General features: G+C 49.1%; 2 protein-coding genes across 5 annotated transcripts; both read left to right on the top strand.

Annotated features, from left to right (window-relative positions):
* The first annotated feature begins 12802 nt into the window (after positions 1 to 12802).
* On the top strand, positions 12803 to 20904 carry NRSN2 (neurensin 2). Of its 2 annotated transcripts, none has more exons than XM_024239147.2 (4): positions 12803 to 12879; positions 15056 to 15170; positions 15445 to 15639; positions 19163 to 20904. In XM_024239147.2, the coding sequence occupies exons 3-4, from the start codon at positions 15451 to 15453 to the stop codon at positions 19586 to 19588; spliced, it is 615 nt and encodes a 204-aa protein (XP_024094915.2). In that variant the 5' UTR covers positions 12803 to 12879; positions 15056 to 15170; positions 15445 to 15450; the 3' UTR covers positions 19589 to 20904. The 2 variants fall into 2 exon arrangements, with proteins under 2 accessions (XP_024094915.2, XP_054397713.1); XM_054541738.1 differs by having other exon boundaries at positions 12809 to 12879; positions 15423 to 15639.
* A 26803-nt stretch (positions 20905 to 47707) lies between these two features.
* Positions 47708 to 64614, top strand: TRIB3 (tribbles pseudokinase 3). 3 transcript variants are annotated; one of them, XM_054541736.2, is made up of 5 exons: positions 47768 to 47991; positions 50710 to 50802; positions 53595 to 53885; positions 58330 to 58622; positions 63258 to 64614. In XM_054541736.2, the coding sequence occupies exons 3-5, from the start codon at positions 53595 to 53597 to the stop codon at positions 63748 to 63750; spliced, it is 1077 nt and encodes a 358-aa protein (XP_054397711.1). In that variant the 5' UTR covers positions 47768 to 47991; positions 50710 to 50802; the 3' UTR covers positions 63751 to 64614. The 3 variants fall into 3 exon arrangements, with proteins under 3 accessions (XP_002830205.3, XP_054397711.1, XP_024094822.2); XM_002830159.5 differs by lacking the exon at positions 50710 to 50802 and having other exon boundaries at positions 47708 to 47991; XM_024239054.3 differs by lacking the exons at positions 47768 to 47991; positions 50710 to 50802 and adding an exon at positions 49404 to 49710.
* Positions 64615 to 70631: the final 6017 nt, after the last annotated feature.

Below are 70631 nucleotides of genomic sequence, written 5' to 3'. Positions count from 1 at the left end.
TGGTTAGTGTGTTTGTGTGTGTGTGTATGTGTGTGTGTGTGTGTGTGTGTGTTTAGTAGAGAAGAGGCTTTGCCACGTTTGTCAGGCTGGTCTCAAACTCCTGACCTCAGGCGATCCGCCTGCCTTTGCCTCCCAAAGTGCTGGGATTACAGGAGTGAGCCACCACCCCTGGCCTCAGTTCTTTGGGGTATATACCTAGAAGTAAAATTGCCGGATCATGTGGTAATTCTATTTTTACTTTTTCAAGGAATCACTATGTGTTTTCCATAGCATCTGCATCATTTTTCATTGTTATCAACAATTCACAGGGTTCCAGTTTCCCCACATCCTTGCCAAAACTTGCTATTCTGTTTTGTTTTATGGTAGCCATCCTAATGGGTATGAAGTGACTAGGATCATTTTGAGACCCAAACAGTCACAGGCTTTTTTGTTGTTGTTGTTGCCCAGGCTGGAGTGCAGTGGTGCAATCATAGTTCACCACAGCCTCAACCTCCTTGGGCTCAGGTGAACCTCCCACCTCAGCCTCCCAAGGAGCTGGGACTACAGGCACACACCACCACATCCAGCTAATTTTTGTGTATTTTGTAGAGACAGGGTTTTGCCATGTTGGCCAGGCTAGTCTTGAATTCCTGGGCTCAAGCAATCCACCTGCCTCCAGCCTCCCAAAGTGCTAGGATTATAGGCACCCAGCCTCACAGGCTTTTTAGCCCAGGCTTGTGATTTCTTTGGCAGTACAATTCTCTGAAAAACTTAGGTTTCTGGCCGGGAGCAGTGGCTCACGCCTGTAATCCCAGCATTTTGGGAGGCCAAGTCAGACGGATCACCTAAGGTTAGAAGTTCGACACCAGCCTGACCAACAGGGTGAAATCCCATCTCTACTAAATACAAAAAATTAGCCAGGCATGGTAGCATATGCCTGTAATCCCAGCTATTTGGGAGGCAGAGGCAGGAGAATCACTTGAACCCAGGAGGTGGAGGTTGCAGTGAGCCAAGATTGTACCATTGCACTCTAGCCTGGGCAACAAGAGTGAAACTCCATCTCAAAAAAAAACCTTAGGTTTCTTATCCATTTGACTGTAGTTAATGGTACTAAAACCATACCCACAATACTTTTCAATATATTGTCCTTAACTCTGCTTTTTCCCTTTGCTTTCTATCCTAAAGCTGTCACTCTCAATGTAATGGCAATTAGCAAGAATAACAGGTGGCAGAGTTACACCTCTAAAGTGATCTTGGCTCTGAGAGTTTTTAAAGGACATTTTTCACTCAAAGCCTTTTAAAAATCCAATCTCGTACTTTAGTTGATTCTAGCCTTGAAGTACTTTAGTTGATAAAAAAGAAAGTTTTGGCCGGGTGTGGTGGCTCATTCCTGTAATCCCAGCACTTTGGGAGGCTGAGGCGGGCAGATCACCTGAGGTCAGGAGTTTGAGACCAGCATGACCGCCATGGAGAAACTCCATCTCTACTAAAAATACAAAATAAGCTGGACATGGTGGTGTATGCCTGTAATCCCAGCTACTCAGGAGGCTGAGGCAGGAGAATTGCTTGAACCTGGGAGGCGGAGGTTGCAGTGAGCCAAGATTGCGCCATTGCACTCCAGCCTGGGCAACAAGAGCAAAACTCCATCTCAAAAAAAAAAGAAAAGAAATTTTTAAAAATTGCTGTGAAGGCCACAGTCTTCACTCAGTCTCTGCCCTGAAGCATTTTAATGAATTGCTAGTTTTAGTATGCTTAGCACCTTTTTAAAGCTCATCTCTGTCTACTTGGGATCCAGAAACATCAGACTTTTCCACTCTGCAAGGACCTACATTTCCGAACTTATTTCCATTTTATTTATGCTTGCAGGTCAGCCAGTTCATTTCTGAGCTTATCTTTCTCTTGAATATTTTGACAAATGCAGCCAAAGGTGCCCATAGAGTCTGCAGGACTCTCCTTCCCTTGGATGTAGGCTTATGACAAGTAGAATAGAGTGGGAGTGATATTGGAGCAGTTTCTAAGCTCTGGACTTAGGAATCTTGCAGTGTTTACCTCCTCTTTCTTGGGATACTCATTCTTGGGATCCAGCCACCAGGATATGAGGAAGCTTAAGAAACTGTGGAGAGTACCACATGGAAAACTGAGGCCCCTGGCCCTGAGCCCCACTTGAGCCCCAACAACAGCCATCACCAACTTGCCAGCCAGGTGGGCAAGCCACCTTGGAAGTAAATCTGTCCAGTCCCTTGTTTAGCAACCCAGCTATTGTCAAGTGGAACAGATTTAAGCCTTCTTGCTGAGAATTGCCCAAATTACGGATTTGTTAGTAAAATAATGATTGTTGTAGTTTCAAATCACTAAGTTTTAGGGTGGTTTGTTAGGCAGCAGTAGCAACTGGAACAAATTCTTTGGCCCAGAAGTGATATGCATCACTCTGCTCATAGCTCATTCGCCAGAAGTAACCACATGGCTTTGCCTAACTCCAAGGGGACTGGTGAAGCACATGGAAATTTGGTGAGCAGTCTATGTCTCTACCACAGGGTTTAAAAAACCCCTCTTTGATAAGGTGACAGATGAGCAGAGAATAAAGCAGGAAGCTAGCCATGCAGATATCAAGAGAAAAAGCAATAAAGGCAGAGAAACAAACAAATGCAGAGATCCTGGAGCCTGGAGGTAGGACTTTGCCCAATATCTTTGGTTCATTCCAGGAATAGCCAGGAGACCAGTGTGGCTGGAGTGAGGGAGTGGAAGAAGATGACAGCAAAGAGTAAGGTTGGGAGGAGAAGGCAGTAGATCCTCTAAGGATGCACAGACCACAGTAAGGATTGGTTTTAGATGTCTGTTGCTGCAAAACAAACCACTTTAGTGTCTGCCAATATTCTGTGGGTTTTCAAGATTCAATGGAACAATTCTTGTGGTCACATGATGTTATCTGAGGGCTCATATGGGCTGGAATATCCAAGACTCACTCACATGATGCTGTCCAATACAGTAGTTGGTGCCAACTGTGGGCTGGAGGTTGGCTGGGGCTGTCTTCTGGAGCTCCTCCATGTGGGCTTTCCATGTGGTTTGGGCTTCTTTGGCATGGGGACTGGGGTCCTAGAGGGAGCATCTCATAGGTGAGTGTTCCAAGAGGTGGGAAGAGGAAGAACTGGCACAGCATGAGTTCTACCGTATTCTGTTGCTTAAAGCTGCCCTTGTGTCAGAGGTGTTTGAACCAGAGCAACTCCATCTTGAATAGGGGCTGGGTAAAACAAGGCTAAGACCCACTGGGTTGCATTCCCAGGAGGTTAGGCATTCTTAGTCACAGGATGAGATAGGACTTCGGCACAAGATACAGGTAGCAAAGACTCTGCTGATGAAACAAGATATAGTAAAAGAGCCGGTCAAAACCCACCAAAACCAAGATGGCAATAAAAGTGACTTCAGGGTCGTCCTCACTGTTCACTATATGCTAATTATAATGTATTAGCATGCTAAAAGACACTCCCACCAGCACCATGACAGTTTACAAATGCCATGGCAACATGGGGAAGTTACACTGTATGGTCTAAAAAGGGGAGGAACCCTCAGCTCTGAGAAATCTCCGTCCCTTTCCCAGAAAACTCATGAACCCTTGTTTAGCATATAATCAAGAAATAACTGTAAGTATTCTCAGTCGAGCAGCTCATGCTGCTGCTCTGCCTATGGAGTAGCCATTCTTTTGTTTATTTACTTTCCTAATAAACTTCATTTCACTTTATGGACTTGCCCTGAATTCTTTCTTGTGCAAGATCCAAGAACCCTCTCTTGGGGTCTGGATCGGGACCCCTTTCCAGTAACAATTGGACCAACTCAGATTCAAAGGAAGGGGATAAACTCCATTTCTTGAAGGTCAGAATGACAAAGAATTTGTGGCCACCTTTAATCCACTACAACCTTTTCCTTTTACCCTGAATAAGATGAGATGTCATTAGGGTTTTTGTTGTTGTTTTTGTTTTTTTGAGACAGGGCTCTGCTCTGTTGTCCAGGCTGGAGTGCAGTGATTATAGCTCGCTGCAGCCTTGAACTCCCGGGCTCAAGTGATCCTTCTGCCTCACCTCAGCCTACTGAGTAGCTGGGACTACACGCACATACCATCACCACCGCTCCCAGCTAATTTTTAAATTGTTTGTAGAGATGGGATCTCACTGTGTTGCCCAGGCTTGTCTCAAACTCTTGGGTGCAAGTAATCCTCCCACCTTTGCCTCCCAAAGCTCTGGGATTACAAGCTTGAGCCACCGCGCCTGGCCCACATCTGAAATCTTTAACTACAAGGTCCCACACTCTGACCTCAGACTTTCTTTTTTCCTGTTCATTCTTGGACTTCATTGAGATCCTGATGCTGCAGTTCCTGCATCTTTCCCAGATCCATCTGCTCCCTTCCTAGCAGCCCTGGCATCCTTCCCCACTGAGCTGGGATCCATCCTGAGGTTCACCATGGGATCCGCTCTCCCCACTTCTATCTGCATCCCCCTTCACCTCTTCTTTCTGCCCCACCTGTCCAGCGAAATTCCAACACAGGAGCTGGGATACCAACAGCCTTCTTCTTCACTCCCATTTCTGACACTGACAAAGAAAATCACATCCAAGGGCCGTGCCCAGTGGCTCACACCTGTAATCCCAGCACTTTGGGAGGCCGAGGCAGGCAGATGACCTGAGGTTGGGAGTTTGAGAGCAGCCTGACCAACATGGAGAAACCCCATCTCTAATAAAAATACAAAATTAGCCGAGTGTGATGGTGCATGCCTGTAATCCCAGCTACTCAGGAGGCTGAGGCAGGAGAATCGCTTGAACCCAGGATGTGGAGGTTATGGTGAGCTGAGATTGAGCCATTGCACTCCAGCCTGGGCAACAAGAGTGAAACTCAGTCTCAAAAAAAAAAAAAGAAAAAAGAAAAAAGAAAATCACATCCATGTAGATGGTTGTCTCCATAGGTCATGACCTCAGAGCCAACAGAGCAAATTCAGATTCTCCTATATCATGACTGAGTGGCCTCTGCAAGTGACTTACCCTCCCAAGACCCAGTGTTTATCATCTGTAAAATGGGAATTATCATAGTTCCTATCTCATAAGGTCATTGGGAAGATTAATTATCCCGGCATATAGTAAATGCTCAATAAATGATATCCATCACCGTCACTTTTTTTTTTTTTTAGACGGAGTCTCGCTCTGTCGCCAGGCTGGAGAGGCACAATCTTGGATTACTGCAACCTCCGCCTCCTGGGTTCAAGCAATTCTCCTGCCTCAGCCTCCAGAGCAAGTAGCTAGGACTACAGGCGCATGCTGCCACTCCCAGCTAATTTTTTTTTTTTCAGTAGAGATGGGGTTTCACCATATTGCCCAGGCTGGTCTCAAACTCCTGAGCTCAGGCAGTCCACCTGCCTTGGCCTCTCAAAGTGCTAGGATTACAGGCATGAACCATCGTGCCCGGCCCTATTTACTTATTTTTTGAGACAGCCTCCTGCTCTGTTGCCCAGGCTAGAGTTCAGTGCTACAATCACAGCTCACTGCAGTCTTGACCTCCTGGGCTCCAGCGATCCTCCCGCCTCAGCCTCCTGAGTAGCTGGGACTACAGGCATGTGCCACCATGCCTGGCTAACATCATATTATTGTTGGTTGTTCCAAATCTTCACTATTCCTTTTTTAAAATTGTAGTAGAATACACATAATAAAATGTACTGTTAGTGACATTTATTACATTCACAATGTTGTTCAATCATCACCACTATCTAGCTCCAAAATAATTTCATCACCCAAAAAGGAAACTCATTAAGTAAGAACTCCTCATTCCTCCCTTTCCCCAGACCCTGGCAACCACTAATCTGTTTTCTGACTCTATGGATTTGCCAATTCTGAATATTTCACATAAATGGAATCATACCACATGTGGCCTTTTGTGTCTGCCTTACATGCTTTTTAAGGCTCTGTTGAACTAAAATTTTCCTCTCTCTCTCTCTCTTTCTTTCTTTTCTCAGAGTCTCTCTCTGTCACCAAGGCTGGAGTGCAGTGGCATGATCTTGGTTCACTGCAACCTCTACTTCAAGTGATTCTCCTGCCTCAGCCTCAAGAGTAGCTGGGACTACAGGCATGCACCACCACGTCCGGATAATTTTTGTATTTTTAGTAGAGACAGAGTTTCACCATGTTGGCCAGGCTGGTCTCAAACTCCTGACCCCGAGTGATCCACCCACCTCAGCCTCCCAAAGTGCTGGGATCACAGGTGTGAGCCACCATGCCCGGACAAATTTTCCTATTTCTTAATAGATAATCTGTCTTGTTTTTCTCAAGAGTAGACAGTTTATCAGGTGTCGTGTCTCTCACCTTCCCACCCTACTCACCTATAAACTAATATAACAATAACAGTAACAATAATCATAATTTGCTGAGTTCTAATTTTGTTCCACGTACTTTGGATAAGTGTCTTATATGCACATCTCATTTCACTCTTTCAACCCCTCTGAGAGGCAAGTACTTAAATTATCTTCATTTTACAGTCAAGGAAACTGAGGCAGAGAGTGTTTAAATCATGTAAGCAGTAAGTGGTGGAGCCAAGATTCAAACGCAGATCTGCTGGACTCCAGAGTTCAACTTACAGACACTACATTGTGGCTCTTCTTGGTGGCCCCCTCCCCTCCTCCCCAGGCTCTCAGAGGATACAGGATCCCTCCTTTGCTAGTCAAGGCCAGCCCATCCCCCTGTATATTTGACTTCATCTCTTCCCACTGCCCCAGAATTTCATCCACCCCTGCTCTGATATCAGGGGCCCCCTCCCCTTCTGTCCATGGTGTGGGGCTTTTTGCACTTCACACACACACACACACACACAGGTGCACATACATACACACCCCTTCTCCCAACCACTCCACAAAGGGCCCCTGCCTCCTCACTTTCTTGCCTCCCACATAACCTCTCAACCTACTGCAATCTGGCCGCCTCCCCTATCACACCCTAAATTCTCCTGGCCAAGGTTCCCACTGACCTCCTTGTTGCCAAATCTAAGTCCTGTGTGTCTCTTATGCACTTGGCAAGGCTGAGCAGGCCCTTCTTGGAAATGTGTTTCTTTGGTTTCTATGACACAATGCACCCCCACTCCAAAACACACATACACACATCCCAGATTCTTGCCCCCACCCACCACCACCCGCTGTCTCTCTAGATGCTTCTGTGGTTCTTTCTCCTCCTCTGACCTCTTCAAATGTAGTATGGCAGTTTTAAAACATGTCCATAATTCTTTTTTTTGAGATAGAGTCTCATTTTGTTGCCCGAGCTGGATGCAGTGGTGCGATCAGGCGTGTGCCACCATGCTCAGCTAATTTTTTTTAACTTTTAAGTTTTTTGGAGAGATAGGGGCTCCCTTATGTTGACCAAGGTGGTCTCAAGCTCCTGGGCTCAAGTGATCCTCCCGTCTTGGCCTCCCAAAGTGCCAGGATTACAGACTTGAGCCATCATGCCCAACCATGTCTATAAATTCTGTAAGACTCCTCCCACTGAGTGACAGAGTCTGTGTTTCTTCCCCTTGAATCTGAGCCAAACTTAGTAACTCAGACTACAGCAGAAATGATTCTATGGTGACTTGTGAGGCTGGGTCATAAAGGCAATGTTGCCTGACTCATGGGAGTCCTGAGCTACAGTGTAAGAGGTGTCAACACTCTCAGCTGCCATGCTCTGAGGAAGCCCAGCTGGCTCATGCAGAGAGACAACATGGAGAGGCCTTGAGGCTATATGAAGAGAGAGATGCTTGGCCAGCTCCCAGCTGCTCCAGCTCCCCACTGCTCCGGCTTCCACTGTAACCACAAAAGAGACACCAAGGCAGAACCACCCAGATGAGCCCTTCCCAAATTGCTGACCCACAGAAACTGTGAAAGATGATAAAATCATTGTCTTTGGAGTGGTCTGTTATGCAGCCACAGACAGCCAAACAGAGGCATCTTAATCTCCTTGGGCTACTATAACAATTTAGCATGGAGTAAGTGGTTTGACAACACACATTTATTCCTCAGGTCAAGGTGCTGGCAAATTCCATTCTGCTGGCAACCAAGGGCCTGACGTATGGTGTACAGACGGCCATCCTATTGTAGCCCCAAATGGCACAGAGAAGAAGCAAGCTCTCAAGTCTCCTCTTATCAGGGCTGTAATCCCTCCCAAAGGCCCACTTCCAAATAACATCACCTTAGAACTTCAACATGAATTTGAGGGAGACACAAACATTCAATCTGCAGCAGAGGGCTTCGTCAGAGCTCTGACCTGAGCACGCTTCCTCTCAATGTCATTGTTTTTGCCAGATCTACATCCACTGCCCTTTCTTTTTTGGCTTTTTTTTTTTTTTTTTTTTTTTTGAGACGGAGTCTCACTCTATCACCCAGGCTGGAGTGCAGTGGCACAATCTTGGCTCAATGCAACCTCCGCCTCCCGGGTTCAAGTGATTCTCCTGCCTCAGCCTCCTGAGTAGCTGGGACTACAGGCGCATGACACCATGCCCGGCTGATTTTTGTATTTTTAGTAGAGACAGGGTTTCACCATGTTGGTCAGGCTGGTCTCAAACTCCTGACCTTGTAATCCGCCCGCCTCGGCCTCCCAAAGTGCTGGGATTACAGGCATGAGCCACTGCGCCTGGCCCCACTGCCCTTTCTTACAGTAACAGTATTTCAATTTCCCTTTAGGGAACCTCTTCAAGCAGGCTCTAGTCCAAGAGGTTTCTCTGGGCTAACCATTGTCAGCCGCCCAAAGGGTGAGCAAGTAACCAGCCAATCAGAGACACTCCAGTGGGTTCAGTAAATGACATATTATCCAACTGGGGTGAGGGGAATCAACATCAGGGCTTTTCCTGAGACTATAGGGAGAGACAGATTCTTTTGCCAGCAGTTAAATTTGAAGTCTGTGGCCATTTTGCTACCATATAGGGAAAATCTGACTGACACTGAAGCCAACACAGATGAGGGAAGAGCCAAGAGATAAAGAGAAAGATCCTGAGCATCTGGATACAGCCATGCCTGAAGCCAGTGTCCCTTGACTTCTCAATTATGTGAGCCTTTATATTACCTTTGTTTAAAGCCAGTTCAAGTTTAAAACTGCCATTTGCAGTGAGAACAATTCCCTATGTTGTATCTAAGGCCAAGACCTTGCCCCTGACTCTAGGCCAGTATGTCCTGTACAGTGCCATTCAGCTCTGCCAAAAGCTAAGGGCATCAACTTCTCCACAACCTGGCTTTCCCTCATCTATTTTACATCTCTGTTAATGGAGCATCACCCACCTGACCTATAAACATAACAATCAGCCTCTATGCTCTCTGTCTCTCTCCCTCTCTCTGTCTCTCTCTCTCTCTCTCTCAATCTCTGTCACTTACCTTACTTCTTAGTAACCAAGAAGTTCTGCCAACTTAACTTTATGGACATTTTTCACACCTGCACCCTCCTTTCCATTTTTCCTGCCCACTTCATTCCTTCATCATTTCTCACCTAAATTTTTACAAAATCAAAGATAACTAACATAGAGGTGTATAGTAAAAAGTGAATTTCGGCCGGGCACAGCGGCTCATGCCTGTAATCCCAGCACTTTGGGAGGCCGAGGCAGGCGGATCATGAGGTCAGGAGATCGAGACCATCCTGGCCAACATGGTGAAACCTCGTCTGTACTAAAAATACAAAAAAAAACTTAGCTGGGCGTGGTGGCATATGCCTGTAGTCCCAGCTACTGGGGAGGCTGAGGCAGGAGAATCGCTTGAACCCGGGAGGCAGAGGTTGCAGTGAGCTGAGATTGCATCACTGCACTCCAGCCTGGTGACACAGCGAGACTCTGTCTCAAACAAACAAACAAAAAAAGTGAATTTCATTCCCACCCTTGCCATCAGTTACCCTCCCCCAAGGCATCTACTGGTACCTCTTTCTTGTCTATTTTCTCAGAAGTTCTCTATATGTGCCATCTTTTTGAGAATTTCAAATGGAGGCATACTATCAAGACTTTTCAGAACACTGCATCTTTCTTCACTTGAAATGTGATTAATATAAATAACTATAGACTAATTTCTTCTTTTTAATGGCTGCATAGTATTCCGCAAAGAGATATAATGTATATAACTTGTCTTCCATTGATGGATATTTAAGTTGTGTCCCAGTTGTCTGTTAGCACAGAACAAAACCGCCCAAACCTAGTGGTATAACACAACAACCACTTGATTATCCTCGTGGGTTCTGTGTGTCAGGAATTCAGACAGGACACAGTGAGGCCAGCTTGTTTCTACTCTGCAATGTTTGAGACTTCAGCTAGGAAGATTTGAAGATTTGAAGGCTGAAGCTGATTCAAATGGCTGGCCGCTGGAATCATCTGGTTCTTCCCCTTCCCCTTCTACCGTGCAATGGCATGATGTCGGCTCACTGCAACCTCTGCCTCCCGGGTTCAAGCAATTCTCCTGCCTCATCCTCCCTAGTAGCTGGGATTACAGGTGCATGCCACCATGCCCGGCTATTTTTGTATTTTTAGTAGAGACGGGGTTTCACCATGTGGCCAGGCTGGTCTCAAACTCCTGAACTCAGGGGATCCACCTGCCTTGGCCTCCCAAAGTGCTGGGATTACAGGCGTGAGCCACCGTGCCCGGCCTCATCTGGTTCTTCTTCACTCACTTCTGTTATGCCTGAACTGGGATGACTCAAAGCTAAGCTTAGCTGGGACTGTGGTGCCTTCATGTGTCCTCTCCTGATGGTCTTGGCATCCTCACAGCATGGCAGCCTCTAGGCAGACGTGGAGCCCTAGGTAGGCATGGTGCCTCAGGCTCCAAGAGCTAGAGTTCTAGCAGAAGTTGCATGTACTTTTATGTCTGGGCCTTAGAAGTCAGAGCATTAGTTCCACCATACTCCATTGGTTGAAGCAGTCATCAGCTCACCCAAGATTCAGAGAGAATACAAGGATCCCACCTCTCTATAGAGGAGTGCTAAAGAATTTGTAGCCATATTTTAGAGCCACCACAGGTTGTTTCCAACCTGTAGCTATTCCTGTAGTTCATTTTACAGTCTAACATCTCTTGAATCTCTTCATCTCTCTGCACCAGGCCAAGACACTGTCATCTCTGATCTCTTCACTGATCTCTTGCTGTCACTCTTGTGCTCAACATGCTGTTCTCTTGACAGCAGCCAGATGTCCTTTCAGAATGAAGATCAGATCACATCCCGCCCCTCTTTATAACCCCTCCATGGCTCCCCACTACCCTTGGGTTGAAGCTCAAACTCCTTACCTTGGCTTATGAGGCCCCACAGGTCTCACTTCTGCCTGCCTCTCCAATGCCATCTCCTGTCACCATTTGGGGCCTTTAGTTTTGAGCTGCAAGAGTTCCTCCCATCACACACACACACACACACACACACACACACACACACACTTAAATGAGTAAGTAAATAGAACATACAAAATGCTTAAACACTTTGCACATAATGAGCATAATATGTTTGCTACTATTATTAGACTGTCTTCAGTAAATATTTACTGGGCTGCCTACTCAGTGCCAAGCATTATGGGAGGCTCACAGATACAACATGAACAAGAAATATGTGGCCTTGGCCAGACGTGGTGGCCCACGCTTATAATCCCAGCACTTTGGGAGGCCGAGGCAGGTGGATCACTTGAGCTCAGGAGTTCAAGACCAGCCTGGGCATCATGGCAAAACCCTGTCTCTATTAAAAATACAAAAAATTAGCTAGGCATGGTGGTGCATGCCTGTAGTCCCAGCTCCTCAGGCGACTGAGGTGGGAGGATCACTTGAGCCTTGGGAGATCGAGGCTGCAGTGAGCCGTGATCATGCCACCGCACTCCAGCCTGGACAACAGAGTGAGACGCTGTCTCAAAAAAATAAAAATTAAAAAAAAAGAAAAAGAAAAACTAAAAAGGAAGATGTGGCCCTATCTTGCAGAGCTCATTCATCTGTGTGTCCCCAGCCCCTAGCACAAGGAGAAACAGAATGGATGCTCAAGACACAAAGGCATGTTTGTGCAAGGGTACTTGATGAAGGCTGGAGGGGCACAATGACTTTCCCAAGATCACACAGCAAATGTGGGACAAAATCAAGGCTGACAGCTCATGACAGGGTGTGAAGCAGATGCAGCTGCCTGGCACAGGCTGGCTCTCCAGGGAGATGGGCAGTGGGTACACATTGCCCAGGGCAGAACTGGGGCTAGGGGAGGAGAGAACAAGGGAGGCTGTGTCATTAGCTCCTTCCAAAGTGGAAGTCACTTCTCTCCCAACCCCAAGTCCTCCACCCAAACTCCCTTCTCAAGGTACAAGAGCTGATCCTGTACCAGGGAGGGGTAGGGACTCAAAGAGGAAAAGAGGATGAAAAGAGGATGGGGACTGAGTGAGAAGTGAGGACTTCAGAGAGATTAGGGGCTCTCAAGTCAAGTGGGAGGGGACTTCCCGGTAGGAGCCCGGAGAGAGATGGGAGCCTGTGAAGAGGACAGGGGCCCAGCGAGGAGATGCCGGTTTCTATACTGGGTGGGGCTCCATAAGGGGAATGGAGACCTAGAGAAGGGACTGACAGTACAGCGAGGAGATGAAGGCTCAGTGAGGGGATCGGTCTTCCATGAGAGGGGTGGGGAACTGCGGGAGTGATCGGTGAGGAGTTTGAGGGACTGCATAAGGGGTTGGGGCCCAGGGAGTCCGAGGGGTCTCTGTGAGGGACCTGGGGTGTCAGAGCGAGAAGGGAACTCTGGAAGGGGACAGGAGCTGGAGGAGCTGCAGGGGGCCGCTATCTGCAGAGCCAGTCCCTGAGGCGGGCCGGCACCCCCCTCCCCCGTCCCCGTGTCACCCCCGCCCCGAACTGCGGCGCAGGCGCGAACCGAACCCGCTTTTGCTGGGCTCCCGCTCCGGCTCCCGCTTGCTCGGCGGAGACAGCAGGCAGAGAGGTGAGCTTAGCCCTGCTCCACGCGCGGCCAGACCCCAGCCCCATCCCCTGGAGAATCCCCGCGCTCTGCCTGCTTCCTCAGCCCGGGCTGTGTCCCGCCAGTGACAGGACCGTTGCGCCTGAGCCTCGGGTTTGGGAGGTGGGGGTCTCAGGGAAGTAGCAGGGGGAGGAGATAGAAACAGCCCCATCGCTCCTCGACACCTCAGGGTTGATAGGCTGGGTAGAGGCTTCAAAGGACACCCCCCACCCCCGCCAACACTTCAAACCAAAAACCCATTCCTACCCCTCTCTGCCTCAGTTTCTCTCTAGGGAAAAGGACGCAGTTAGTGTGGACCAGGGGATCGGTGGTCCTGTGCGGGTGCAGGTGGGGAAGGGAGGGGGGAAATGGCCTGATTTCCCCGGCCAACACCCCCATCCATCCCCCTCGGGAGGGCGCCCCTTCTCCTCGGCCTGGGCAGCGCTGGACGCTGTGGTGGGCGAGTCTGAGGGTCTGGGGAGGACAATGGAATGAGGCCGTGCAGAGCCGACAGATTCCATCCATCTTCGGGCCCTGGCTCCTGTCACTTTCGCCTATGCCTCCCGCCCCTCGCCTCCTCCCTCCGCCGCAGTCTCCCCACATCCGACAGCGCAGCCCCCTCCTCTTCCCGCTCCCTTCCCACCAAGCTCCTCCTGGCTCCCGGCTAGGGACACCTCCCTAGCGGTTCCCATGGCAACCCTCGTCCTGGCTACCTGCGCCCCGCCCCGCGCCAGCTAGACCTACTCCCTGCAACCCTAAAATGCCCGGGGGAGGGGCCAGGCCGAGGGGGAGGCACCGTCAAGGTCACCTTCCTTCTCCAGTACCAGCAGGACTGAGTGATTACATCTATTTGGAGTAGGGGAAGCGGTGAATTGGAGGGGAGGAGCTGACCCAGGTCAACAGTCCCTAAGCCCTCTCCACACCTCCTCACCTGTGGTCTTTAATAATGGTCTCCGCACTGAGGCTCCTACCGTCCCCCGGGCCCCATTTATTCTCTCCACCCGGGCCTCCCCAGCGCCTCGCCGGGGCGGGTACCGCGCTGGCCGCACCCTCCGCACAGTCCGCCCCGCCCACCTCCTCCGGTGAGCCCTCCTCTCCAGACCTCTCGCCCTCCTCCTCCGAGGGTCCTTTGCTTTTAGTCTCTGCGTTTTCCCGTTCTCTGTCATGGCTTTTGTTGTTGTTGTTGTTGTTTTTCCTCCTTTTCTTCCCTGCTCTTCTTTTCCCTGAATTGTAAGTGAGGAGGGTGTACAGCCACTATTTATGGACAGGCTTTCTTGACAGCAATCTTGTGTGCCGTGTGACTCCAAGCAGAACCTCCAACCGTGTGTGTGTGTGTGTGTGTGTGTGTGTGTGTGTGTGTGTGTGTGTGTGTGTGTGTGTGTGTGTGTGTGTGTGTGTGTGTGTGTGTGTGTGTGTGTGTGTGTGTGTGTGTGTCGTACCTATCTGGGTATGTCTCTGTGTGCTTTGTGAGCATGTGTCTGTGTGTTTCTCTGTGCTGTTTCGGTGAGTTTCTCTATGCAGGGATTTGAGGACCACATCTGATTGGAAGTGAGAGGCAGCTGTCAGGACCTTTATCTTACCCTTTGGAACAAGCACATTGTTTCATTTTGTAGGAGGCTGCTAATTAAGGCTGAGGGCCATCATGGAGACTGGGGTAGAAGCCCAGTCCTCCCCCAGCACCTCCTGGCTTTGGTTTGGGCCAAACCTTTTATATATGGATATACAAGTACCTTCCATTCCCAAGATCTGTGTCCACTTTTGTGGGAAAAAAAAAAAAAAAGGTTATTTGATAGGTTTCTCTGGAAATCTAACAGCTCTTAAGCCCAAGAGCCTCTAATCCTGAGGGACCCTGACTTTCACTTCCAATGGAGTCAAAATTCATTGGAATCTGGAGGCTTTCAGGGGCAGTCCTGGGGAGGACCTTTTATAGCCTTGCAGCTTGGGAACTCCAGCCCAAGTGTCAGCCATGACAATTACCCCCAGGAGGGGGTCTGAAGGGGAGCGGAGGGTGAGGCTCTCTCATTCCAGACATGGAGACTAAAAAGTTCAAGATGGAAGTAATAACAAAAAAATTACAGTACTAATCCCAACAGCTACCATTTCTCAGCATTAGACACAATAACTGTATGGAACAAGTATGATTATTAGGTCTGTTTTACAGATGAGGAAACTGAGACCCAGAAAGGTGGAAGCAGTTGTCTAAGGTCACGCCTCCCGGAAGCAGCGTGTCCACGACTCCAGTCCAAGTGGTCAGGCTCCAGAGCCCACAGTCCCAGGTACTGGGTGGCCTCCAGAGTAAACATGCACATTTATTGACACCTCCAATTGCCAGGCACTGGGCTAAGGCCTTCAGTGCATTCGCTCATTCACAGTGTGCTTCGGGAAGGACAGGCTGGGATTCCAGAAGGCCTGACTGTGCTATGAGTGTAGGGTGTCTCGAGTGGGAGGAGAAGCGGGTGGGGCACAAAGATTTGGGGGGCTTATGAAGGTCACCATGAGCAGCTCCCACTAATCCCTCCCTCCGTCAGCTGCACCTTACCTGCTTCCCAGGGGTCCATGATGCCGAGCTGCAATCGTTCCTGCAGCTGCAGCCGCGGCCCCAACGTGGAGGATGGCAAGTGGTATGGGGTCCGCTCCTACCTGCACCTCTTCTATGAGGACTGTGCAGGCACTGCTCTCAGCGACGACCCTGAGGGACCTCCGGTCCTGTGCCCCCGCCGGCCCTGGCCCTCACTGTGTTGGAAGGTAAGGCCAGATGAGCAACTCCCATGATTCCTCTGCCTTGATGGAGGAAATGAGTCTGAATTTGAGGCTCAGAGGAAAAAAGAAGAGATAGCGTAGTAGTTAGGAGTCTTGCACATTCAAGCAACAGAAAACCCAATTCAAATGGGTTTAAATAATGAAGGGAGCCTTCATTGTATTTGTATTTACATACAAATTACTCACATAATTATTTACATATTTATTGTATGTAAATAATGGCCGCTCATGCCTGTAATCCCAGCACTTTGGGAGGCTGAGGTGGGCAGATCACCTGAGGTCTGGAGTTCAACACCGGTTCTGTCAGCATGGCGAAACCCTGTTTCTACTAAAAATACAAAAATGGGCTGGGTGTGGTAGCTCACGCCTGTAATCCCAGCACTTTGGGAGGCTGAGGCTGGTGGATCTCGAGGTCAGGAGTTGCCTGGCCAACATAGTGAAACCCTGTCTCTACTAAAAATACAAAAATTAGCCTGGCGTGGTGGCTGGCGCCTATAATCCCGGCTACTCGGGAGGCTGAGGCAGGAGAATCACTTGAAACCAAAAGGCGGAAGTTGCAGTGAGCCGAGATCAATCCATTGCACTCCAGCCTGGGTGAAAGAGCGAAACTCCCTCTAAAAAAAAAAAAAAAAAATGAGCCGGGCGTGGTGGCAGGTGCCTGTAATACCAGTTACTTAGGAGGCTGAGGCAGGAGAACCGCTTGAACCCAGGAGGCAGAGGTTGCAGTGAGCCAAGTTCGCACCATTGCACTCCAGCTGGGCGACAGAACGAGACTCTGTCTCAAAAAAAAAAAAAAAAAACAAATGAGCTAGGCATGGTGGCAGGCGCCTGTAATCCCAGTTACTTAGGAGGCTGAGGCAGGAGAATCGCTTGAACCCAGGAGGCAGAGGTTGCAGTGAGCCAAGTTCGCACCATTGCACTCCAGCTGGGCGACAGAACAAGACTCTGTCTCAAAAAAAAAAAAAGAAAAAAAAAAAAGAAGGGAAAATGTTGCTCATTTTTTAGAAGAGACCCAAGGTTGCATACTTTCAGGCAAAGTTTGATCCAGCAGTTCAACCCTTTACACCAAGGACTTTGCAAGTTTCCTTAGTCTTCAGCCTCCTCATGGTGCCCCTGCCCTGGCAGCCTGTTAGCTTCAGACTCTCCCCACATGTTCCCCAAATGGCCACTACTGTGTGGACCCTCAGATCTTCACTCCACACCATCTAAGGGAAGTCAGCATTTCCTGTGGTATTTCCTTCAGAAAAGAAAATAGCCCGTAATCCCATCATTTTGGGAGGCCAAGGTGGGTGGATCACCTGAGGTCAGGAGTTCGAGACCAGCTTAGCCAACGTGGTGAAACCTCATCTCTACTAGAAATACAAAAATTAGCTGGGTGTGGCGATGGGCACCTATAATCCCAGCTACTCTGGAGGCTGAGGCAGGATAATCACTAGAACCCGGGAGACAGCGGTTGCAGTGAGCAGAGATCGTGCCATTGCACTCCAGCCTGCACAACAAGAGTGAAATTCTGTCTCAAAAAAACCAACAAACAAAAATGGCCAGGGATACTGGCTCACACCTGTAATCCTAGCACTTTGAGAGGCTGAGGCAGGAGGATTGCTTGAGCCCAGGAATTCAAGATCAGCCTGGGCAACATAGTGAGACTTCATCTCTACTAAAAATAAAAAATTAGCTGGATGTAGTGGCGTGGGCCTGTGATGCCTACTACTCAAGAGGCTGAGCCAGGAGGATCATTTGAGCCCAGGAGGTTGAAGCTGCAGTGAGCCATGATTGTGCCACTGCACTCCAGCCTGGGCAACAGAGTAAGACTCTGTCAAGAAAAGAAAAGAGAGAAGAAAGGAAAAGAGAAAGCAAAATAGTAAGATATTAAAAACATGTTACCATTTACCTTAGCACCAAAGAAGAGAGAAATACTTAGGTATAAATCTAACAAAATATCTGCAATATGAGAAGAACTACAAAACTCAAAAGATATCAAATAACTAAATAAATGGAGAAATAATTCATATTCATGGATTGGAATAGTCAAGATGTTAGTTCTTCCCAACCTGATCTTTGATTCAATGCAATGCCAATCAAAACCCCAGCACGTTATTTTGTGGACGTCACAAAATGTCACCTCCTCAGGGAGGAGATCCCCGGACTGAGTCGGGTCCCTTGCTTTACTCTGGGCAAACTCGGTGCCCATTCATTCTTCAATACACTTACCACTGTGCACACTTGTAGTTTATATGGAGAGGTAAAAGATTCAGGATAGCCAGAAATTTAAAACACCATTTATAAGAAACAATGCTTTTCATTCCCGAAGTCCTGACAAGCATTGCATTGGCTCTCATTGGGCCACTTGCCAGCCTTGAACTAATTACTATGGTTAAGAGATGGACTCTGCTGACTGGCAGGAAGTGAGGTTCATCTCACTTAAATCTTACTCCAGTCTTACTATGGTAGACCGGAGTACCTGGCCAGGGCAGCGAAAAAATGTGAAGAATTGATGTCTGTAACAGCCAAGGAGACTAGTCGGCCAGGGTGCACCAATGGGTCAAGGTGTAGAGGTGGCAATGAGCTGAGTCCCTGCTATGGGCATAGCTCTTTGCTAAATATTCTCAGGAGACTGAGGCAGACGGTCCCTTCTTCTGCTTTCAAAGGACTCCACTCTAGTGAGGAGGTAAGGTGCCAACCTCTGCAGAGAGGCCAACTTATATAACTTCATGTCAGGTCTGTAGAGAACACCAGGAGAGGAAATGATCAACGAAGACTTCCAAGGAAAGGTTAGTGTGTATTTAAAATTTTTAAGCGTCTTCTTATTGCAAGGCACTGTGCTAGGCTCTTGGGAACACAGAATTTAAGACATAAGGTCCCTGTCCTCCAAGAACTCTTTTAGCTGTGGTTTATTTAGTCATTCAGCAAACATTTATTCAGCCTTTGCTCTGTGCCGGCACATGCTAGGCACAGAAAACTCCTAGTGAGCCAAAACAGGCACAGTCTGCTCTCATGGGGCTCTCAGCACTGCGGGAGAGGCAGACATCACTTACATAGCAACCAAAATACATGTCCAAGTGTGCACAATGGTAAGTGTATTGAAGAATGAATGAGCACAGTTTGCCCAGAGTAAAGCAAGGGACCCGACTCAGTCCAGGGATCTTCTCCGTGAGGAGGTGAGGTTTGAGATGAGATCTGATGGTGCATAGGAGTTAACCCAACAGAGACAGGGAAGGTAGAAAGGACAAGGAGATGAGTTGGGATGGAGGGAAATGCAGGGTTGGCTGGAGAAACCGACTGCTAGGTGGGAGCTGGGAAGGAAATTAAGAGGCCTCAGGATTCCAAATAGAACATGACAGTTTATGCCTCCTGTCATTTAGACCCCAGCAAGTGTGTTCTATGATTCCCATCTCCTAAGGATGGATCAAGGGGTTACCCTTAAGTCTGGTGAGGATCCAAGGTGATCCCTTGGCCAGGGTCCCCTGGCTGACTCTGACTGCTTCCTGGTCTGTCTGCTTCTCCCCAGATCAGCCTGTCCTCGGGGACCCTGCTTCTGCTGCTGGGTGTGGCGGCTCTGACCACTGGCTATGCAGTGCCCCCCAAGCTGGAGGGCATTGGTGAGGGTGAGTTCCTGGTGTTGGATCAGCGGGCAGCCGACTACAACCAGGCCCTGGGCACCTGTCGCCTGGCAGGCACGGCGCTCTGTGTGGCGGCTGGAGTTCTGCTCGCCATCTGCCTCTTCTGGGCTATGATGGGCTGGCTGAGCCAGGACACCAAGGCAGAGCCCTTTGACCCTGAAGCCGACAGCCACGTGGAGGTTTTCGGGTATGAGCCAGAGCAGCAGTTGTCACCCATCTTCCGCAATGCCAGTGGCCAATCATGGTTCTCGCCACCTGCCAGCCCCTTTGGGCAATCTTCTGTGCAGACTATCCAGCCCAAGAGGGACTCTTGAGCTGCCCACATGGCCTAAGGAGGAGCCAGATGTGGGTCCTGGATCCTTCCCCCTTCTCACCACAACCCCCTCTCAGTGTTTCCCCAACTTCTCCCTTTCAGCAGGGTCCCTTTAGAGCCCAACTCCAGGTCAAATCTGGAGCTCAAATCCCAGTGCTCCCTCTCCAGGGGTGGGGCCCCAACTCTTCTAAGATGCCATCATTCCCCAAGTCCTCCCAAAACTTCCTACCCACACCCTCTTCCCAAGGCCCTCAAGGGCAGAAAACATCACCTTCAACCCGTCCCCACTCCTTCCTCTGCATGACCTTGGGCAAGCCCCTTGCCCTTTCAAGCCATCAGCTCCTGCCTCTCTGCCATGAGGGCTTTGGATCAGATTCCTCTTCTCGCCAGGATGAGGACACGCACTGCCCTCCACAGACATAGATGAAGGGGTGGGGGTCATTCAGCTCGAATGGGTCCCAGATTCTCACTTGGACTTTCCCTGCAGGATGAGTGAAGACGTTTGCCTCTCAAAGTGTGTCTTCTACCTGCATTTTGGCATCAGAGCCCCCTAGTCCACCCACCATAGGCAATTACTAGCCCTAGTTGATAGGTGAGGTGGGTGAAGGAGGCTGGAGGTGACATGTCCAAGGTCACACAACAAAGCAGCATGCAGGAACTAGAAACACATCTTCAGCCTCCTCCTGGGCCAGCTCTTGTGCTACAGGTGGGGCGGAGCCAGCCCCACACCTTCCTGGTTCCCTGAGGATCCTCAGGGTGGAGGACAGGTTTGGCCCAGAAAGACTAGTCAGAGGCCTGATGGTCCCAGGTGGCTCTGGATATACTTTGGATATGGATTTAAATGGTCCCTAAGAGCCGGGGGTAGGGGGCAGGAAAAGTGGGTTGTCTTTGCCCCTCAAAGTCCACCTACCTAGAAACCAAGCCCACAGGTCTTGGCCGTGACCCTGATAATAAATGTGCCCTCTCAGAGGCACCAGCTCCTCCCTCCCCAGCCGGAGGCGTCATCTCTCTTCTGTACCACTAGAAGGCGCTCTGATACAGCTGGAGAGCAGGGCTCAAGGCTTTCGCCCCCTCCCCTCCCTAACCCCTATCTTCAGCCTCCACCAGCCTGAAGGGCCTCCTAGGGGATCCTCAGGCGGCCCCCCCCCCCCCCCCAGGGCACACCCTACTGTCCTTGTGCCTCACGGCCCCTCATCCTGCACCCCTTCCATCCCACCTTCCCTTTCAATAAACAGCTGGGATGGATACTGACTTTGTTTCCTTTCTCCCTGGCCACTGGGGCATGGGGAGGAGAAAGACACAGACTCTTAAGAGCACCTACTGTGTGCTGGGCACGACCCATTATTTCTCATTCGCTCCTCAGGATAACCTGTTGAGAAAGGAATTATTGTCTTCTTCTTCCTTTTTTTTCTTTTTTTTTTTTAAAGATGTTGTCTCGCTCTGTCGCCCAGGCTAGAATGCAGTGGGGCGATCTTGGCTCACTGCAACCTCCGCCTCCTGGATTCAAGCAATTCTGCCTCAGCCTCCCAAGTAGCTGGTATTACAGGTGCGCGCCACCACACCTGGCTAATTTTTGTATTTATAATAGAGACGGGGTTTCACCATGTTGGCCAGGCTGGTCTTGAACTCCTGACCTCAAATGATCCACCTGCCTCGGCCTCCCAAAGTGCTGGGATTACAGGGTGAGCCACTGTACCCAGACATATTGTCTTCATTTTACAGATGCGGTAACTGATGATCAGAAAGGTGAGTCCTTTGCCTAAGGTTTCCCCGTGGTGGATTTATTTTTTATTTTTATTTTTATTTTTAATTCTTTTTTTTTTTTTGAGACGGAGTCTGGCTCTGTCGCCCAGGCTGGAGTGCGGTGGCGTGATCTCGGCTCACTGCAAGCTCCGCCTCCCGGGTTCATGCCATTCTCCTGCCTCAGCCTCCCGAGTAGCTGGGACTGTGAGTAGCTGGGACTACAGGCACCTGCCCACACACGCAGCTAATTTTTTGTATTTTTAGTAGAGACGGAGTTTCACCGTGTTAGCCAGCATGGTCTTGATCTCCTGACCTCATGATCTTCCCGCCTCGGCCTCCCAAAGTGCTGGGATTACAGGCGTGAGCCACCACGCCCAGCCTATTTTTAATTCTTTTTATTTCAGTAGCCTTTGGGGTCCAAGTGGGTTTTGGTTACATGAATTAGTTCTATAGTGATTCTGAGATTTTAGTACACCCATCACCTGAGCAGTGTACACTGTACCCAATACGCAGTCTTTTATCCCTCATCCCCTCCCAACCTCCCTGGACTCAGTCCCCAAATTTCGTTATATCACTCCGTATGCCCATGCATCCTCATAGCTTAGCTTCCGCTTATATAAGTGAGAACCTACTGTATCTGGATTTCCATTCCTGAGTTACTTCACTTAGGATAATGGCCTCCAGCTCCACCCAAGTCCTGCAGTGGATTTAAATGCTCAGCCTAGGGCCAGGAGTAGTGGCTGGGCCAGGCGAGGTGGCTCACACCTGTAATCCCGGGACTTTGGGAGGCCGAGGCGGGTGGATCACCTGAGGTCAGGAGTTCAAGACCAGCCTGGCCAACACGGTAAAACCCCCGTAACTACTAAAAATACAAAAATTAGCTGAGCGTGGTGGTGCACGCCTGTAATCCCAGCTACTCGGGAGACTGAGGCAGGAGAATCACTTGAACCTGGGTGGCGGAGCTTGCAGTGAGCCGAGATCACACCATTGTACTCCAGCCTGGGCAACAGAGCAAGCCTCCATCTCAAAAAAAAAAAAAAAAAAAAAAAAAAATGCTTAGCCTGATTGGCCTATTGCCTGAGTGTGGAGCTCCTGTCTTTGGGTGGGAAGGAGATTTCTCAGCCACCTTGAGAACTCACTTCCCCTAGTTCTGAAAGGAATGTGAGGGCCAGGGTGTGGGAGAGGGGGCTGAAGCCAAAAGTGAGATCTTTTCCAGGCCTTGAAGAGTAATTAACCCCTTTTAGCACTCACCAGGGGCTGGGCCTTGTTCCTAGTGCCTTACAGAATTCGGGAATTCATTTAACCAGGACGACAGCCTCTGAGGTGGTGGCTATTATTCTCAAACCCAGTTTTTCCTAATCTCCAGGCTTGCGTTTCCATCTGCATTCACCTGGATGTTGAATTTAAACTCAACTATCTCGAACTGTTCTCCTTATTACCACCTCCCCCACCAAACCTGCCTCTACTATGCTGCCCACATCTTAGAGAGTAGCGTCCCCATTCTTCTGGCTGCTCCAGCCCCACCCTCTCTTTCCTCACACCCTGTATCCAATCCATCAGCAAGTCCTATCAACTCAACCTTGGAAATATATCCTGTACCCAACTACACCTTGACATCCCCGTAGCTGACTCCATGGTCTGAGCCACCAGGGCCTCCCATCTGGATCATTGCACCAGCTTCCCCCTGGTCTCCTGGCTTCTGAGTTTTGAACCCCACCCTACTCCACGCCTTGACTCCCCAAGTCTAATTACTACACAGTACCAGACAGATCTTGTTAGAACATAAATTAGGTCATGTTCCTCCTCCGCTCCAAACCTTCCCATGGATCCCACCTAACTCAGAGTAGCCAAAACCTTCCCTGTGGCCTCCAAGGCCCTACACAATTTGCTGATTTCCACTCCCCCCCGCACCTTCCTCTGTAACCCCAACTCCCACCACTCTCCAGGTTCCTGTGTCCTCTCCAGCCAGGATCCTGACCAGGGCCTTTGCCTCACTGTTCCCTCTGCTGGGGTGCTCCTCCCCAGTTGACAACATGGGCAATTCTTTCAAGTCATTGCTCAAACATCACCTTCTCAGAGAGGCCTTCCGTGAGCAGCCTATTTAGAATTGCAACCAGGCCAGGCGCGGTGGCTCATGCCAGTAATCCCAGCATTTTGGGAGGCCGAGGGAGGTGGATCTCCTAAGGTTGGGAGTTCGAGACCAGCCTGACCAACATGGAGAAACCCCGTCTCTACTAAAAATACAAAATTACCCAGGCGTGGTGGCACATGCCTGTAATCCCAGCTACTCGGGAGGCTGAGGCAGGAGAATCACTTGAACCCGGGAGGCAGAGATTGTGGTGAGCTGAGATCGCACCATTGCACTCCAGCCTGGGCAACAAGAGCGAAACCTCATCTCAAAAAGAAGAAAAAAACAAAACAAAACAAAAATGCAACCATGCCGGCCAGGTGGAGTGGCTCACACCTGTAATCCCAGCACTTTGGGAGGCCATCGTGGGCAGATCACCTGAGGTCAGGAGTTGGAAACCAGCTTGGGCAACATGGTGAAACCCTATCTCTACTAAAAATATAAAAATTACCCAGGCATGGTAGCACGTGTCTGTAATCCCAGCTACTCGAGAGGCTGAGGCATGACAATCACTTGAACTCGGGAGGTGGAGGTTGCAGTGAGCTGAGATCGCGCCATTGCACTCCAGCTTGGGTGACAGAGCGAGACTCCGTCTCAAAAAAATAAAAAGAAGCTCACACGGAGTATAAATGGTGCAGGCAGTTTGACAATATCAAAATAGAAAATACACATGCCCTTTGATTTCTCCCTCTTATGCAGGTGGCTCTATAGATTCAACTCTACATGTTGGAACACTATAGTATTATTTGTAATTAAAGCATTTGGAAACAACCTAAAGGCTCATGGTAGGGGACTAGTTAATAAAATATGGTAAGGCTGAGTGCAGTGGCTCACGCCTGTCATCTCAGTGCTTTGGGAGGCCAAGGCAGGAGGATCACTTGAGGCCAGGAGTTCAAGACCAACCGGAGCAACATAGGGCAACATAGCAAGGCTCCATCTCTACAAAAAATTAAAAATTAGCTGGGCATGGTAGCACATGCCTGTAGTCTCAGCTATTAATATTTGGGAGGCTGAGGCAGGAGGATCACCCCACTGCACTTTAGCCTGAATACTGAGTAACAGAGCAAAACCCTATCTCTCTTAAAAAAAAAATTGGGGGGAAAGGACGTGTCTTTTTTTTTTTTTTTTTTTTGAGATGGAGTTTCACTCTTGTTGCCCAAGCTGGAGTGCAATCACGTGATCTCGGCTCACCACAACCTCCGCCTCCTGGGTTCAAGCAATTCTCCTGCCTCAGCCTCCCGAGTAGCTGGGATTATAGTCATGCGCCACCACGCCTGGCTAATTTCGTATTTTAGGTAGAGACGGGGTTTTTCCATGTTGGTCAGGCTGGTCTTGAACTCCCGACTCCTGGCCTCGGCCTCCCAAAGTGCTGGGATTACAGGCGTGAGCCACCGCGCCCAGCCAGGACAAGTCTTCTCACAGAAGAATTCCAATTAGTAAATGTAGAACGATTGAGAGAAATTGAAAAATCATCATTAGAACACCAGAATAATAATTGCTGCAGGCAACATCTACCAATGAACAATAAAATGAGTGGGTGAAACTTTAAGGAGAAACAAGGTTTTTTTTTTAGAAACAGGATCTTACTGCATTGTCCAGGCTGGTCTGGAACTCCTAGGCTCAATGGGATCCTCCCACCTCATGCTCCCCAGTAGCTGCTACTACAGGCACATACCACCCCACCAGGCTTGAAACAAGATATTTGCATAGCCTCAAAGTATCTACCCCCAAATATGTATTAATTAGTATGGTGGTTTTAACATATGCATACAAGTTCTTTGATGCTCTGCCATCTAGGAAACGGAGCTTAATTTTTCTCCTCTTGAGTGTGGGCTGGACTCAGCAACTTGCTTCTAACAAGTAGAATGTGGAAAGGCAAAAACAGTGACTTCACAGTGGAAAAATCTGGCAGACACCACTTAACCAAATGAAGGCTGGCACCACCAGTCAAAAGTCTTGTTGATATCACAGCCTCTGAAATGATGTGGTGAGAAGGGCACTTTGCCTGGGTGGCATTCTTCCCCCAAATCCGTAACATCAGCCTAATCATGAGAAAACCCATTCTACAAAAGATCTGACCAGCACTCTTCAAAGGTGTCCAGGTCACGAAAGACAAGGAAACCACAAGAAACGGTCTCAGGTTGGAGGAGACTAAGGAGACGTGGCTGAAGGATATACAGGATCTCCCTGTACTGTCCATGTAACTCTTCAATAAATCTACAATTATTTCAAAATAGAGAGCAAAAAGTACAATTGCTGGCCAGACACAGTGGCTCATGCCTGTAATCCCAGCACTTTGGGAGGCCAAGAAGGGCAAATTACTTGAGGTCAGGAGTTCAAGATCAGCCTGGCCAACACGGTGAAACCCTGTCTCTACTAAAAATGCAAAAATTAGCCGGGAGTGGTGGCAGGTGTCTGTAATTCCAGCTACTTGAGCAGCTGAGGCAGGAGACTCTCTTGAACCCAGGAGGCAGAGCTTGCAGTGAGCTGAGATCACACCATTGCACTCCAGCCTGGGCGACAGAGCGAGACACTGTCTCAAAAAAAAAAAAAAAAAAAAAAAAAAAATTACTGTGGTCAAGATGGAATAAGAGGGATCTGGTTTAACACACCCCAAAAAGGACCTAAGAAAGGACCATTCCCTCTCCTCTCTGAGGTGGGAAGATCTGGGAAGGAGAGGAGGCTGACCAGTGGGGTCTACCTTCTGCTCCATCCCTCTTCTGTCCAAGAGTCTGAGCACCCAACCCCCACAACACCCTGGAGGCTCCCTTCCTCCTGCTGAGTCCAGTATTCCCTCCCCATCCCTACTGACTCAGCGGACTAGGTTAGCTCAGAGAAGCCCCTCTAACTCACCCACAACTGGACCAAAGAAGGAGTGATCTGGAGCCACTGCCTCATCCCTGGGAGCACCGTGCCAGGGCAGGGGGCTGAGATGCCCCAGGGTAAGAGAGAGAAACAATGATTTTTTTTTTTTTTCCTAAGACAGAGTTTCACTCTTGTTGCCCAGGCTGGAGTGCAATGCGCAATCTTGGCTCAACACTATCTCCGCCTCCCAGGTTCAAGTGATTCTCCTGCCTCAGCCTTCCAAGTAGCTGGGATTACAGGCATGTGCCACCATGCCCCCAGCTAATTTTGTACCTTTGGTAGACACAGGGCTTCTCCATGTTGGTCAGGCTGGTCTCGAACTCCTGACCTCAGGTGATCCTCCTGCCTTGGCCTCCCAAAGTGCTGGGATTACAGGCGTGTGCCACCATACCCTGCAAAAACAGTGATATTCATATAGATGGGGGAGGGATTAATGGGGGTGGAGTGAGAGAGAGCCTGCTGGGGCAGTCTGGAAGGCAGGCATTCCTTCTGTTCAGCAACATTCCTGCCCCCACAATCTCCTCCCACAGCTTATATCTAGTGCAGGCTGAGAGTGAATCTGTCTGCCAGTGTTCAAGCCACTGTGTGAACCTGAGTTTCTTAACCGTTCTGAGTGTCAGGGGTTTTTCTCGTCTCCAAAATAGGAACAACAAGGATACCAATCCCTTGGATTGTTTGAAGCTTAATGCACTTAACACAGCACCTGGCACGCAGACATGCGCCCTAAATGCCAGCTGTTATTATGAAAGAGAGAAGTCTGAGGTTCAGAACTAGCAGGCAACACATAATCTATGATGATGGATGGCTCAGACAGGGTCCTGTCCTACAGGGACTCACAGTCTAGTGGAAAGGACAGTCCTGTGGACAGCAAATGGCAATATACCTGGGTAAGTACTGTAATAGAAGAACAAAGTAATATCCTATCACAGGGGCAGTCACGGGGGCAGTGAGAGACAAGCGCTTGTCCATGCCAGGCTCTGTACTCAGTCCATCACATACATTAGGTCTTGCAGTCCTCATACCACCATAAGGTGGTTACTATTATCGCCAATTCACAGAAAAGCAAACAGTACCGAGTGTTTAAGTGTCCTCTCCGAGATGGCATAGCTAGCGGAGTTGAAATGTGAACCCAAGCAATCCAGGTCCAGAATGCCCCAGATGCAGAAATGACCACACAGATTCTACCAATGAAGTAACTTGATAAGGTTGGAGGTCATACTCATAACCCCTCACACACATCCACACAGACACAGGCAAGCACACACATGTCTATTCAGATACACACCAATTCCTGTCTATGACAAGCGCTCAGAAAATCCTCCACAACACCACACCAGGAATGATGTGCATTTTGAGAAAAAAAAAATCAGCTCTGAAGACCTCACAGACACATGCAGTGAAATGTAAATTGAGGGACCCACCCAAGTTCTTGAATAGCACATTATATGCCTGGATGCACACCAACATGCATTCATGTACACACCAACGGGCATGTAAATGATGATGATGAGGTCTGCAGACACTGACACACTGCATTTGCACTCACTCTCCTACTGAATTTTTTAGCAGCTACATTTACTGAGCACCTACTGTATGTAAGGAAAGATAAAGCGGCGGGGAGCTGTGGCTCACGCCTGTAATCCCAGCACTTTGGGAGGCCGAGGCAGGTGGATCACCTGGGGTCAGGAGACCAGCCTGGCCAACATGGTAAAACCTTGTCTCTACTAAAAATAATACAAAAATTAGCTGGGTGTGGTGGCGCACACCTGTAATCCCAGCTACTCGGGAGGCTGAGGCAGGAGAATCGCTTGAACCCAGGAGGCGGAGGTTGCAGTGAGCCAAGATCACGCCATTGCACTCCAGCCTGGGCGACAGAAAGAAATTCTGTCTCAAAGAAACAAACAAACAAAAAGAAAGATAAAAAAGATAAAGCTCAGAGAAGTGAAGTGGCTTGCCCAAAGTCAAATGGCTGAGATTCAAACCCTGGCCCTATAATATTAGGCAATGGTGTCTACCTCCACCGCTGTGCAGATGTATCCATGAGTGAACAGATGTGCTATGGCTGGATTCCCTCATTGACATTCCCTGTGACCTTGGACATGGCATGGCCTTGTCTGGGCCACATTCTCATGTTGAGTCCATTCACAGGTGTGCTCCATGGATGTGCATGGATGGGACCGGCAACCCTGGCCTTGCTCTGAGTCTCAGCCTGGCTTGGTGTCACCAGGGCTGTGAGCTTCCAATCCCAGCCTTGCCATGTCCCAGAGCACATGGCTCAAAACCAAGCTCTGGGCATCAGGCCAGCAGGGCCCTGGTGTTGGAAGAACTCACAGGATTTCATAAGCATCTGGCCCGGGACATGTGGTCAGGGCAGGGAGAAGGGAGAAAAACAGGATGTCCACCAGGGTGTGCACCTGGGCAGGGTCCATGGACCAGGTGTGGCAGGGGAAGAGCTGTCAGGACTTGGCATCTGATAGGCACTCAGCAGATATAGGCTGTGTGAAGGGAGGAGTTTGTGGGGAGGCAGGGCTGCAGCTTTGCTCCCATCCTGGAGGCCAGGAATGAGGGAATAAGTGAGCCATTGACTCAATGAATGAATGAATGAGCAGGTGAGTGAAGGAAGGAAGGGGTAAGTAAATAAGTGAAGAATGGAATGGGGGAGGGAGTGAATTTATTTATTTATTTATTTATTTTGAGACAGGGTCTTGCTCTGTCACCCAGGCTGGAGTGCAGTCTCAGCTCACTGCAACCTCTACCTCTTAGGCTCAAGTGATTCTCCCACCTCAGCCCCCAGTGTAGCTGGGACTACAGGCGCGTGCTACCACGTCCCGCTAATTTTTGTATTTTCTGTAGAGATGGGGTTTCGCTATGTTGGCCAGGCTGGTCTCAAACTCCTGGGCTCAAGCGATCTGCCCACCTCAGCCTCTGCAGTGCTGAGATTACAGGTGTGAGCCACCGTACTGTGCTGTGAATTTATTTTTTACACAAATCTGAGTGCTCACTCTGCGCTGGCCCTGGACGGGTCTCTGTGGATGTCTGGTGAGCAGGATGGACACAGCCTGGTCATTGCAACGCTAAAAGCTTGAATGACACCAGTCAGGCTGGGGAACTGGGAGGGCCCTTGACATGCAGAGTGACTCAGCCAGTGTGAGCAGGGGTTGTCAGCATGCCTAGGGGAGCAAGAGACTGTGAGAGATGTGTGTGTATACTTGTGTGCCTGTGTGTGTCCGTGTGTACACATGTGTGCGCTGGCACAGCCAGGTGTTGGTCAATGCAGGTGTGGTGTCCTCACGAGCACAGGGCATCCTCATTCTTCACCCTCCCAGGCCTCACCTGCCCCTGTTGTGTGCCAGCTGGGCCTGCCCCACGTTATGCCTGACACCCACGCAAAAGCTGTTTCTTCCAGTCACAGGACAAAGGACTCCTCAGCCCTGGCCCCTAGGGGTAAAGACCTCCCAGACCCCTAGTGCTCCTCAGCATGGACCTCTCCACCAGGAGTCCCAGAGTTGTAAGAAACACACGCACCCAAAGCCCACCACCCTGTGTCCATGTGCGTGGAGTGTGCCCAGGTACACGCAAGTGCTGGAGATGCCCCAGGGCGGTCCAGACAGATGTGCAGATAACACATTGGCCACTGAGTTTCCACAGACACTGAGCTAAGTGCTTTCGAGACACACTGGGTGACCTTAGGCATATCACCCTCTCTGAGCCTCAGTTTCTAATCTAAAAATAGGGTAATTATACTCACTTCCAGTCTTGTTAGAATAACTCAATGCATCATCAGCTCAACACATCATGATTATTTTTCCTGAGTTCCTGCCTTCCCAGCTATATTGTCTATTCCTCAACAGTACCCACTGAGTCTTATATCCCCGTTTCTCCTATGATACTCCATTATACAGGACTCAAATAACTACCTGCTCTAAGAATTGCTGAGTGACATGTAGTCCTCACAAATAGCAATAATAGTCACTAACATTTATATAACAACAAGAGCCAGCAATTTTGATTTTTTATTATGTCAGGCATTGTGCTGAGCACTTTATATTCCTTCATTCTTTTGACAAACATTCACTGAACACCTGGTATGTGCTGGGCTCTGTGCTAGACCTGGGGATGCAGCATCTCTGCCCTCAAGGTTCTTACATTCTAATGGGGAAGAAGAGACAGACAAAAGACAATTTGGCTGGGCATGGTGGCTCACGCCTATAATCCCAGCACTTTGGGAAGCTGAGGCAGGCAGATCACTTGAGGTCAGGAGTTTGAGACCAGCCTGGTCAACATGGTGAAACCCCTGTCTCTACTGAAAAAATACAAAAATTAGCCGGGTGTGGAGGCAGGCACCTATAATCCCAGCTACTTGGGAGGCTGAGGCCCAAGAATTACTTGAACCTAGAAGGTGGAGGTTGTAGTGAGCAGAGATCGAGCCACTGCACTCCAGCCTGGGTGACAGAGTGAGACTCAGTCTCAAAAAAAAAGATAATTTAGTACATAAATGGGATAATTTCAAACCTTGACAAGTGCTACGAATAAAATAAGGAAGAGTTATGGATTAGAGACAAACTGCAGGGATTAGGTGGGGCATGATGCTTGATGAGTGGTCAAGGAGGGCCTCTCTGAGGAGCAGATATTTGATCTGAGACCTGAAGAAGAAGGAAGAGCCTGGAAAGATATAGGAAAAGTTCCAGGCAGATGGCACAGCAAGGGCAAAGGCCCTGGAGCAGGAAGAACTTGGTAGGTTCGAGGACTAGGAGAAAGGGAGCATAGCTGGAGGATGATTCAGCACACCTGGCAGGTCTGTTCTGGATGACTCAGCAAGCCTGGCAGGTCTGTCCTGGATGACTCAACAAGCCTTGCAGGTCTGTTCTGGTTTCAGAACCCAGGCATTTTGTCCTTCACTCCAGACTGCCTCAGAGACATGCATCCCTGCCATACACAACAATGTGTGCACATTGGCACACATGCACACGCATGTGCACACACACTCTGAATGCTGACACACAACTAAGAGCCGGACCAGCCATGATAGTCTAAGACGCTAACATTTTTCTCTAGTGTCTTGTGGGGCCAAGATGTCACCTTCGAAGGGCCAGATGTCACCTTCGCCCAGCCTTCCAGAAGCTCTGGGCCAAAGAAATATTAAATGGCAGGAAGAGAAAAATGGCTTAGTAAGGAGGTGACAGGGAACTTGGGTGGCCTGTGGGGGTGCGGAGATGGGGGGAGATGATAGAGATGTGAGAGCCCTTGGGCACATCCCCTCTGGGGAAGTGAGGGAGCACCGCGGACAGAGAAGCAGAGGGAGTGGAGACAGTTCTCAGAAGCACAGGGCCTCCACACTCACCACAGCCCCCACTCAGCCGACATGCCTTGCTTCCTCTCACCTCCCCTGGTTCACCTCAGAGATGGGACACTCATTGCCCACCAGGGCAGCCTGGGTGGTGCCAACTGTGAGAGGGCTCCTCTTCCACATCTGCCTTTGTGGGTGTAAAATGTGGAAAGAAAAAGAGAAATACCTATGAAAGCTGCAGGAAGATACTTTTTTTTTTTTTTTTTTGAGATGGAGTTTTGCTCTTGTCACCCAGGCTGGAGTGCAGTGGTGCGATCTCAGCTCACTGCAACCTCCGCCTCCCAGGTTCAAGCGATTCTCCTGCCTCAGTCTCCCGAATAGCTGGGATTACAGGCACTCGCCATCACGCCCAGCTAATTTTTTGTATTTTTAGTAGAGATGGGGTTTCGCCATGTTGGACAAGCTGGTCTCGAACTCCTGACCTCAGGTGATCCACCTGCCTCAGCCTCCCAAAGTGCCAGGATTACATTTTTCTAAATCAGTTTGGTAAGAATCAAAAATTTTGATAACACCCAGTGCTGTTGTAGTTCTGGGAAACAGGTGCTCACACACTTTGCTGGCAGGAGGTAGATTGATAACAATCTCTATAGAGGAGGAGCCAGAGATCTCTATTAAAAGTGCAAATGCACAAACTTTTGACTTAGAAATTCTGCTTCTGGGCAGGGCGCGGTGGCTCACATCTGTAATACCTGCCTCCCAGGCCGAGGTTGCAGTGAGCTGAGATCGTGCCATTGCACTCCAGCCTGGGCAACAAGAGCGAAACTCTGTCTCAAAAAAAAGAAAGAAAGAAAGAAAAGAAAAGAAAAAGAAAGAAAGAAAGAAAAAGAAAGAAAGAAAGAAAAGAAAGAAAGAAAGAAAGAAAGAAAGAAAGAAAGAAAGAAAGAAAGAAAGAAAGAAAGAAAGAAAGAAAGAAAGAGAAAGAAAGAAAGAAATTCTACTTCTAGGAAATTAGCTCAGAACTTCTCTCCACACCCCCATGTATGAACATTGCAGCATTTTTTGTTATAGCAAAAGACCGGAAATAATTAAATGTTCATTGACAAGGGATGGTTTAAATAAACCAGTACATTCCTAACCATGGAATAGGACCAAGCTGTAAAAACTGACCAGGCAGGTCTTTCTGGACTGATATGGAAGAGTGCCCAAGACAAAGTGTTAAATAGGAAGGAAAAAGGCAATCTGAAGGACATGGAGTGTGCTCCCATCTGTGTAAAAAAGTGACAATAAATCATCATACTTTATGTCTTGAAGGAAACACGAGAAAATGGCCTGACCCCAGGAAGACGAACTAGGAGTTGGGGATAGGAATGGGAGGGAGACTTCTCAAGTATTACCCTTCTGTGCCTTCGGATTTTGAGCTAAAATATTTAAATAAAATATTAATATAATTAATATAATACAATTAATAATTAATATTGAATAAAATAAAATATTTAAAAATCTGCTCCCCGGATGAGGTGGCTCATGCCTATAATCCCAGCACTTTGGGAGGCCAAGGCTGGTGGATCACCTGAGGTCGGGAGTTCAAGACCAGCCTGACCAACATGGAGTAACCCTGTCTCTACTAAAAATACAAAATAATTAGCCAGGCGAGCTGGCACATGCCTGTAATCCCAGCTACTCAGGAGGCTGAGGCAGAAGAATTGCTTGAACCCGGGAGGTGGAGGCTGCAGTGAGCCGAGATCGCACCATTGCACTCCAGCCTGGGCAACAGAAGCGAAACTCCATCTCCAAAAAAAACAAAAAACAAACAAAAAAAACCCACAACTGTCTGCTCAAAAGTGCCATACTCCTACACACTCCTTGCCCTCAGCTAAGTTCTGTCCCCGTGGAACTCTCCCTGGAAGAGAGAATCTGTCTCCCAAGAGAGCAGGCCTGGGTGTGAGTCCTGGTTCCATCACTGACCCTCAGTGTGACCTCAGGCAAGACACTCCCACCCCTGACTTGTACTAGACAATTCTCCCCAGCACTGACATTCTGTCTGTCCTGCTGGAGGGGTAGGAGGGCAGGCACAGTGTCTTCTTGCTCTGGAATTCATTCAGTTCACCTAAACTGAGTTACCTACTCCAGGCCAGAGTCTGGGTTCGTCCATTTCTTGCCCTCCATGCCCACTCCAGTGTCTGGCATGGGAGTTGGTACCCTATAGGAATTCTGAACAGACTCAGCTTACAGATGAGGAATGGATGGTGGGTCAGAAGCACAGTAAGGATGGTCAGGTACATGGCACACGGTGATTGAATAGATTCGTGGGTGGGTCTTTAAGACAACAGCCTTCACTCAATCCTAAGCCCTCCCCACAGCTACCACCCTATTTTTTCTCCCCTTTGCAGAAAAGGTCTTTGAGAAAATTGCCTATCCTCACTGTTTTTAATTACTCTTCTCTCTCTCTCACCCTCTGAGACAGGATCTGCTCTCTCACCCAAGCTGGAGTGCAGTGGCGTGATCATGGCTCACTGCAGCCTCAACCTCCTGGGCTCAAACGATCTTCCCACCTCAGCCTCCCGAGTAGCTGGGACTACAAGTGTGCACTACCACGCCTGGCTAATTTTTGTATTTTTTGTAGAGACTGGGTTTTGCCATGTTGCCCAGGCTGGTTTTGAACTCCCAGGCTCAAGTGATCCATCCACCTCAGCCTCCCAAAGTGCTGGGACTGCAGGTGTGAGCCACCACACCCGGCCCTCTTGTCTCTTAAGTCCATTTAATCATGCTTCGATCTGTCACTTCCCCAGTTGAAACGCTCTTGTCAATGTCAACACATTGCTAAATCCAGTGCTCAGTTCTCATCTTCATCTTTTTTTTTTTTTTTTTTTTTTTTGAGATGGAGTCTTGCTCCATCACCCAGGCTGGAGTACAGTGGCACGATCTTGGCTCACTGCAACCTCTGCCTCCTGGGTTCAAGTGATTCTCCTGCCTCAGCCTCCCGAGTAGTTGGGATTACAGGCACATGCTACCATGCCCAGCTAATTTTTGTATTTTTAGTTGAGACGGCATTTCACCATGTTGGCCAGGATGGTCTCAATCTCTTGACCTCATGATGCGCCCGCCTTGGCCTCCAAAAGTGCTGGGATTACAGGTGTGAGCCACTGTGCCTGGCCCATTCTTCATCTTCTTAACTGATCAACAGTTTGACACAGCTGACCACTCCCTGCTCCTTGATGTACTTCTTTTCACTTGGTGGCCAGGCCTCCACTCTCTGCTGGCTTTCCTCCTTCTCAGGCTCCCTGCTTCTCCCATTCCCGTTGGAGCAGTGAGGACTTGGTCCCTGGACCTCTCATCCAGTCTCATGTCTATGACTCTCAACACTGTATCCTCAGCCCAGACCTCTCCCCTGAACTCCAACCCATACATTCAAATACCTACCTGATGTCTCCTCGAGGATGTCAAAAGCCATCACAGACTCCACAGAACCAAAGCTGAACCTGGGCTTCCCCCAAACACCTCGCTTCATGTCATTTGATGGCAGTTCCATACCTGTCACTGTTCAGGCCAAGAAACCTTGGAAGCACCTTGACACCTCCTTTTCCCTCACACTCCACATCTAGACCATCAGCAATCCTGTTGGCTCCACCTTTAAAATATACCCAGAATCCAGTCACATCTCACCCCTAGCATGGCCACTGCCCTGCTCTGAGCCACTGGAGTTTAAGAGAATTATTGCAACACCTGCTCCCTTGTCTTCCTGTCCTTGCCTCATTCAGTCTATTCCAAGTACAGATCCCTAAATGATTTTATTTTAAAAGTAAGTCAAGGCTGGGCATGGTAGCTCATGCCTGTAATCCTAGCACTTGGGGAGGCCGAGGAAGGAGGATCACTTGGGTGCAGGAGTTCGAGACCCGCCTGGGCAATGTGGCAAAACCCTGTCTCTACTTAAAACAAAGAAAAAAAAATGGCTGGGCATGGTGGCTCACGCCTGTAATCTTAGCACTTTGGGAGGCTGAGGTGGGTGAATCACCTGAGGTCAGGACTTCGAGACCAGCCTGGCCAACATGATGAAACCCTGTCTCTACTAAAAATACAAAAATTAGCCGGGCAAGGTGGCACACGCCTGTAGTCCCAGCTACTCAGGAGGCTAAGGAAGAAGAATCGCTTGAACCCAGGAGGTGGAGGTTGCAGTGAGCCAAGATTGCGCCACTGCACTCCAGCCTGCATGACGGGAGTGAGACTCCGTCTCAAAAAAAAAAAAAAAAAGGTAAGTGAGATCACTTCCCTCCTCTCCTTAAACCCTCCCCTGCCTCCCCATGACTCCTCAGCATCCTTTCAAAGGCCTCCAAAGCTCCAGATTATCTGAACCCCCTTTACCTCTCTAACCTCATCTCCTACCACCTCCCCGTCACTTGCTGCACTCCAGCCACGTTGACCTTCTCCAATGGCACACCAGTCAGCTAGTCAGCTTCCCTTTGGAGCTTTTGCATGAGCTGTTCCTCTTCCTGAAGAATCTGCCCTTCAGATAGTCTCAGGGCATCCACTGGAACACTCCACTCAATACAGCCACTGCCTGCGCACCCAACACTCCTCATCTCTGTACTTACTCTTTTTTTTCCCTTGCATTCATCACCCCCTAACATGTGCTATAATGTACTTATTATGGTAATTATTTCTTGCATGTTTCTTTCTTTTTTTTTTTGAGACAGGGTCTCACTCTGTTGCCCAGTCTGGAGTGCAGCAGCATGATCTCAGCTCACTGAAATCTTGGCCTACCTGGCTCAAGCCATCCTCCCTCCTCTGCCTCCTGAGTAGCTGGGACTACAGGCACTCACCACCATGCCTGGCTAATTTTTGTACTTTTTTGCAGAGATGAGGTTTCACCATGTTGCCTAAGCTAGACTAAAACTCCTGGGCTCAAGTGATCCTCCCGCCTCAGCCTCCCGAAGTACTGGGATTGCGGGTGTGAGCCACTGTGCCTGGCTGCACTTTTCCTTCTAATGGGATGTAAGCACCACTTTTGTCTGTTATTTTCACTGTAGTATCCCCAGCCATTGGAATGTTGCCTGGCAAGTAGTAGGTACTCAGTAAATATTTTTTGAAGAAATGGATGATTGTATAAATAGCATGGATTTATATGGGAAAGCTACGTAGGTGGATGGATGGATGCTTGTCGAATAGAGGGTAGATGAAAGAACAGCAAGAAATTCGAATGGCTAGATGGTGGGGATGCATTATAAAATAATTCATAGATGGAAAAGGAATGAATAGATGGGTGAAGGGATTTAATCCCTTCAGCTACTATTTACTGACCACTTGGCGTGTGCCAGGCACTGTATGAGGTGCTAGAGACACTGGTGAGCCACATAGAAAAGGTGCCTGTCCTAAGGGAGCCTGTAGTTCAGTGGGGGAGGCAGACACTAAACAAATAACAAATACATACATAATTCCAATTATAGTTAAGTGTTCTGGTGGAAAAGAACAGGATGCTCTGGGAGAGAATAATATGGATAAGTGAAGGAAAAATGGACAATAAATGGGTAGATGGAGATGGATAGGATCGGGGTTATTTGCCTTAAAGGGCCTGGCTTTAGGACTGGAGCTGCTTTACCCTAAAGGGCCTGTCGGACCACATGTACCATCCCACATCCCAGACCAGCTCTGCCCTCAGAGACTGTCCCTCTCTCCCTGCCCTGACTCAGCACCTGCCTGGCCTATCCCCAGTGGTCCTGCCTGACACCACCTCCAGCCCCCACCCTGCTGAGTCACAGTCAGGCTGGTCAGGGGGCTGCCCCATGTTCAGTCCAGCCCCTCAGCCTTCCTCGACCTGGGGGGGTATGGGGAGCAGGCCAGAGGGGAGGGGAGCAGGTGCCAAGCTCTTGATGCCTGTACCTGAGCACTGCCCTGTTGAGACCAGAAAGAGAATCTATGGCTAGTGTATCTGGCGCTATCGTTGGGGTTTATCTGGGGCCTGGGGTCACACGTGATGGATTAGAGCTAAATCTATCTCCAGGATTATAACTCAATCAGGAGCTAGAATTCAAATTCAGTTTATGGATCATGTGGGGAAAAAGTGACCAAGACACTGTTCAGTTTGGGACCTGGGTCGGGGTTAGCTGTGGCTAGGGCTCAGGGCCTAGTGACCACGGCTCAGACCATGTTCAAGGTTTCAGGCCAGAGTGCAGTTGAAGTGCAAAGTCAGGCAATAGGGTTCACCCTAGGACCAGAGTCAAGGATCTGGGTCAGTCAGTGTCCACTGGCCTTGTCTCCTCTTCTTTGGAAGAGGAGCCAGTGGATGAGTTGGATCTAAATGCCCTGAGGAGCAACTTCCAGCTCAAGTTCCATCACCCAGGCAGCCTAAGCCCTCTCAGCACTGGCCTGAAAGCCTTCCTTCATCCCTTAACTTCCTCCATCACCCAGGCAGCCTAAGCCCTCTCAGCACTGGCCTGAAAGCCTTCCTTCATCCCTCAACTTCCTCCATCACTCCCTGACAGCCTGGCCTTGCTCAGTGTCCCTCACAAGGCTGAACAGTCCTCACTCTGGCACCTCAGGGGACAGGGTAGGGGTGGGGACTACGGGACAAGGCTCGGTGCTGGACCCAGGAGGGCGCCTTGCACAAGGTTTTCTGATGCAACTGGCTGAGTGCTTCAGCGCTCCACCCCCACCCCACAAGCTTTTCTCAGAAAGGCAAGGCCTGGGCAGTTATCCAGACTGAACATAAAATCCCCTTCCTTCTCTGGCCTCTGATGGCTTCAGGACCTGCAGGCAAAAGGAAGGCAGGAAGGCAGGCAGGCAGGAAGGAAGGTCAGGTGACTCAGCAATGTGTCCAGCACTGGGAGCTAGCAGATCTGGGGCTCTCTCATCCTCCAGCTGAGAGGCGAGAAAGAATCAGGATCCCTGGAAGTTTGGAGATCCTAACCCCTTATACATACAAAGCAGCAATTATGTGCCTAAGCCCACGGAGAGACCTGTAACTGCCCAAGGTCAGAGGCAAGGTCAGAACCAGACCAGCTGTCTTCAGCCCATGGCTACAATCTAGCTATTTCCACCACACAGAAGGAGAGAACCCTTCACCCTTGAGGAGGGCACGGGACTTCCCCAGGAACTTCCCGTCAATCCTGTTGAGGCTTCTGAAATGGTGGAATGACATGGACTTTGGAACCACACAGACCTGGGTTTAAATCCCAGGCCAGGCACGGTGGCTCATGCCTGTAATCCCAACACTTTGGGAGGCTGAGGCAGGCAGATCACTTGCGGTCAGAGTTTGAGACCAGCCTGGCCAACATGGTAAAACCCCATCTCTACTAAAAATACAAAAACTAGCCAGGCATGGTGGCACACGCCTGTAATCCCAGCTACTCAGGAGGCAGAAGCGTGAGAATCGCTTGAACCCGGGAGGCGGAGGTTGCAGTGAGCTGAGATCATGCCACCGCACTCCTGGGTGAGAGTGAGACTCCGTCTCAAAAAGCCACACTGGCTAGCTGTGTAACGCTGGGCAGGTTACTTTCACTCTTTGACACTGGATTTGCTCACTTGCAAAGTGGGCGTAAATGCATCCTTGGCTCACAGGGCTGTGGTGAGGTTGACATGAGGAAGCACTGGAAGGCACAGCCTAGGCTCCACATGGGCCACTCTCAGGAATGTGTCCCCACCTCCCCCTTTATCCTCAGCTCTCACGGGGGGGTGTTTGCTGGGGGAGGAGGTGCAGCAGCCCTGGGGCCTTGGAAATAATAATAGCCACTCACCCTCCAGTGCTTACCATGTGCTGGGAACTCTCCTAAGTGGTGAACTTAACCTGTATTAGCCCATTTAACCCTCCATTTAATCCAATAACAGTTCCCAGGCCAGGCATGGTGGTGCATGCCCACAGTCCCAGCTACTCAAGAAGCTGAGGCAGGAGGATCGCTTAAGCCTGGGAGGTTGAGGCTATAGTGAGTTATGATCACCCTACTGCACTCCAGCCTGGGCAACAGAGTGAGACCTTCTCTCGAAAGAAAAGAGAAGAAAAGAAAAGAAAAGAGGGAAGGAAGGAAGGGAGGGAGGGAAATCCCAATGACAATAAACAGTTCAATAACCCTACAGGAAAACACTGTCATCAATCCCACTTTATAGATAGGGCTGTGGGTCTGAGTAGCTAAGTGACTTTGTCCAAGACAGTGGACAAGAGACCACATGGATTTTGAGCCAGGCCAACTGGCTCTGAATCCCACTGTCCCCTCCCTCCTTAAACTAGTGATGTCACTGCTCTGAGCCCTGGTTTCCTCATCTATTTCCAGGGATAAAAACAACAGCTTCATGGGGAAGTTTGAGGATGACACAAGATGACGTAAGGGAGGTCTCCACACACGGGCATGAGAAGAGCCTTTCTCAGGAAGAATCCCAGGCCTCCCCTGGGGCAACCACTGGGCTGGCCTTCCTGCCTCTCTTTAGGCCCAGCCTAGCATGATCTGGATGGTGAGGGATTTCTGCAAAGCCCCCAGGGGCCTCCAGAGAAGGGAGGTGCCCGGTCTCCTAGATAAGGGCTCCCAGAGAGGATCACGGCCCTGGAGTTGCCATTCTTGAATCACCCACCGTCTTCCCCAAGTTGATTGGTCTGAATCCATGTACTCATTTTTTATATTAGTTCCATAATGTCTTCCTTCCAGCTCATCTTTTATTTATTTATTTATTTTTTTTTTATATAGAGTCTTGCTCTGTCACCCAGGCTGAAGTGCAGCGGTATGATCTCAGCTCACTGCAATCTCTGCCTCCTGAGTTCAAGCGATTCTCATGCCTCAGCCTCCCAAGTAGCGGGGACTACAGGTGCATGCTACCACATCCAGCTAATTTTTGTATTTTTAGTGGAGATGGGTTTTTGCCATGTTGGCCAGGCTGGTCTCAAACTCCTGACCTCAGGTGATCCACTCACCTCTGCCTCCCAAAGTGCTGGGATTACAGGCACGGGCCACTGTGCTTGACCACAACCACCTCATTTTTAAAAACTTATATAAATTTATTTAACATGGAAATTTTAAATCACTGACCTCAAATAGAAAACTACTATGATTTGCCATAAAGAAGAGGTAAGCATACAATTAAATACAAAAAAAGCAGAACAAGGTTATTCCATTCCAGCTAAATCCTGTTTCTTGCTGAAGGCTCCAAGCTGAACTCTGCTGTCTCATTCTTAACAAGAGAGGTGTTAAAAACATAGAAGCTATTAGGCTGGGCACAGTGGCTCATGCCTGTAATCCTAGCACTTTGGGAGGGCGAGCGAGTGGATCACGAGGTCAGGAGATCAAGACCATCCTGGCTAGCACAGTGAAACCCTGTCTCTACTAAAAAAAAAAAAAAAAAAAAAAAAAAATTAGCCAGGCGTGGTGGCACATGCCTGTAATCCTAGCTACTTGGGAGGCTGAGGCAGGAGAATCGCTTGAACCCGGGAGGCAGAGAGATCATACCACTGCATTTCAGCCTGGGTGGCAGAGCAAGAGCAAGACTCCGTCTCAAAAACAAACAAAACAACAACAACAACGACAAAAACCATACAAGCTGTTAGCCGGGCACAGTGGCTCACGCCTGTAATCCCAGCACTTTGGGAGGCCAAGGTGGGTGGATCATGTGGTCAGGAGATCAAGACCATCCTGGCCAACATAGTGAAACCCTGTCTCTAGCAAAAATACAAAAATTAGCTGGGTGTGGTGGCACACGCCTGTATTCCCAGCTACTCGGGAGGCTGAGGCAAGAGAATCGCTTGAACCCGGGAGGCGGAGATTGCAGTGAGCCGAGACGCCACTGCACTCCATCCTGGCAATAGAGCGAGACTCCATCTCAAAAAAAAAAAAAAAAAAAAAGAAGCTGTTGGTCGGGCACAGTAGCTCATGCCTGTAATCCCAGCACTTTGGGAGGCTGAGGAGGGTTGATCACAAAGTCAGGAGATAAAGACTATCCCGGCTAACACGGTGAAACCCCACCTCTACTAAAGATACAAAAAAATTAGCCGGGCGTGGTGGCGGGCGCCTGTAGTCCCAGCTACTCGGGAGGCTGAGGCAGGAGAATGGCGTGAACCCAGGAGGCAGAGCTTGCAGTGAGCCAAGATCACGCCAGTGCACTCTAGCCTGGGTGACAGAGCGAGACTCCATCTCAAAAAAAAAGAAGCTGTTAAATGAGACTTTCTCCCTGAGTCTTTGGAGAAGCAGCAAGAAAATGTAAAGAGTTTAAGTGTATCACAATTATGATTCAAAGTTATGTCATACAGTATCTGGAGACCCTAAAACCCTCTGGCACTCAGCCATTGTTGTACATGGTATATTTCAGAAAACACCGACCTCACTGACCTACTCCAACTTTCTCTTCTTATTTTACAGATAAGAAATTTGAGGCCCCCCCAAAGGGAGGTGACTTGTCCACAATCTTACAGGCTCAGTGGCTTCAGCCAGACCTGGAACGCAACCAGAAGTTCTAAGGCATCATGTCACTTTTGTGGGGGAAATGTATGAAGATGAAAAGTTTCAAGGACACCTATGGTGGAATTTTAGGCATATGGCAGTCACTAGGGACACCCACGTGGAAGGAAAGGAGGCAGGCATGGCTCATGTCATTGCTATGGGCCCCACATCCTTTCCTTCCTCAGAGCACAGCCCTCTGAACTCCTCATCTCAGTGCTGGGGGTCAGAGACGGAACTCATCAGAACTATAGCAAAGAGGCTGGGCACAGTGGCTCACGCCTATAATCCCAGCAGTTTAGGAGGCCGAGGTGGGTGGATCATTTAAGGTCAGGAGTTCGAGACCAGTGTGGTCAACTTGGCAAAGCCCGGTCTCTACTAAAAATACAAAAACATTAGCCAGGTGTGGTAGTCCACACCTGTGATGCCAGCTACTCAGGGAGCTGAGGCAGGAGAATTGCTTGAACCTGGGAGGCAGAGGTTGCAGTGAGCCAAGATCACATGCCACTTCCCTCCAGCCTGGGCGGGAGAGTGAGACACTGTCTCAAAAAAAAAGAAAAAAAAAAAAAAAACCTATAGGAAAGAGAAAAGCGGCCTTCTGGGCTCAGAAATCTGAGTAGAAAGATGTTCTGAGCCTGGAGAAAGAAATTCATAAAAGTCTGACTCTCTCTCCAGAAAAGAGTACATTTCTGCACTTAATTTTGGGAGGTTGGTCACCGTTTTTTTTCTCGCTTCTAAACAAATGCTTATATAGCATTTATATTCCAGTCACTTTACAAATATTGTCATTTAATTCTCACGCAAACCAACGAGGTAGGAACTATTGTTATCCCCATTTTACAGATGGGGAAACTGAAGTACAAACAGCTGAAGTAACTTGCCCAAAATAGATGTGGTTTTGAACCCAAGAAATGTGATATAACTATGACATGAGGCAGTCTCAATGCATCTAATCCTTATGACTGCAATGCAAGGGAGGTATAATTAATTGCATTTTATAGATGCAGAAACTGAGGCTCGAGGCTATTTGGTGTTTGTGGTGTAGATCTAGGAGCCAAACTCCAGCCTACCTAGACTCTTTGCCTCTGCTGTACCCCTGGACCATGTGTTAGGAATTCTTGGTACAGGGTGGTAGTGCTTAATATGGTAGTGGTTTTAGTCTGTTTTCTGTTGCTTACAACAGAATGTCTGAAACTGAACAATTTTGAAAGAAAAGGAATTTATTCCTTACAGCTATGGAGGATGGGAAGTCCAAGATTGAGGGGGCACTTCTGGTGAGGGCCTTATTCCTGGTCTCTGAAGTGTCTGGAGGTGGCACAGGGCATAGCGTGGCGAGGGGATTGGGCATGCTGACATGCTATGCTTTGGTCTCTCTTCCTCTTCTTATAAAGCCACCAGTTCTCCTCCTGTGAAAATCCACAAATCCATTAATCCATGAGTGGGTTAGTCCATTCATAAGGGCAGAGGCTTCATGATCCAATCACTTCTTAAAGGTCCCAACCGCTCAGTACTGCCACACTGGGGGATTAAGTTTCCAGCACATGACATTTGGGAGACACATTTAAACCATAGCAGTAGCCATTTGCCACATGTGGTTATTGAGCACTTCAAGTATGGCTAATGTGACTAGTGTGACTGAGAATTTTTTATTTTATTGAATATTTTAATTATTTTATTTTATTTATTTATTTATTTTTGAGATGGAGTCTCGCTCTGTTGCCGAAGTCAGAGTGCAGTGTCATGATCTCGGCTCACTGCAACCTCCGCCTCCCAGGGTCAAGTGATTCTCCTGCCTCAACATCCCGAGTAGCTGGGATTACAGGTGTGTGCCACCATGCCCGGCAAATTTTTGTATTTTTAGTAGAGACAGAGTTTCACCATGTTGGCCAAGGATGGTCTTGAACTGCTGACCTCAAGTGATCCACCTGCCTCGGCCTCCCAAAGTGCTGGGATGAATTTTAAATTTAAAACCAAAGCGGGTAAAATATTTTTATCTATTAAATACAATTTAATTGCTTTGGTAGGACTACATTTCACTTTAACCATTGGCAGTTTAGCTTTCACACTCATTTGTGTCCAAATTAAGCATAAAATACAACCACATTTTGTTTTCTTTTGTTTTAGAGACAGGATCTCTCACTCTGTCATCCAGCCTGGAGTTCAGTGATGCGATCATAGCTCACTGCAGCCTCTGAATTCCTGGGCTAAAGCAATCCTCTTGCCTCAGCCTCCTGAGTAGCTAGCACTACAGACATGCATCATCATGCCTGGCTAACTTTTTAAATTTTTTGTAGAGGTGAGCTCTCACTGCATTGCCCAGGTTGGCCTTGAACTCCTGGCTTCAAGCAATCCTCCCACGTCAGCCTCCCAAAGCGCTGGGATTACAACCGTGGCCCACTACATTCAGCCTACACCAGATTTTGAAGACATTAGCATGAAAAATAGTTTTAATGATGTCATTACTGATTTTTATATTATCAGTTGGCATAATACTATGTTGAGTATATTGGGTTAAATAGAGTGGGTTATTAAAATTAATTTCACCAGTTTGTTTAGTGCGTGACTAATTTCAAATTACATATGTGGCTCACATTATATTTCTATTGGAACACAGAATGGTCTAGAGAATTGGGATTTGACAACCCCATCTGTGACAAGGCACCAAAATTTGGGGGCCATACCCAGGGTGCCGTTCCTGTCACCATACCCATAGGTCCATGTGGAGGCTGCAGGGATACAAAGCTTGTGAAATATCCCAGGATGGCATGGGCACTGGAGTCAGCTGCCCCAAGTTCAAATCTGAAATCAGTTTTTTTTTTTTGAGATGGAGTTTCACTCTTGTTGCCCAAGCTGGAATGCAGTGGCGCAATCGGCTCACTGCAACCTCCGCCTCCTGGGTTCAAGCGATTGTCCTGTCTCAGCCTCCCGAGTAGCTGGGATTACAGGTACATGCCATCACGCCCGGCTAAATTTTTGTATTCTTAGCAGAAACAGGGTTTCACCACATTAGCCAGGCTGGTCTCCATCTCCTGACTTCAGGTAATCCGCCTGCCTCGGCCTCCCAAAGTGTTGGGATTACAGGCGTGAGCCACCACGCCCGGCCTGAAATCAGTCTTATACAACCAGCTGGGTGGTCTTGGGTAGGTCCCTTACCTTAACTCTTCTTGTCTGCAGAATGGAGGTGACTTACTGTTTTTCTCTATCTCCCTTTCACACCTTTGCACTCTTCACCCCTTCTCTTCCCTCAGCTTTTAGTTTAAACATCACCTTTCTGATAAGCCCTGCTGAAAATGGCCACCCTCAGTCATGACAGAGAACAAGTCTTTCCTATTTTATTCAAGAAAATGCATGATGCAATCTACTTTAAATGATCATGGTTTTAATTTTATTTTCCTGATAATGGTCTATCTCTCCATTGATTTATAAGATTTGTAAGGGCAGGGGTGGATCAGTCTGGTCACTGCTGAGTCCCCAGCATTTAGAACAGGGGCTGACACAGCACAAAACAACGTTAGTTGGGAATGTACAAGCAAACCCAGCACACCTTCAGACAGGTGCTCAGGAAACAACCCTCCCACCTTTCTTCACTCCTTACGGCTGTGGGATCTTCCTAACCGTTTCAGTATCCCAGGATAGAAGATGAGTTTATTCACCCCTCCCCAGTAGGGGAGTCGCCAGGGTTAATTAAATGAGATCCCAGAATGCCCTGGTGTACCCTGAAGGCTCTGGGACACAGGTGAGCTGGTCCCAGGGATTTGGAAACAGGAAAACAACAATGACTCCACTCTGCCTCCCATCCAGCCTCTGCCTAGAGGAGTTATTTTATTTTATTTTACTTTTTTATTATTATTATTTTTTTGAGACGGAGTCTCGCTCTGTCGCCCAGGCTGGAGTGCAATGGGGCGATCTCAGCTCATTGCAACTCGGCCTCCCGGGTTCAAGCAATTCTTCTGCCTCAGCCTCCCAAGTAGCTGGGACTACAGACGTGTTTTTTGTATTTTTAATAATTTTTTGTACTTTTAGTAGAGACGGGTTTCACCATGTTAGCCAGGATGGTCTTGATCTCCTGACCTCGTGATGCGCTTGCCTCAGCCTCCCAAAGTGCTGGGATTACAGGCATAAGCCACCATGCCCAGCCTCTAGAGGAGTTATTTTATTTATTTATTTATTTATTTATTTATTTATGACACAGGATCTCACTCTGTCACCCAAGCTGGAGTGCAGTGGCACAATCACGTTTCACTGTAACCTGAACTCCTGCGCTCAAGTGACCTCCTACCTCAGCTTCCTAAGTAGCTGGGATCACAAGCTCGTACCACCATGCCTACTATTTTTTTCTCTTTGTAAAGACAGGGTCTTACTGTGTCATCCAGGCTGCTCTCAAACTCCTGGCCTCAAGTAATCCTCCCGTCTTGGCCTCCCAAAGTGCTAGGATTACAGACATGAGCCAGCTCGCCCAGCTGAGGAGTTATTTTTTGACACTGGTGAATTCAGATCAAAAGGGATTTCTAAGAAAGGTGCTGGACCCAGGCCGGGTGCGGCGGCTCATGCCTGTAATCCCAGCACTTTGGGAGGCCGAGGCAGGTGGATTATCTGAGGTCAGGAGTTCGAGACCAGCCTGACCAATATGGAGAAACCCTGTCTCTACTAAAAATACAAAATTAGCCAGGCATAGTAGCGCATGCCTGTAATCCCAGCTACTCGGGAGGCTGAGGCAGGAGAATCGCTTGAACCCGGGAGGTAGAGGTTGCAGTGAGCCAAGATCGTGTCATTGCACTCAATCCTGGGCAACGAGTGAAACTCTGCCTCAAAAAAAAAAAAAAAAAAAGAAAGGTGCTGGACCCCTAGGATGCAGAGGGGTGTTTCACCCCAAACCAAGTAGCACCAAGCCCTCCCAGGCCTAGGGTGCAAGCATATTAAAGGCCTCTTTCCCTCTCTGTCTCCATTGTTTACACTCCATTGAGCATCCGCAATGTGCCACACACTGTTCTAAGCGTCTTACACATATTAAATTAAATTATTTAATCCTCACAACAACTTTACGAAGTGAGCGCAATTATGAGCCCATTTTATGGAGAAGGAAATTGAGGCAGGGTTTTAGGTAGCTTTTCTAGGGTAGCACTGTGGGTTGGAGCAGAGGTGGAGTGCACTCTTAGGCTAGCTGGCTCTAGGGGCTCTTCACCACTAGGCCGCACTGGCTCTATCAAAGGGACGCGGGGAAGCTCACCAGACCTTAGGCCTCCCCAGGGCGCCACAGTGGTTCTTTTGAGCCCAGAGTCAACTCTTAAGTCCATAGGCCTTCCTGAAGCTTCTGAACCACTTGCCCATAGCTGGGCCTCAGGCTGGCTCTCAGTAGAATGTGGAGAATGGAGATTCCCGCATGTCCTCTTCTCCTAAAGGTTTTATAAGGCAGTGCTGGGAATGTGCTTTATAAACGGGGAAGCACCCCGACAGCAGTCACTGTTTGCTCTTTTAAGCACCATCCTGAGAAGGAGGAATGTTCTTCCCATTTCATAGGTGGGGAAACTGAGGCTCAGAAAAGCAAAATTTTTTTTCCAAGGTGATAGGGAGAGTCCGTGGCTGATGTCTGCACTGACCAGACACCCCTAGTGGGCCAGCGAGGGCGGGGTCCCCAGGTGCAGCGGATGGAGAGGAGAGAGGCTCCGGCGGAGCGCGCCCTGGCGGCGACCCGGAGAGGCGGGGCGCGGGGGATGGTGCAATCCCGGGCCTGAGGGCATCAGACGGCGGCTGATTAGCTCAGGTTTACATCACCCGGGCCCGGAGCCGGGCGCGCATAAGACTCACAGCGGAAGTGGAGGCGGCTCCGCACGCGTCCGCTGCTAGGACCCGGGCAGGGCTGGAGCTGGACTGGGATCCCGAGCTCGGCAGCAGCGCAGCGGGCCGGCCCACCTGCTGGTGCCCTGGAGGCTCTGAGCACCGGCGGCGCCAGGACCCACGCGGGACGACAGGGCAAGGTACTCGGCGGGGTGCGGACTGTGGACTCGCCCGGAGGCTTGGGGGTGGGAGGGGGCGGCCAGGTAAGGAGGCGCCGAGAGCCTCTGGGCGTCTGCGTGTTGCAGACCCTGCCGTCGGGGGACGGCCAGATCAGATCCCTTTTGATCTGGGCCTGGGCTGAGTGCTCCCCCGGGCTTCAGGTGACGCGGCCCCGCAGAGCGTGGGGTCGCCCGAGTTGGGCTCGGGAAGCCAGTGACGGAGGTGTCCGGCTGTCACCCCAGAGGAGGGTGTGCGGGGGTCTGTTTTGCGTGAGTGTGGAATAGGGGAGTCGTGTGGTGAGGTGAGGGGCTTGTGGGGGGCACTGGAGGACTCTTTGTGGGGGTGTTGGGGGATCTGCGAGGGATCTGCGGGGGTCCTCGTGAACCCGTAGGGGAGAGTTCTGGGTGAGGGTGGGTCCCGGGGACCTGTGTCTCCGGAGATGGTGAGAGCTGTCTGGAGGGCTGGGCACTTGATGGCAGGGGTTGGCGGTGCAGGGGACACCGCCGGGACAGGGCTGGGGTGCCCTGGGAGCGGGCCGCGGACCGAGCGAGGGGTGCGGGAGCCGAGCGAGTGGGAGCGAGGGCGCAGCGCGGGATCTCTGGCCGGGCAGGGCCGCTGGTTCTCCCCGCTGCGTGGCTCCGGGTTTGCAGGTGGACGGTGCGCGCGAGTGGGGACGACAGCCACCTCCTTCCCTCTGCCTCACCCACTCCTGTCCCAGGGAAGCGCTTCAATTTCCGCTGAAATTTCTGACTGGGACACCCGCCGCCTTTCGCTTTCGCTCCCACGGGAGGGGCCTGGCTGCGGGGGGCGGGGCGGGGTGGGGGTGTGGCCTTGCTTGTGTAGACCATGGGTGTGATAGCTGGGAGGGCTGTGTGTCTGTGTGTGTGTGTGTGCGCGCGCGCGCTCACGCTTACCCGTGGAGGGCAAGGGTGTGTCACTTAATGTCTGACTGCCCTGGATGTGTTTGTCGCTGGCTGGCTTAGACACAGTGTCTCAAGGGTGTGTGTACACCTGTCAGCCGTGTGTGTGTGTGTGTGTGTGTGTGTGTGTGCGCGCGCGCGCGCGCGCGCGCTTGATGTAACCCGCCCTCATTTCCCTGGGTCCCGAGTGTGGCAAGGAACAGCAAGAGGTAGATATTAGGGGCTGCTTTCATTCCACAGCACAGATTCTATTCTGCAGTGTGGTCTGCAAAATGCCTTGCCCAAGATTTATAGACTCAGTTGTGACTTGCTGAGGGCTTTGAAGGCTCTTGGTCTGTGTTAACCTAAATTTCTATTGGATGGATAGGATGAGAGGGGAGATAGGTAGAAGTAGGGTGGCAAGGATAGTGAGTGTGGGGAGGAGAGGGGCGGGTTTTGTGTTTTCGAATGTTACTGCATCTGTCCCCATCTGGGTGGAGCTTATCCCAGGCCCCAACAGGCTCTGAGGGATGGCTGGGGCCAAGGCAGCCTGGACTACTGATGTGGCACAGGCCAGAGGGACTCCAGGCACTCTCCTGCTGCACAGGGCACAAAGCATGTGCACAGCCAGGTATCATCCTGCGTGACTCAGAACAGCCTTGAGATGTAAGGAGTGTCATCCCAACCTCAAACCTGGGGAGCTTTCTAAGACTCCCAAAGATGGTACTTATGCATCTTGCTGTGAAGAATAACAGGATGAGTGCTAATAATGACCATTTCCTGACACCTACCTGGCAACAGGTCCATAAGCTCTACATGCTTCATTTGTGTTTTCATTTCATCAACACGAAACACCTGTAAGCTTTGCATCCTGTTCCCACTTTACGGGAACTGAGGCTCAGAAAGCTTGAGGAACTTGATCAGGGGTAGCCCCCAGCTAGAAAGGGTTTGAGACAGGATTAGAACCCAGGAATATCTGACTACAGCCACTCCTTACTGCATTCTTACCAAGCCAAAGTCATGACCTTTCACTCATGTGGGGAGGCCTTCCCTTCCAAGGCAGCTCTTCCATTTGGGAGCAGTGTATTTGGAGAGGTGGGCCTCTCTCTGGTAACTGACTCATGTTTCCCTGTTAATTCTGCCTTGAACTGTTGGGAAGGTCTTTAACCAGGCTGAGGTCTCTCGCACCAATGCCCATATCTGGGCATGCCCCTCCTTGGAAAGGAGTTTAAGTGGGTGGGCAGATGGGTTCTAGAGAGAACCTTCCTGCCCTGACCACACCCTACTGCCCTCTCCTTCAGCCACCACACACACACAGTCACACAGCTGCGTGAATGGTGGCTTTCTTTTCACTTAACAGTTCACTCTGGAGATCCTTCCAATTACCCTATAAAGAGCATCCTCAACCTCTTAAATGGCTGCAAATTGTTCCATTGTGTAGGTGAAGTATAATTTATGTAACCAGCCCTGTAATTATAGACAGCCAATTATTTCTGTCACAAGGGCTGCAGGAATAACTGTGTATTTGCATGCTTACACACACACACCTCTACAGAATAAATTCTTAGCAATGGGATTAATTGCTGAATCAAAGCTCACACGCTTTTCATCGTTGTTTTTGTTTTGTTTTGTTTTGCTTTGTTTTGAGACAGTCTCACTTTGTTGCACAGGCTAGAGTGCCTGACCATGGCTCACTGAAGCCTTTACCTTCTGGGCTCAAGTGATTCCCCTACTTCAACTTCCTGCCTGGCTGGGACTACAGCTGTGTGCCATCATGACCAGATAATTTTTTTTTCTTAGGGATAGGGTCTCGCTACGTTGCCTAGGCTGGTCTTGAACTCCTGGGCTCAAGTGATCTTCCTGCTTCAGCCTCCCAAAGTGCTGGGATTACAGGTATGAAGCACTACACCCAGCCTGTTTTTCATTTTCATATTGTCAAAATGCACTCCTCAAAGGTTGCCCCTTTTATCCTCCCACTAGCACTGTCTTCATTGTTAGTGGCTGCACTGCCACTATTCCACAGAATAAACCCACTTTTCATGACATGGCCAGGACATAACGGGTCTGAAATTAAACTTAACAGTTTTCTTCCACAGTCCCCAAAATACAGGCTTCTCCCCCAGCTCAGGACATGAAGCCATCATCCCTCCTCATTGCAGGAGCCAAAGGCTGGACCTCACCTCGATTCCACCCTCTCCCTCCTCACATCCAATCCATCCAGTCCATCCAGTCTGCCACTGAATCCTCTTGATCCTCGTCCTATGAGCCCTTAACTTCATGTCTCCATCTAGCACCCCCCTAGTCCAGGTCACCTTCTCCTGCCTGGACTCCTGCTTGTGTGGGCCTCCTAGCTAGTCTCACTGCCCCTTTCTTGTACTTTCAAATCCACCCTAAAGGCATGATATTCACCTGCTGAAAATCCTTCAGTGGCTCCCCGCTGCCTTTGGATAATTCCAAATCCTATTGTGTGTTAATTAGGATTAGGCTCAGCTGTAATATAGAAACAGCCACTTAATAGCTAAAATGAAATAGATGTTTCTTTTTTTTTTTTTTTTTTTTTTGAGACAGAGTGTTTACTCTGTCACCCAGTCCGGAGTGCAGTGGCGCAAACATGGCTCACTGAAGCCTCAACCTCCCAGGCTCAAGCAATCTTCCCACCTCAGCCTCCCAAATAGCTGGGACTACAGGCATCCACCACCATACCCAGCTAATTAAAAAAAATTTTTTTTGGTAGAGACAGGGTCTCACTATGTTACTCAAGCTGGTCTTGAACTTTTGGGTTCAAGCAGTCTTTCCACCATGGGCTTCCAAAGTGCTAGGATTATAGGTGTGGGCCACTGCACCTAGCCTTGGACGTGATTTTATTACTCATCTGCCCTCCAAATCGACTGGAAGATCCTGATGGCAAGAATGCTGTCTAACCTACTTCTCTTCCCTAGCACCCAGTGTTAAGTGAATGAACAAGATCATATCTCTCATCTGTGAATGTACTAGAGCCATGGATTATGAGATTAGTTGATTTTCTTAACTATAATTTTTAGGAACAAGCTGTGTTTTCAAGCAGGTATTTATTTCCTTAAATGTACATTTCTGATTAGGAAATACTTTTTTTTGAGACAGAGTCTTGCTCTGTCACCCAGGCTGGAGTGTAGTGGCACAATCTTGGCTCACTACAACCTCTGCCTCCTGGGTTCAAGCGATTCTCCTGCCTCAGCCTTCCCAGTAGCTGGGATTACAGGTATGCACCACCATGCCCGGTTAATTTTTTTTTCCCCCGTGACGGAGTCTTGCTCTGTCGGCCAGGCTGAAGTGCAGTGGTGCGATCTTAGCTCACTGCAACCTCCACCTCCCGGGTTCAAGTGATTCTCCTGTCTCAGCCTCCCAAGTAGCTGGGATTACAGGCCCACGCCACTACACCTGGCTAATTTTTGTATTTTTAGTAGAGATGGGGTTTCACCATGTTGGCCAGGCTGGTCTCGAACTCCTGACCTTATGATCCACCACCTTGGCCTCCCAAAGTGCTGCCATGGGCTGCACTTTGGCATTGCCTTAGTCACATGCTGCTACCTGGGATTACAGGCATAAGCCACTGTGCCCGGCCTAATTTTTGTATTTTTTAGTAGAGACAGGGTTTCACTATGTTGGGCAGGCTGGTCTTGAACTCCCAGCCTCATGATCCAGCCACCTTGGCCTCCCAAAGTGCTGGGATTACAGGCGTGAGCCACCGCGCCTGGCCAGGAAATTACATTTACTTGGCTCAAATTCAAAACTATAAAAGTTGGCCAAACCTGATGACTCACATCTGTAATCCTAACACTTTGGGAGGCTGAGGCAGGAGGATTGCTTGAGCTCAGGTGAGGCCAGCCTAGGCAACGTAGGGAGACCCCATCTCTACAAAGAATAAAAAAATTAGTCAGGCATCATAGTGCACACCTGTAGTCCCAGCTACTTGGGAGGCTGAGGTGGGAGGATCACCGGAACCCTGAGGTCGATGCTGCAAGTGAACTGTAATAGTAAGAGTCTCCTCCTAATCTTGTGCATCCTTTCAGAGAGAGAGATTATACATATTCAAACAAATATATACATATATACATAACATATTTATATATATTCTTTTTTAACATAAAAGTATAGCCAGGTGTGGTGGCTCACTCCTAGAGTCCCAGCTACTTAGGAAGCAGAGGTGGGAGGTTCACTTGAGGCCACGAGTTTGAGACCAGCCTGGGCAACATCTCTCGGGGAAAAAAAAAAAAACCCACCATAAAAGCATTCTATAACACATAATTCTGTGTTCTCTTAATACATCTTGGAGATCAGTACACATCAGTATATAGAGAGCTTCCTTGTCCTTTTTCAGGGCTGTGTAGTATTCTGCTGTATGGCTATACCATGATGTTTTCACTAGCTTTCTACTGCCTGACATTTGGGATATTTCCTGCGTTTGCTATTGGACACAAGGCTCTGATGAACAGCCTTTACTATATTTAATTTTTTTGTGAGAAGTTTAACTGGAAGATAAATTCCCAGAAGTGGGTCACCCAGTTAAGGATATGTGACTTTGTCATTTTAACACACACTGCCAGATCACCCCCTATAAATGTTGTGCCACATATCCTCCCACCAGCAGGGGAAAGGAGGGGCCACCAAGCAGTCTCACTTTAGTGCTTTTCTCTCCTTTTTGCCAGATGCGAGCCACCCCTCTGGCTGCTCCTGCGGGTTCCCTGTCCAGGAAGAAGCGGTTGGAGTTGGATGACAACTTAGATACCGAGCGTCCCGTCCAGAAACGAGCTCGAAGTGGGCCCCAGCCCAGGCTGCCCCCCTGCCTGTTGCCCCTGAGCCCACCTCCTGCTCCAGATCGTGCAACTGCTGTGGCCACTGCCTCCCGTCTTGGGCCCTATGTCCTCCTGGAGCCCGAGGAGGGCGGGCGGGCCTACAGGGCCCTGCACTGCCCTACAGGCACTGAGTATACCTGCAAGGTACGTGCCCATGGGCCACTGTCCCCCAGCATCACAGGAGGCCTGGGAAGGAGGCCTCCAAAGGATTGCCAGGGTGCAGAGGGGTCCTTATGTTAATTCATTCTTGTGTTTGTTTAGTGGGGAAGCATCCAGTGAGCCCCTGCTGGACTGATACTAGAGAGGTAAACCAGAGGTCATCCCAGTCCTGGGGGAGTTCACAGCTTAGGCCCTACAGTGTGATAAATGCTGCAGGGGTAGAGCTTAGGGATCATGGGAACAGAAAAGGCTGAGCAGAAGTTAGCCAGATAGAAGTGGGAGATGGGAGTTGCAGGCAGGGGGAACAGCTGTTCAAAGGCCTAGAAAAGTGAGGGGATAGCACTTTAGAGAATGAAAAGGACTTCTCTGTGGCCAGAGTGGAGAGGGTGTGCAGAAAGGGGCAGGAGATGAGGGTTGGCAGCAGCTGGTCATGAAGGTGTTAACAAGGGGCCTCCACTGGGCTGTGCGGAGCTACTGAAGATGTTTGCACAAGAGAAGGGTAGGGCATGGTAGACATCAAAACTCCTGGGACCTCGGAGGTGATTGAGCCTAACCTGTGGCCATTTTACCGATAGGAAGACTGAGATGAAGACAGGAGAAGGGCCATGCGTGAAGTCACATAGCACTGGGCCTGGCTCCTGGGGTAAAGTAAGGGGTAGAAAAGTCTGAGGATTCCTGGCAGAAACCAGGAAATGGACAGGGTCAAGGGCCCTGAGGGTCAGCCCATGCAGGACACTGACAAGTGACAGTCCAAGAAGACAGAGATGAGAATAAAAAGTGTAACAATAGGTATTCACTGTGCACCAGTACTATGTTGATTGCTTAGTGTGCGCAATCTCTTTTAATCTTGACACAACCAATGAGGTGGTTTCTATCTTTGTGCCCCTTTTATAGATAGAGGACACTGAGACTCAGAAAGCCATGGTTACTTGACACATGACAGAGCCAGGTGGTATCAGAGCTGGTATTGGGCCCAGGAGGGTGAGCCCAGAGAGTCCTGTGCCTGTGCTAGGATAAGCGTTTCAGACACAATCAGGGCAGGCTGCCCTGGCAGGCAAGCATAAGGAAGATAAGGGGGATCTGGATACCCAAGGGAGAGTAGCGGGGGCCTGGGTCCCTTGGGAATGCACAGAGAAGCAGAAGGACTTAAGCCTCCTCCTAGGAGCAGCAGCAGAGCTTTGCTCTGTTGACGGAGATGCAGTGAGCAGCGGGGTAGATCCAGACAGGGTCCAGCCCCTAGCTTCACCTGGCCTCTTGTGCACAGATCTCCAGTGCTCTTACCAGGTGCCCTAAGGAGCCCAGAACTCTGGGTCCCCTTCCTGTAGCATCACAGGCCCTTTTCCACTCCCACTGGGGAGGTGAGTCCATGATGAGAGGAATAACCCAAGCAGGCTCAGGACAGAAGCGCCATGCGTTCACAGGGCCCCGATTCTCAAGAAACATTTGGGAAAATCCACTGGAACATACTCACCCCCAAGCCAGTGTGCACCATGGGCACTGAACGGTCATTTCCGCACTTCCTCAGCTTTCCTGGTCAGTGTGTAGAAAGATCAAAATCCTGTCTTTGTAAATGATCACCTTATTCATTAATTCAACATAACTTCATTGAGCACCCATATTTGCCATGTACCATGCTGTGGTTAAAAAATAAAGTTCTGTTCTCATCAAGCTGACGTTCTAGTGGGAGATACAGACACTAAACAAGTGAATAAGTAAAATATGTGTCAGGTGGCCGGGCGCGGTGGCTCACGCCTGTAATCCCAGCACTTTGGGAGGCCGAGGCAGGTGGATCATGAGGTCCAGAGTTCAAGACAAGCCTGGCCAATATGGTGAAACCCCATCTCTACTAAAAATACAAAAATTAGCCAGGCATGGTGGTGAGTGCCTGTAAACCCAGCCACTTGGGAGGCTGAGGCAGGAGAATCACTTGAACCTGGGAGGCAGAGGTTGCAGTGAGCCGAGATTGTGCCACTGCACTCCAGCCTGGGCAACAGAGCATGACTCCGTCTCAAAAAATAAATAAATAAATAAATAAATAAATAAATAAATAAATAAATAAAATGTGTCAGGTAATCACAAGCACTATGGAGAAAAATAAAACTGGGAACAGGGAGATCAGAGGACAAGGAGTGCAGGAGTGCAGATGATTTTAGCAAGGGAGACCTCTCTGAGGGTCTGAGGGGTGACATTTGAGCAGTGAATGGAACAAATGGAAGGAGTCAGCCTTGTGGGTCTAGTGGAAGAGCATCCAGGCAGCAAGTGCAAATGCACGGGGGCAGGAATGGGCTTGCCCTAACTAAAAAAAAAATCTCTGTTTTGGGGTGATTTCCCCCATGTCACCCCAACTTGTTTTTTGTTTGTTTGTTTTTGAGATGGAGTCTCACTCTGTCACCCATGCTGGAGTGCAGTGGCACGATCTTGGCTCACTGCAACCTCCACCTCCCAGGTTCAAGTGATTCTCCTGCCTCAGCCTCCCAAATAGCTGGGATTATGGGCACACACCACCACGCTCGACTAATTTTTGTATTTTTAGTAGAGACGGGGGTTTCACCATGTTGGCCAGGCTGGTCTTGAACTCCTGACCTCAAGTGATCCTCCTGCCTTGGCCTCCCAAAGTGCTGGGATTACAGGCGTGAGCCACCGCGCCCAGCCCCAACTGGTTTTTAAAGTCATGTACTTTAACTTTTGTATCATAGATTAAATATGTATGTGTCTTATTTATTTTTCTTTGTGGCATAGTCAACATAACATGCAAAGGATTTAAAGTCAGACAAACCAAAGTGAGTATACTTGTTCTGCCACCAATTAGCTGCCTGGCGTCTAGTAAGTCACCTTCCTTTTCTGAACCCAGTCTTATCATTGGTAAAATGGGACATACCTTTGAGTGCTAGGGCGAGGTTTTGCTGTAATGCCCACAGACGCCTGGCACATTTCCCATCAACCTCGCCACCCTCATCACATGTCCTTTTTCCCCTCCCCAACCCTTTCTGGCTACACTGATTTTTGGTTGGGTTTCTAGAGCAGGCTAAGCTTTTTCCGGCCTCAGGGCCTTTGCACTGTCTGTGCCCCTACTCAGAAAGCTTATTCCATGGGCATCTCTGAATCATTCAGATCACTTTCCCAGAGTCCCTCCTGAACCATACTTTCTAAAATGGGTGCCCCCTTCCAAAATACTCTATTCCAGGCTGGGCATGATGGCTCACGCCTGTAATCCCAGCACTTTGGGAGGCCGAGGCAGGCAGATCACCTGAAGTCAGGAGTTCGAGACTATCCTGGCCAACATGGTGAAACCTTGTCTCTATTAAAAATACAAAAAATTAGCCGGGCATGGTGGCAGGGGCCTGTAATCCCAGCTACTCGAGAGGCTGAGGCAGGAGAATCTCTTGAACCTGGGAGGTGGAGGTTGCAGTGAGCTGAGATCATACCACTGCACTCCAGCCTGGGCAACAAGAGCAAAACTCCGTCTCAAAAAAACAAAAAACAAACAAACAAAAAAACCCTTATTCCAGCATCTTTCTTGGTTCCTTTGCAATGCTTATCAGCATTTGTCAATATTTGGCTTCTGGGCATGTTTGCATGGCCTCCCAGTGGGCACCGGAGAGCAGAGCCCATGGCTGTCAGTCTAGCTGGACATGTGGCTGGCCCATGCAGGCCCAGGGCCAGCATACTGAATGAATGAAAGTGTAGGTGGGTAGTCAAGCCCAGAGGACCAGAGCTGTGACGGTGATGAGCATCAGGTGCCTTCTGCATCATCCGCCCTTCTGGATTCCTCCTGCTTTGTGGGTTATTTTTCTGTTTGGGTGACCTGTTACTTTTCAGTTATCTGATGTTTGAGGCCATATAGCGTAGCAGTTAAGAGCACAGATAAAAGGCCGAGTGCAGTGGCTCACACCTGTAATCCCAGCCCTTTGGAAGGCTGAGGCAGGAGGATCACCTGAGGTCAGGAGTTCGGGACAAGCTTAGCCAACATGATGAAACCCCATCTCTACTAAAAATACAAAAATTAGCTAGGTGCGGTGGCACACGCCTGTAATCCCAGCTACACTGGAGGCTGAAGCAGGAGAATCACTTGAATCCAGGAGGCAGAGTCTGCAGTGAGCTGAGATTGTGCCAATGTGCTCCAGCCTGGGTGACAGAGCGAGACTCCGTCTCGAAAAAAAAAAAAAAAGCACAGACAGTGGAGTGCATACGTTCAAATCTCAGCTGTGCTGTTTGCTGGCTGTGTGGCCTCTCAGCTTCCTTAACTGTAAAATGGAGCAAGTCATCCTACTTATAGGGCTGTGGTCAGGGCTGAATGACTCGGTAAGTGAACCGCTTAGTGCGATGCCTAGCACATGGTAGTGTCTAATAGGTCAGCTGTGACTGTTTGCAATGCCAGCCTCAGCTCCTGGGAGTCCCCAGCTGTGCTAACACCGTGCTCTGCCCACAGGTGTACCCCATCCACGAAGCCCTGGCCGTGCTGGAGCCCTACGCGCAGTTGCCCCCGCACAAGCATGTGGCTCGGCCCACTGAGGTCCTGGCTGGTACCCAACTCCTCTATGCCTTTTTCACTCGGACCCACGGGGACATGCACAGCCTGGTGCGAAGCCGCCGCCGCATCCCTGAGCCTGAGGCTGCTGCGCTCTTCCGCCAGATGGCCACCGCCCTGGCGCACTGTCACCAGCACGGTCTGGTCCTGCGTGATCTCAAGCTGTGTCGCTTTGTCTTCACTGACCGCGAGAGGTGAGTGTGGTCGCAGAGACCCCAGCCACAGACACACCCAGGGGGTGGGCCATGATGGAGAGAAACCGAGGCCCAGGAAGGCAAAGTAACTTAGGCAAGGAGTGGGAGAGGCTGAAGTAACCAGCAGCCCCTGTCTAGTTCCCTGAGAAGAGTTGACTCAGGCCAGGTGCAGTGGCTCATGCCTTTAATCCCAGCACTTTGGGAGGCCAAGGTGGGTGAATCACTTGAAGTCAGGAGTTCGAGACCAGCCTGGCCAACATGGTGAAACTCCATCTCTACTAAAAATACAAAAATTAGCCTAGTGTGGTGGTGCACACGTGTAATCCCAGCTACTCTGAAGGCTGAGGCAGGAGAACTGCTTGAACCTGGGAGGCGGAGGTTGCGGTGAGCCAAGATCATGCCACTGCACTCCAGCCTCGGCAACAGAGTGAGATTTCATCTCAAAAAAAAAAAGAGTTGACTCAGTCCTCTTGGGAGCCCCTTGGGATTCTGGGATGGAGCACTGAGATGTGAAAGTCATAGTAGCTGACAGTGATGAAAGCATCGCCACATTACCTAACGTGGTCTTCCATCCTTACAAACACAAGGCAGGTACTATTATTATCCCCATATGATCAAGGAAACTGAGGCCCAGAGAGCTCAAGTAACTTGCCCAAGATTCCACAGCAAAATAAATGGTAGAGCTGGGATTTGAACCTAGATCTGACTCCAGAGCCTGGGTCTTAATTCAATCTGAGCTTGAGAGGCAGGGGCCTGGCTGGGCTTACCAACTGACTTTGGGTGACCTAGTGTCTCTGAGCCTCAGTTTCCCCGTTGGTAGGGAAAAGGGCTGGATTGTTAGGGTGTTTTCAGGATTCCAAGACCACAGCCAAAACAGGGTCTGAGGTTCCCCACGCAGGAACTTTTTCTGTGAAACTGAGAATTAGCACTTTTTGGTTAAAAGAATCTTCCTTCTCCAGGTTGGGATGCTAAGAATTTTTTTTTTTTTTTTAATTGAGACAGAGTCTCACTCTGTCACCCAGGCTGGAATGCAATGATGCGATCTTGGCTCACTGCAACCTCCGCTGCCCGGGTTCAAGTGATACTCCTGCCTCAGCCTCCTGAATAGCTGGGACTACAGGCATGTGCCACCATACCTGGCTAATTTTTTCTATTTTTAGTAGAAACGGGGTTTTGCCATGTTGGTCAGGCTGGTCTTGAACTCTTGACCTTAGGTGATCCACCTGCCTCGGCCTCCCAAAGTGCTGGGATTACAGGTGTGAGCTACTGCACCCAGCCTAGATGCTAAGAAAAATTTTTAAAAGATAATTCTGGGGAGAAGGGCAGAGAGACTCGCCTCCTGTTCCCTCTCCAGACTCCTGGGGGCAGTCAAGATGTGTCAGGGAGCGCACTAAGCTGCCAGTTACACAGGAGTTTTCTGTGGAGAAAGGAGTGTGACCCCGTTGCATTTTTAAAAACTCTTTATCTTGAAATAATTTTAGACTTTTAGAAAACCTACAAAAATAGTTCAAAGAGTTTCTATATATCCTTTAACCAGTGTCCTCCAATGTTAACACCTGACATAGCTATGGTACAATTACCCAAACTAAGAAATCAACCTTGGGAGAGTACTACTAACTAAGCCACAGATTTATTCCAACTTCCCGAGTTTCCCACTAACACCCCTTGCTGTGCAGGATCCAGTGAGGATCCCAATTTAGTCATCAGTGCTTTCCTTGGTCTCTTCCAATCTGAGACAGTTCCTCAGTCTTTCCCAGTCTTTGCCGACCCATGACCTTGACACTTTTTTTTTTGAGACAGGGTCTCACTCTGTCACCCAGGCCGGAGTGCAGTGGTGTGATCACAGCTCACTGCAGCCTCAACCTCCTGGGCTCAAGTGATCCTCCCACCTCAGCCTCCTGAGTAGTTGGTTCTACAGGTGTGTGCCACCCCACCTGGCTAATTGAGATAGGGTCTCGCTATGTTGCCCAGGCTGGTCTCAGACTCCTGAGCTCAAGCAATCTACCTGCCTCAGCCTCCCAAAATCGTGGGATTATAGGCGTGAGCCACTGCTCCTGGCCATAACCTTGAGACTTTTGAAGAGTACTGATCAGTTACTTTGTATGTCCCTCAATTTGGATTTGATTGATGTTTTCTCACAGTTAGATTGCAGTTATATATTTTTGGCAAGAACAACACAGAATCGATAGGCCCCTCTCCACATCATATCAAGAGATACTTGAATTGATAGTCATTGCTGTGTTGTAACCTTGATCACTTGGTTAGAGTAGGACCTGCCAGGTTTCTCTACTGTAAAGTTCCTAATTTACCCTTTGTAATTGACAAATACCTTGGGGGAGGTAAGCTAAGTATATAAATATCCTGTTTTTCCTCAACTTTCACCCACTAATTTTAGCAGCCATCCATCTTGCCTATAGCAGTTATTATTGTGGTGCTTGCCTAAGTCTAATTTTCTTTTTCTTTTTTTTTTTTTTTTTTTGAGACAGAGTCTCGCTCTGTTGCCCAGGTTGGAGTGCAGTGGCACGATCTCCGCGCACTGCAACCTCCACCTCCTGGGTTCAAGTGATTCTCGTGCCTCAGCCTCTTGAGCAGCTGGGATTACAGGCACACACCACTACACTTGGCTAATTTTTGTATTTTTAGTAGAAATGGGGTTTTGCCAGGTTGGCCAGGCTGGTCTCGAACTCCTCAAGTGATCCGCCTGCCTTGGCCTCCCAAAGTGCTGGGATTATAGGCATGGGCCGCTGCGCCCAGCCCCTAAGGCTGATTTTCTGTTAATATTTCCTTCTACATTTTATATTAGAACAAGCATGCCTTTTTAAAAGAAGTAACATTTATAATGATTTTTAAGCTAGTACGTAACTTCAAACACATTTTAAGCTTAGGGTAGATACAACTACCCCAGACCTCCTGGAGGAGAGAGCGTGCTTCCTGGTCTTTTCAAGAAGTCACTTGATGGCTCACACCTGTAATCCCAGTGCTTCGGGAGGCCGAAGTAGGAGGATTACTTGAGCCCAGGAGTTCGAGGCCAGCCTAGGCAACGTAGCAAAACCCCATCTGTACAAAAAATTTAGAAAAATTAGCCAGGTGTGGTGATGCACACCTGTGATCCCAGCTACTTGGGAGGCTGAGGCAGGAGGATTGCTTGAGCCCAGAAGTTTGAAGCTGCAGTGAGCTAGGATTGTACCACTGCACTCCAGCCTGGGTGACAGAGTGAGACCCTATCTCTAAAGAAAAAAAGAAAAAAAAAAAGAAAAATCACATGAGAGTCATTGGTAGAAGAGGGACCGTGAGTTAGACCTGTGTTTAAATCCTGGGTTCTGATTCTTACCTGCTTTTTGGCCCTGAGCAAATGACTTCACCTGCCTGATCCTTTGTTTCTTCATCTGTAAAATGGGCTAATAATGCTGACACCTCTTGTCCCCCAATACTGTGATTCATAGGATTGGTCAGTATTTGTGAAATGCCACTGGACACCCAGGAAGTAGTGCCATAAAGAAGAAACTAATAGCAATGGTAATAGAACGATTACTATTAAAGTCATCTTAGAGTGCTCAGTGAGAGTTGTTTAAAGTAGAAATTGCAAATGGCAGGACACACTTTTTTTTTTCGAGACAGGGTCTCACTCTGTCACCCAGGCTGGAGTGCAGTGGCGTGATCTCGACTCACTGCAACCTCCGCCTCCTGGGCTCAAGTGATATCCTCCTGCCTCAGCCTCCCAAGTAGCTGGGACTACAGGTGTGAATCCACACCTGCTAATTTTTGTATTTTTTGCAGAGATAGGTTTTTACCATGTTGCCCAGGCTGGTCTTGAACTCCTGAACTCAAGCAATCCCCCTACCTTGGCCTCCCAAAGTGCTAGGATTACCGGCATAAGCCACCGTGCCCAGCCTTACACACACTTTTTTTTTTTGCCCTGCTTACCTGTTTGTGTTTTTTATAGAAACTGGTTGCCAATATTTTTTAAATGGGGACTTTTTCATTAAAATACAATTCCTGGCTTCTCTTGGGGAAAACAATGGGAACGTGGGGCCATCTTGGGAACTACGAGAGTGGGTCACAGCACTGGCTCTGAGTATCTGCCAGCCAGGGTTCCCATCCCAGGCCAATGCTCTAGAGCTGTAAAATGGTGTCTTCCTTGCAGGTTGTAGCCTGGATAGAATGAGATAAGCCAGGTAATGAGCTGGGCCAAGGGCCAGGAACACAGCAGACACTTGATAAACCCTAGAATGCGTTGTTAGTGGTACCCTTTTTAGGTAGGGCTTGTGCTGAGATGTCTGGCACACTTTGTGTTTCTCTCATCTTATTACCTGCCTGGACCCTAAGTTTGTGTCTGGTTTAAGAGAGGCTTAACCCTCTCAGCCCCGTCAGCCCCCTCCCCAAGGGACTGTTGAAAAATGTATTCCTTTCAGAATTTTAGTTTAAATTTAATTGCTCTGTGGCCTTAAATGACTTAACCTCTCTGAGCCTGGGCTTGGTTATCTGTAAAACAGGATCAGACATCACAGGACTGGCTTGTGTCTGTCAAAGGCCAACAGGCACTTGGAAAGTGGGTGCCACGAGGATGATAGTATGGGGTGGTGGCATGGGGGTTCTGGGTAGGACCTGACCCTTCTGTTTCTCCCCATGTCCCAGGAAGAAGCTGGTGCTGGAGAACCTGGAGGACTCCTGTGTGCTGAGTGGGCCAGATGATTCCCTGTGGGACAAGCACGCGTGCCCAGCCTATGTGGGACCTGAGATACTCAGCTCACGGGCATCATACTCAGGCAAGGCTGCAGATGTCTGGAGCCTGGGTGTGGCACTCTTCACCATGCTGGCCGGCCACTACCCCTTCCAGGACTCAGAGCCTGTCCTGCTCTTCGGCAAGATCCGCCGTGGGGCCTACGCCTTGCCTGCAGGCCTCTCGGCCCCTGCCCGCTGTCTGGTTCGCTGCCTCCTTCGTCGGGAGCCAGCTGAGCGGCTCACAGCCACAGGCATCCTCCTGCACCCCTGGCTGCGAGAGGACCCGATCCCCTTAGCCCCAACCCGATCCCATCTCTGGGAGGCTGACCAGGAGGTCCCTGATGGACCGGGGCTGGACGAAGCCAGGGAAGAGAAGGGAGACAGAGAAATGGTTCTGTATGGCTAGGGCCACCCTACTACATGCTCAGCTGCCAACAGTGCATTGAGTTTGGGGTGGCTCCAAGCCTTCTCCTGCCTCTGAACTGAGCCAAACCTTCAGTGCCTTCCAGAAGGGAGAAAGGCAGAAGCCTGTGTGGAGTGTGTTGTGTACACATCTGCTTTGTTCCACACACATGCAATTCCTTCTTGGGTGCTTATCAAGTGCCAAGCCCTGTTCTAGGTGCTGGGAATACAGCAGTGAGCAAAGCAGACAATACTCCCTGCTCACAGAGATGACAAACTGGCATTCTTGAGCTGACAACACTTTTCCATGACCATAGGTCACTGTCTACAGTGTGTACACTTTGTACCAGTGTCGGCCTCCACTGGTGCTGGTGCTCAGGCACCTCTGGCCAAGGACAATCCCTTTCACAAACCAGCTGCCTTTGTCTCTTGTACCTTTTCAGAGAAAGGGAGGTATCCCTGTGCCAAAGGCTCCAGGCCTCTCCCCTGCAACTCAGGACCCAAGCCCAGCTCACTCTGGGAACTGTGTTCCCAGCATCTCTGTCCTCTTGATTAAGAGATTCTCCTTCCAGGCCTAAGCCTGGGATTTGGGCCAGAGATAAGAATCCAAACTATGAGGCTAGTTCTTGTCTAACTCAAGAATGTTCTGGAATGAGGGTCCAGGCCTGTCAACCATGGGGCTTCTGACCTGAGCACCAAGGTTGAGGGACAGGATTAGGCAGGGTCTGTCCTGTGGCCACCTGGAAAGTCCCAGGTGGGACTCTTCTGGGGACACTTGGGGTCCACAATCCCAGGTCCATCCCCTAAGTTTTGGATACCATGAGTATGTATTTTTACCTGTGCCTAATAAAGGAGAATTATGAAATAATTTTATTTTTCTAGGCAATTTCTTCCATCCTTTCCAACCATCTCTTACCAGTTTTTCCTGCCTTCAAAACTGGCCCCCATGGTGAAAGGCCGTAGAGTTGTGTCTCAACCTGGGCTGAGTGGTTTGTGAGAACAGATTACCTGGAGCCCAGCGGGTCTTCCTGTATTCCTTCTGTTTCTTCTGGCAGCAGCAGTGTCTCTATTAGGGTACTTTCTGAGTCAAAATGGCTTCAACAAGATGGAAATATGTTTCACACAAAGCAAGAAGTCAGCAGATAGGGTGGGCTTCAGTGCTGGTCCATTCAACTCCCAAAGCTGTGCGCAGGGACCCCGGCTCTCCAGGCTCCTTCTGTCTCTTGGCTGTATTGTCTCGAGACTGCTGGCCCAATGGCTACAGCAGGTGTCACATTAAAGAGGTCCATGACCAGAGAGGGAAGCCAGGGGTCATTGTAGTACCTGAGAACTCAGAACTCTGGAGTCAGGCTGCCTGGAATTAAATCCTGGCTCCAGCACTCAACAGCTGTTTGACCCTTGGCAAGTTTCTTAACCACTCTATGCCTCAGATTCTTCATCTGTAAAATGGGGGACAATGATAGTACCTAACTTATGAGAACTAAATGACTTATTTTGTGTCAAGCAATTAGAACAAGCAGCGCCTGGCATAATAAGCCTACAATAAAAGTTACTCCCGGCTGGGCGCGGTGGCTCACGCCTGTAATCCCAGCACTTCGGGAGGCCAAGGTGGGCAGATCACGAGGTCAGGAGATCAAGACCAACCTGACCAACATGGTGAAACCCTGTCTCTACTAAAAATACAAAAATTAGCTGGGCGTGGTGGTGCGTGCCTGTAGTCCCAGCTACTCAGGAGGCTGAGGCAGGAGAATCGCTTGAACCCGGGAGGTGGATGTTGCAGTGAGCCGAGATCGTGCCGCTGCACTCTAGCCTGGGCAATAGAGCGAGATTCCGTCTCAAAAAAAAAGTTGCTCCCACGTTTCTTTCTTGGGATGGAGGAAGCTTTCCCAGAAGCGCTCCAGACCGACTTTCCCACACATTTCATTGGTCAGAACTGCATCACTTGCCGTTTCTGACCAATCACCAGCTTACATTCGTGGGGCACGTGCTTACACTAACCATGGCACTCCTCGAACTGTAAGTGGAGCTCGGGCGTCATATGGAGGGGGAGTGACTCCTGAACAAAACCAGGTTCAAAGAGGGAGGGGATCGTAGGGAAAAGAATGCGCAGAAGTGCGGAGGCCCAGCCAACAGCCTGCTAACTGCAGATACTCCAGAGCGGCCACCCTAGATCATCTGACCCAGGCTGGCCCACACTAGAATTGCCCAGTGACCTACAAGGTCATGGGCTAATTGAGCTAAATAAAATCATTGTGTTTTTTTGTTTGTTTGTTTTGTTTTTTGAGACAGAGTCTCACTCTGTCACCCAGGCTGGAGTGCAGTGGTGCGATCTCAGCTCACTGCAACCTCTGCCTCTTGGGTTTTCAAATGATTCTTCTGCCTCAGCCTCCCGAGTAGCTGGGATTACAGGTACGCGCCACTACACCCGGCTCATTTTTATATTTTTAGTAGAGACGGGGGTTTCCCCATGCTGGCCAGGCTGGTCTCCAACTCCTGACCTCAGGTGATCCGCCCACCTCGGCTACCCAAAGTGCTGGTATTACAGGCGTGAGCCACCGCGCCCGGCCAATCATTGTGGTTTTAAGTCACTAAGTTTGAGGCTATTTTGTTTTACAGCAAAAGCTAACTGATGCAGACAGGGACAAGTCAGTCTCATCTCTGTGCACCCAGCATTGCCCAGAACAGGGCCTAGTTGTGTCTAGGGTCTCATGGGGCAGCCCCTGACCTCTATCTTGCCCCTCCCAGCTTCCAACAGACCCTGTCCCAGCTCCCTCCAAGCTGAGTGTTAGCCTGATACCTACCAGTGGAGCAAGGGGAACGGGAGGGCTGCCAAGGGCAGGTACCGTGCCAACACTTTACTCCATTACACAAAGAGACTCATTTACTCCTCATGACAATCCAGTGAGGTAGATGTTCCTGTCACTTTACAGATAAGACAAATGAGCTTTAGAGAGAGCAGAAGACTCATCCAAGACCTCACAACAGAGAAAAAGACTCCTCTGGTTTTTGCCTTGGAGCAGGAACTTTTGACAAGGCTGCACAGATGCAGCCACATGAAAACTGCCCATTAAAAATGTAATATCGGCCTGGAGCAGTGGCGCATGCCTGTAATCCCAGCACTTTGGGAGGCCGAGGCTAGCAGATCACTTCAGGTCAGGAGTTCAAGACCAGCCTGGCCAACATGGTAAAACCCCGTCTCTACTAAAAATACAAAAAATAGCCAGGCATGGTGGTGCGTGCCTATAATCCCGGCTACTTGGGAAGCTGAGGCAGGAGAATCACTTGAACCCAGGAGACAGAGATTGCAGTGAGTCAAGATTGCACCACTGCACTCCAGCCTGTGCAACAGAGCAAGACTCTGTCTCAAAATAATAATAAAATGTAATATTCACTCTTATCAAATAATGGATGTCACCACACTCCTGACCCTAATTAGTGAGGACTTTCATGTTCTACTTGTCTTCATTTAATCATCATTGTATAAGAGTTTTACAATATCAAATTAGTACATGTATATTACTGAAAGGGAAGGACTGTTAGAAATTTACTTGAGGAATGTCTGCCACTGGGGACTGAACACAAAAGATCCTATTGTGACCTGCCAGATTATTCACTCACTTAGCAATTCAACAACCATCGCTGAATGCCTACTGTAGGCCAGGTGCCATGCAAGACAGATGTGCTCCCACCCTCAAGGATTCACAGTCTAATAGAGGAGAGAGATGTTAAACAGATAACCATACCGATGGCATAGCTAATTATATTCGTGGAAGTTCGTTGTGGCAAAGACAGGCATCTCAATATTTCAGGAGCTCCCCTACATTTTCTAGCCTCTCTTACAGTCACATGATTAGTTCTGACCAGTGGGGTGTGTGTAGGAGTGGCAGGCTGAAGCAATGGAGAGCTGGTGAGCCTCATCCCTCTCTTCCCCTGCCACAGCCACCTTGCAGCCACAAGTTCCCTTAGCTACAAGCTGGAGGAGAACCACCAGATCCACCTTAGATTTCACTGAGCAAGAAATAAAGCTTCTTGTGTTAAGTCTTTCAGATTTGGAGTTTGTCTGGTAGATAGTGTTAATTACCATGACTAAGGAAAATTTGCCATTAGTGAAGGGAGGAAAAATATTCTCCACCAGTAACAAGGCCATGTCAGTCTGCTGCATTACAAACCCCAAACAGTAGTTTATGATCCTCTGGGCTGGCAATTTGGGCTGAATTCAGCTGGGTCACTCCTGCAGCTGCAGGCAGCAAGCAGCTCGAATGTCTACCTTGCCAGGAAGGCTCTTCTCTGCTCCACGTGGCCTCACCCTCCAATAGGCATAGCCTACTCCTTCCTATGGTGGTCTCAGGGTTTCAGAAAGCAACAAGAGAGGACAAATTCCAGTGTTCAAGCTGCACTAGTGTCAAAGCATATCAAATAGCATGTCAAATTCCACATCAAATTCAGGATGCAGGCAAATTGATTCTTTCTCTTGATGGGAGGAGCTAAAAATAATGTGTGGTCTTGTTTTTCAATGTACAGTGGTCCCACTTATCCAGGGGGGTTACATTCCAAGACCCCCAGTGGATGCCTGAAACCACAGATAGTACAGAATTCTGTATATACCATGTTTTTTACTATACATACATACCTACGATAAGGTTTAATTTGTAAATTAAACTCTTACAAATTAAGAGTTAACAACAGCTGGGCACGGTGGCTCACGCCTGTAATCCCAGCATTTTGAGAGGCCGAGGCGGGCGGATCACGAGGTCAAGAGATCGAGACCATCATGACCAACATGGTGAAACTCCGTCTCTACTAAAAATACAAAAATTATCTGGGTGTGGTGGCGCATGCCTGTAATCCCAGCTACTTGGGAGGCTGAGGCAGGAGAATCATTTGAACCTGGGAGGCGGAGGTTGCAGTGAGCTGAGATCGCGCCACTGCACTCCAGCCTGGTGACAGAGCAAGACTCCATCTCAAAAAAAAAAAAAAAAAAAAAAAGAGTTAACAATAAATAGAACAGTTATAACAGTATGTTGTAATAAAAGTTATGTGAATGTGGTCTCTCCCTCAAAATGTCCTATTGTACTGTACTCACCCTTCTTGTGATGATGGGAGATAATAAAATGCCCACATGATGAGATGAAGGTAAATGAATGACATGGGCATTGTGATCTAGCATTAGACTACTACTGACCTGACGATACGTCAGAAGGAGAATCATCTCCTTTGGGTGATCCAGGATCATGAAGCCATGACAATGTCCATGGTTGGATGTCAGGAGCAGATGATGTTAATGATTAACCGTGAGTAATGTCTACAATATGGATACAGTGGAAAAGGGACGATTCACATCCTACGTGGAATAGTGCAGGATGGCATGAGATTTCATCATGTGGTTGGCTGCAGGTAACTGACATTGCAGAAAGCAAAACCACAGATCATGGGGGTGGGGGTGGGGAACTACTGTACAACATGAGATACATTTGATCAAACAAGATGATGTGCACCTAAAACTGTCCCTACAGGTTGTATGCCCCTGAGTAAATTGCTTGGTGTCTCTGGATCTCCAGTTTTTCCCCTTCTGTCTGCATGGCTAAGCCCTGTCCATCACCTGAGGCTGGACCTAGAGCCCTGCCTGGCCACTAAGCCCTCAGAACAGGGTTTCTTTTTTAAAAAAGACAGGGTCAGGAGGCAGAGGTTGCAATGAGCCAAGGTCGCACCATTGCACTCCGGCCTGGGTGACAAGAGTGAAACTCCATCTCAAAAAAAAAAAGACAGGGTCTCACTCTGTCACCCAGGCTGGAGTACAGTGGTGTGATCATGGCTTGCTGCAGCCTTGAACACCTGGGCTCAAGCTATCCCCCAACCTCATCTTCCTGAGTAGCTGGGAGCACAAGTGAGTGCCACCACGCCTAGCTAGTTTTTTAAAAAATTGTTTTGTAGAGACAGGGGCCTCACTATGTTGCCCAGGCTGGTCTTGAATGCCTGGCCTTAAATGATCCTCCTGCCTTGGCCTCCCAAAGCACTGGGGTTACAGGCATGACCACTACCCACAACCAGAACATTTCTCAAATGTGATTGGTTGATCTCCTGTATCCATCCCTGGGGTGCTTGTTTAAAATGCAGAGCCCTGGGCCCTCCCCCAACCTAGAGAGTCAGAACATCTGGGCTTCTGCATCTTAACAAGCTCCCTGGGTGATGCTGCTGGGCCTCCAAGTTGGAGAACCTCTGTATTTGAAGAAATCCGGACTCCTTGGGGACTCAAATCTTATTTCAGCTCTTCTCTGGACCAGTTTGACTTTAGCCTCGGTGTAAAATGGGTATACATTTTACATGCCTGTGATGCCAGGATGCACTCACAGGGGAGGGAGGGCTTTATCAGAGGTCAGAATCTAAGCCACCACTACAGTTGTACTAGATCCAAGGAGAAAGACACCCAGGCCTCATTTCCTCATCGTTCTCTCTTCTCTTACCTGGCTTTATGGTTCTTCATAGCACTAAGCACCACCAGGTAGTGTATTTTTTATGTTTTTTTTGAGCTTCATAATGCCAGGGACTATGTTTTCTTTATAACTGTTCCCCCAGTTCCTAGAACAGTGCCTGGTACACAGGGGTGCTCAATAAATGTTTGTGGAATGATTGAATAAAAGTTGTTCCTGTACAGATTCCACCTGCCTAGAGCAAAGCCAGGACACTGATTGGGATGAACACATAGCACATGCAAGACATGGCTTTGAGTGCTTTACCTGCATCATCTCACTTTATATGTGACAGCCAAATGGTCCCTAGTGACCTTCACCAGCTGGTATTCACGTCTTTGTACAGTTTCCTCCTATCCTGAGCTGGGCTGACCAGTGTAATGAATAGGATATTGTGAAACGAGAAAGTATGACTTTT

Source organism: Pongo abelii, chromosome 21 (genome assembly GCF_028885655.2).
Source record: "Pongo abelii isolate AG06213 chromosome 21, NHGRI_mPonAbe1-v2.0_pri, whole genome shotgun sequence".
NCBI lineage: Eukaryota > Metazoa > Chordata > Mammalia > Primates > Hominidae > Pongo > Pongo abelii.
This window is presented reverse-complemented; position numbering and strand designations above follow the sequence as displayed.

Coding starts and splice junctions, on each gene's coding strand:
- NRSN2 (XM_024239147.2), top strand. CDS start 15,451: ATGATGCCGAGCTGCAATCGTTCCTGCAGCTGCAGCCGCGGCCCCAAC. Junction 15,640..19,162: donor GGCCCTCACTGTGTTGGAAG/GTAAGGCCAGAT, acceptor GCTTCTCCCCAG/ATCAGCCTGTCCTCGGGGAC.
- TRIB3 (XM_024239054.3), top strand. CDS start 49,630: ATGGTACTTATGCATCTTGCTGTGAAGAATAACAGGATGAGTGCTAAT. Junction 49,711..53,594: donor TGACACCTACCTGGCAACAG/GTCCATAAGCTC, acceptor CCTTTTTGCCAG/ATGCGAGCCACCCCTCTGGC. Junction 53,886..58,329: donor GCACTGAGTATACCTGCAAG/GTACGTGCCCAT, acceptor CTCTGCCCACAG/GTGTACCCCATCCACGAAGC.